Genomic DNA, 72,089 nt, shown 5'->3' on the forward strand with positions numbered 1-72,089 from the left:
TGGTCATGCTAACCATCTTCGCTGTCACAAATTGAAGTCTTTTTGAGTCATCAGATATTTCAAACTTTTATGGTCAGTATAAATATGGCATTTCTCGCCAAACAAGTAATGATGCCAAATTTTCAATGCGAACACTATCATGGCAGCTAATTCTAGATTGTGCATCAGATAGTTCTTTTCATGCGATTTCAGTTGTCTCGAGGCATAAGCTACAACTTTGCCTTCCTGCATGAAAACACAACCCAGGCCATTTAACGAGACATCACTAAGAACTACGAATTCTTTACCCGACTCAGGCTGAATTAACACCAGTGCCTTTGTCAATAATGCTTTCAAATGTTCGAAGCTCTTTTGGCACCTTTTTGATCACTCAAACTTAACATCTTTCTAAAGCAATTGTGTCATCGAAGTCGCAATCATCGAGAAGCCTTTCATAAATCGTCTATAATAGTCATCTAATCCCAGAAAACTACGGACTTAGAATATATTTCTCGAAGGCATCCAATCTATAATCGTAGATATTTTACTTGGGTCAACTCGGATACTCGCGACTGAAACTATATGTCCCAGAAAATCGACCTCTCATAGCCAAAACTCATATTTGCTGAACTTTGCAAACAACTTTTTATCTTTCAAATTTTGTAACACGATTCTCAAATGCTCGGCATGCTCAAATTCATCATAAGAGTAAATCAAAATATCATCAATAAACACAACTACAAATCAATCTAAATATGGCCTGAAAATTCAGTTCATCAAGTCCATAAAAATAGAAGGTGTATTTGTTAATCCAAATGGCATAACAAGAAATTTGTACTGTCCGTACCTTTTTCTAAATGCAGTCTTTTAGACATCGGAGTCTTTAACTCAGAACTGGTAATAATCTGATCTCAAATCAATTTTTGAAAACACAGTTGCCCCTTTTAACTGATCAAACAAATCATCTATTCGTGGCAAAAGATATTTGTTCTAGATCGTCACTTTGTTGAGATGCCAATAATCTATACACATTCTCATCGTGCCATCTTTCTTTTTCACAAACAACAGCGGTGCACCCCAGGGAGAGAAACTCGGTCTAGCAAAACCTCTGTCTATTAATTATTACAACTGAGCTTTCAATTCTTTTAACTTTTTCAGAGCCATTCTGTACGAATCTACTGATATTGGTGTTGTACCCGATATAATTCAATACCAAACTTGACCTCTCTGATAGGTGGTAAACTCGATAACTCTTCAAGAAATTATAACATCTCGAATTAGGGTCTAGTTAGAACAGTGGTTTTTAGACCGAAAATTTAAAATAGAAATAATTATTTATTTGATGATCCATGATATGATTACATGTTTGTATGAAATTTTCATGAAGAAATTCAATGCCTAAAGTGTCCAATTTGACTTTAGGGACTAAATTGAATAAGTTGCAAAACTTGTGTTCTAGAAGCTTCAAGCATGAAATTGTATTAAATTATTAATTAGAGGTCCTTAAATAGCAATTTGACCAAGTTCTAAAATTTCGGACAAAAATGGGCATGAATAGGAAAAATTTGAAAGAAAGGCTTTAAGGGCATTTTAGTCATTTGGTAAATAAAAGAATAAAAAGAGAAAAATGAAGCAAAATTTGCTCATCTTCTCCATGTTTGTGCCAAAATTCCAAGAGACACCATAGTTAGGGTTTCTTCACTTTTCAAGATCAAAAGTAAGTGCATGTGTATGTTTGGACGAAATTTTAATTGGGATGAAATTTAATGGCCCGGTTTTGTGTGAATGTGTATGTTTAAGTCCAGTAATGCCTTGAATCCCGTCCTGACGTTGGATACAGGTAAGGGGTGTTACAGTTAATGGTATCAGAGCTACGGTTTAGTCTGTTCTCAAACTACGTAGCATGTGTTTGAGTCTAGCTATACATGCCATACATAAATTGTGATAGTGTGACGACTCTTGACGATTTTAAACTGTGTTTTTCATATAGTAATGGATCCCGACAGAGTAGTGGTGGATGATGTTGAAAATAACGTGCCTGCTCCTGCTGAAGGAGCAATATCGTTTGATAGTAGACCTATAACTATTAGTAGAGGAGAAGGAGGCAAGAAAGCCTTTCTTCATATGATAGATGCCTAATACGTGAAGTTCATTCGAACGAACCCGAACGCTTAACCTCCTCTATCCCTTCGAAATCCCCAACCCGTACCTCAAGTGCCCCAAGGTATGGATTTTATGAGATTTCATAGAACCCCAGTTGATAAGATTCGAAAGTAAGGAGTCGAGGAATTTAGGGCCAATGCTGATGATGACCCCGAGAAAGTGAAATTTTGGCTTGAGAATCCAATTCGGGTATCCGATGAGCTACCGTACACACCCGAAGAGTGTTTGAAGTGTGATATTTCCTTGTTGAGAGATGCGGCATATCATTGGTGGAAGACACTAGTTTTAGTGGTTCTGAAGGAAAGAGTCACATGGGAATTCTTTCAAGAGGAGTTCCGAAAGAAATACATCAGTGAGTGATTCATCGATCAAAAGCGTAAGGAATTTCTTGATTTGAAACAAGGCCACATGTCAGTTATTGAGTATGAAAGAGAGTTTGTATGGCTCAGTAAGTATGCTCGAGAGTGTGTATCCTCCAAGGCTAAAATGTGTAGAAGGTTTGAAGACGGACTTAATGAGGACATTAAAGTGTTAGTGGGTATTCTTGAGCTGAAGGAATTTGTTGTGCTTATTGATCGGGCTTGTAAAGCTGAGGAACTGATCAAAGAAAAGGGAAAAGCCGAGGTTGAGGCCAGATATGTAAGGAAGAGGCCGATGAGCAAGTCACTTCCATCCCAGTCTAAGAAATCCAGAGATATGTAAAGGATGGTTATTACAAAGAGAGGATGTTTACAAAGAGAGAATACTGAAAGTAAGATAAAAGAAAACTAAATTATTTTTTGATGCCTTGTTTAGGCTTCATACATGGCTATTTATAGCAAAATTCCTAAACTCTATTCAATTTTTCTTCAATCCTGAGTAGTGCTTCTGATAAGGATGAATTTATTGTGGCTTCCACGTATCCTGGCATTTGTCACATCACTTTTTTGTTTATACATAGATGCCTTGCTTTTTAAGTTACCACCTGTCTTGAATTTCTTCTTGTTTTTCCACGTGCTAGCTATTTTGTTTTTATCCTTCTTGGATATTGTCGAGATCCTAAGTCCCTATTTCATCTAGGTGTAATGATTCTGGTGACAGTCTTGGTTAATTCCAAGTCTCCTAGGTGTTTCTGATTTCATTGATTATGTGCGATGGAAAATCATCAATCTCTATATTAGCTATCTTTTTTAACAGCTTTAAAGATTCTTCATCTCTATTTTTCTAGATATTTCCAGTCTCGTCAGCTACAATCCTTCTTCCATCTATCCAAAGTTTATAACTCTGATGTTGAAGTACATGCTGAGCTGTTGTTATTAAATCAATCCCTGTTTGGATCTGGTAATAATTAAAATTATTATAACACTTTTCAATGTTTTTGATCAAGTATTCTTGTCTTCTTTGACAGTTGATAATTTGGGACTTCCAATAATTTTTTGAATAATCCAAATTTGATATAGCTGATAAAATCTTTCTTTTTCAGCAATACAAATAAGGCTACTCATTTGAATATAGAAATAGTAATAGAAATCATCTTGATTTACTATTTTTGATAATATGGACTTAATAATTGCTGGAAAATCTTTTAATAAATTAAAAGAAAAATTTTGAACAACTATTTCTTTAACAAAACCCCATTCAATATGCTTCTATCAAATGGTTCGTGATCAAGTCTAAACTTTATAGTAGGAGTTTCTTCTCCTAATTTATTCATAAAAACAAATACTTGTAAAAAGTATTCAGAAAAAGTCTTTTGAAATTGATTATGCTGATTGCAAATAATTCTATTTATTTTTTGCAAAAATTTCTATTGGTAAAATTTTTCTGACTTTATTATATAAACATATTCTAAATACTTTATTCATAATAGGACTATTTGTTCCTTTATGAATAAAATATTGAAATATATCAAGAAGATTGTTTATCTCCTTAATATCCATTGGATAGGGATTGTTTCAAGTTGTTCAAAATTTTTCTTTTAATTTATTAAAAGATTTTCCTGTAATTATTAAGTCTATATTATCAAAAATAGTAAATCAAGATGATTTCTATTATTATTTCTATATTCAAATGAGTAGCCTTATTCTATCCCTGTCTAAGAAATCCAGGGATATGTATTCTCGTTCTTATGTTTCGGCTGGGCTTTTTACAGAAATCGTAAGAAGAAAAATTTGGGTTTTAAATCTCAGGCTACATCTATGACTAGTGTGGGTAATGATAGAGCTTCCAGACCTGAGTGCCAACAATGTGGTAGAGGTCATCTTGGTAAGTGTAGGGTAAACGATGGATCTTGTTTCCGATGTGGTTCGTATGACCACTGTATCGAAGACTGTCTTAAGATGGTCGAGAAAGAAAAATTTTAGAGTACAAGGCTGGGTAGTACGGCTACAAAAGGGAGACCCTCAAGAAATACCGGTAATGGGGCTAGTAGTAAAAATGTAACGAGGGATATAGCAGTGAGGTCTGAAGCTAGAGCTCCGGCTAGAGCCTATGCCATACGTGTGCGTGAGGACGCATCTTCTCCCGATGTGATTACGGGTACTTTTTCTCTCTATGACACTTCTGTTATTACCTTGATTGACCTTGGTTCTACTCATTCATATGTGTGCATGAAATTGATATATAGCATGAATATGCCTGTTGAGTCTACGAAATTTATGATTAAGGTGTCATACCCATTCGGCAAGCATATTTTAGTTGATAAGGTATGTAAGAAATGTCTTTTGATGATTAGAGATCATTGTTTTCCGACTGAATTGATGTTATTGCTGTTCGATGAATTTGATGTTATATTGGGCATCGATTGGTTGACATTTCATGATGCTATAGTAAATTGTAGACAAAAAGTTATTCAATTGAAATGTGAAAATGGTGAAATTCTTCGGGTTGAATCAGATGAGTCAGATAGGTTGCCAATTGTGATTTCTTCAATGTTTGCTCAGAAATGTATTAGAAAAGGATGTGAAGCTTATTTGGCCTATGTGTTGAATACAAAAGCATTGCCTTGGTGAAAGTGTTACGGCAAAGACATGGGGTTGAAGAGGCTACATGGGAGCCCGAAAAGGCCATGAGGAAACAATACCCAAATGATAAACCGTAATTCATACATATTTTTATCCCATGCTTAGCACATTTTATGGATGATTTTTCTTTAAAATTGGTGAATTCGATGCTCCTAATGCCTTAATTTCATGTTTTATACTTAGGTAAGCATAGAAGAATGAAAGGAACAAAAAATAGGCCAAAAACAAAGAAAATGGGCCAATGTACGAAATCAACACGGCTTGAACCTCCTCACACGGGCAGACCACAAGGTCGTGTCAATTTGGCAGAATCAAAACACGACTCACACAGGTGGACCACACGCCCGTGCCTATTTAACAGGCTTGACCACAGCCTTAAGAAATCGCACACAGGCGTGTCACACGGGCGTGTTCCTGCTAAGCCCAAGTTTAGTCGAATTCGAAAACGGCCAATTTTGAGGGTTCTTAGGCATTCTAAAGCCTATATATACAGCCTAGAGGAGGAGGAAAAGGGGGCACAGAGGAAGAAGCAGGGAACTGCTCAAGGAAAGTCGATTGATCCATCTTAGAAGCCGGATTCATCATTAAGACTGAAGATCTCCCCTCAATTTCCCTTCAGGAGTTTTGGGTTTTTCTTTACGTTTTGTATTCATTATTCTTCTGAGATGTTTACCTTTTTAGTTATGAAATAAAACCCCTAAATACCTAAGGGGAATGAAACCTAAGATAGATCTTGTTATTATTATCTGAATTGTATGATAAATATTTGACTTGTTCTTAATTATGTGTTCTTAATTCTTGTTTTGATATTCAAGGATATTGATTCAAGTTAAACTTTTATTCGGAGGAGGAATAGACCTTGTCTAAGAGTACATTTGTCATAATTAAGCGGATTTTATTGCACGCCTAGAGATAGGGTGACAAGATTTTGCCGGATTAGGGTGAAACCTAAAAAGGGAATCCATAGATCGAGTTAATGCAACCCTAGGGAGTTAATTAGAAAGAGATTTCAATTATTCAACCTAGGGTTAGACGTTGTTAGTCTCGAGAGGAATAATAATATAACTTAAGGATTTCTACGGATCAAGTCAAATGAATAAGTCATCCGATTCAGAGTCAAGAAACAAGTGAAGTCTAGGTGGACTTTTCCTTAAGTATTGTCTTAATTCAATCGTTTTTTCAAAAGTAATTCCCCAATTCTATTTTCTGTGAATTCTTAGTTTAGTTAATTAGTTAGTTAAAACAAACCCCATTATTCTTAGGCTAGATAATAAAAAGATAGTCATTACTAGTACTTTTAGTTCCTTTGAGTTTGACAATTCGATCTTGCTAAAGCTATACTACTATTCGAAAGGTACACTTGCCTTCATCGTGATAATAGTTAGTTTCAAGAACGATTCATTATAAATATTTAAAGCCTATCACGAATATCACGTATCAAGTTTTTGGTGCTGTTACTGGGGAACTAAGATATTAGGAACACTCGATTTTTATTACTTTAGCCATTTACTTTTACTGTAATTTAAATTTTATTCTAATTTTTATTACTAATTCTTCTTTTTCCCTTTTTCTAGCAGGATCTTATAGTTTATGACTAGAAGAAACCCGTCAGGACCATTACTTTTTGATAGTGAGATCGATCGCACAGTTCGCAAAAACCAAAGAGAAATAAGACTAAGCTTAAGATACACAGAAAACGAGCAAGAGAACGATATTCAAAACACAACCGAGGAGATGGCTAAAAACCAAGAAAATCCCTACCTCCTGCAATTGTTGTTAATCAAAATGCTGCTCCGTGCACTATGTATGATTATGCTAAACCTTCTTTAATAGGAACTGAGTCAAGTATAGTTAGACCTGCTATTGCTGCAAATAATTTTGAATTGAAACCTAACACAATTCAAATGATAAACAGTTTGTTCAGTTTGATGGTTAGCAGGATGAGGATCCCAACGCTCACTTGGTAAATTTCCTAGAATTTTGCGATTCCTTTAAAATTAATGGCATTTCTGATGACGCCATTCACCTTCGGTTGTCTCCTTTTTCGTTAAGGAATAAGGCTAAACAGTGGTTGAACTCGTTACCACGAGGGTTAATCATTACTTGGGAACAAATGACTAAAAAATTTTATTAAAATATTTTCCACCGGCTAAAACAGCCAAATTACGTAATGATATCTCTTCTTTTGTGTAGATGGATTTAGAAACACTCTACGATGCATGAGAAAGATACAAGGACCTTTTAAGAAGGTCCCTCACCATGGGTTACCACTTTGGCTACAGGTTCAAACGTTCCATAATAGCCTGAATCCTTCAACTTAGCAAATGATTGATGCAGCCGCTAGAGGAATTATAAATAATAAGACACCTGAGGCGACTTACGAATTTATTGAGGAGATGTCACTGAATAACTATCAGTGGCAAGTTATGAGAACAAAGCCGACGAAAGTAGTCAATGTTTTCAACCTCGACGCGGTTACTATGCTGTCCAACCAAGTAGAACTCTTAAATAAAAAGATTGATGGTTTGTGTGGTTCTACTTAGGTACATCCAGTGATGAGGTGCGATTTGAATGGATGAGGAGCGTACACAGAATATCAACCTTTCAACCCTAGCATCGAGGAGGAACAAGCCCAATATATGGGTAACAATAACTCTAGATTCAAAAATAACCCATATAGTAATACTTACAATACAGGTTGGAGGAACCACCCAAATTTTTCATGGGGAGGCCAAGGAAACCAGAGACCACCTCCAAGCTACCAACAACGACCCTACCAACAGGAAAAGAAGCCGAACCCTGAGTAGATGCTAACAAAATTTATATCAGTGTCAGAAACTCGTTTTTAGAATACCGAGATAGCACTTAAGAATCAACAAGCATCGATCCAAGGGCTCGAAACTTAGATTGGATAGCTTGCCAAGTTAATTTCAAAACGACAACAAGGTAGATTGCAAAGTAACACAGAATCTAACCCAAGGGAGCAACTCAACGCGATTACTAGTCAAGATGAGGAAGGGTTAGTCACACTTGAACCAAAACCAAGGCAAGAAACTAAGATAAGCAAAGGTAAAGGTGAGGTAGACAACAATGAGCAGAAACCGGTAAGTACAAAATACAAACCTCGTGTGCCATACCCTAATGCAACAAGGAAAGACCACTCAGATGAACAATTTGGTAAATTCCTTAAACTCTTAAAAAAATTACATATTAACTTACCGTTTATTGAAGCTCTATCGCAAATGTCAAATGAAATGAAATTCTTAAAGGAGCTTTTAGAAAATAAGCGAAAGTTGGACGAGGCTTCGCATGTGAAACTAAACGCAGTTTGCTCAACTATTCTACAGAATAAACTACCCAACAAATTGAAAGATCCAGGGAGTTTTACAATTCCTTGCTTAATTGGTAGTTTAGATGTTAATAATGCATTAGCTGATTTAGCGGCTAGTATTAACGTCATGCCTTACAAAATGTTTAAACAACTAGGTCTTGGGAAACCCAAACAGACTAGGATGAGCGTTCAATTAGCAGATAAAACTATAAGATTTCCTTAAGGTATTATTGAAGATGTGCTGGTTAAAATCGATAAATTTATATTTCCCGTCAACTTCGTTGTTCTAGACATAGAGGAGGATAGCAACACTCCTTTGATTTCAGGAAGGCCCTTTTTAGCAACTGCTAGAACGATTATTGATGTTGGCACAGGTAAGCTCAAACTTTGTGTGGGAGACGAAACAATCACCCTTCAAGCTCGCAATTCCGGAAACACATCAAAAATTGAAGGTGATTGTCTAAACCATTCTACTAAAACTGACAATATGGTGAAACCTACTTTGCAGGAAATGAGTTTGAAGGAAGTACATGGCCATTTTTAAGCAATAGTAGAGGACCTATTCATGAAGAACAAAGGCTTCAAATCAAGGAGCTAGATGAATGGTGGACACATAAACCAAGAACACACGATAAACCAAAACTATGCCAGAACAAGTTCAATACCTTTCCAAATCAACTTAAGGTTGGAGATAAAGTTTTATTAGATGCCGCAGATCCTCACATTGTCACTGCCAAACCGAATGAAGAAATTCCTCTTACGGTACTTAGTATTTTCCTATTCGGTACAGTCGAGGTAAGTCATCCCAAGTTCGACACTTTTAAAGTAAACAATACCCGCCTAAAACCTTATTTTAATGAGATTCATAGCAGGAATGAGGAGTATAAACTCTTTGAACCACTATGACCATTCAATGGAGAGGTAGGTCGAGCTTAGACTATAAATAAGTGCTTCTCGGGAGGCAACCCGAGCACTAACTCTATTAACTTCTTTAAATTTTAGTGTTTAACACCTAACTTACTAATAGAGCTCTTGAATACAGGTTTACCACATAAAGACGGCCAAGCACACGGGCATGCTTAGGACCGTGTGGAAATAGGGCAAAGATTTTCCCCAGCATGAGCTACGATAAATCACCACGGCCGTGCGACATGGCCGTGGCGAACCTGCCAAAACAATAAGGGCGTGCGACACGCCCGTGTTTTGAAACTGTGGGTGAACCTGTCAATTTAACACGGTTGTGTGCCTATATACACGGGCATGGGAGAAGCGAACGGAGATCGACACGGCCGTGCAACATGGCCGTGTACACCAATGCGCTTAATTTCGAAAAATACGAAACGCATAGGCCGAGCTTAGAGCACACGGGTGTGCCCCACGGCCGTGTGCCCCAATTTCTCTATAAACACCTATTATTTATCTTATTTTATTTTTAGCTCTATATTTTGAAATTTTTATTTTATTTTATTTCCTTTTAATACTATTTTATCTTGAGTTTTTTACAATTTCTATTCTTCGGCTATTTCATTATGAGTAGTTATGCTTCAGTATACCTCTTAAAGAGTTCCTGATTTGCTCCCATAGCTACCACCAGATATAATATTCTTTTAGCACAGGACTTATGGACTAATGAACCTCTACCATCACCGGAGTATCCTCCTCCACCCCCAAGCCGATTATTCTCCAAACCTCTAGTTCAAGGAAATTCATTCATCACTCAGGAAGTTTCACTTCTCTCCCTATCTTATATTTATATTCTTTTCTATAGATCTATCTTTGTACATTGAGGGCAATGTACATTTTAAGTGTGGGGGGTATTCATTTCACTATCAGAAAAATCACTGAATGATTGCCTTGTTCTCTTGAAAAGCTCTCATATCATGTTTAGGATAAATTTTGATTGATTGATGACTTTTATTGATATATCTTGAATTAAAACATAAGCATTTATACATTGATTGTTTAAACTTTAAGACATTAGGGAATCAAGCATGATTAGTTGATTTTTGAAGAATTAAAAACTTTTAGGTTGTTTCCCTAAGTTTAGGTATTATCTTGAGTTAGAATTCACAAGTTTAAACATCAAAAAGTCATATTTTTTGTGAGATTTTAAGCCTTTAGAGTATCTATTATTTCTTTCATGCTCACTTTCGTTATGAGTGCGTCAGTATTGAATTATTATTCTAGAACTTGCTTGATTATGCATGTCAAGACCACACCATTTGATTTGATATGTCAAAATGAGAAAGGCACTTAGGTTTAACCTACTCACTCTACAAAAGCCTGCCTTCACAATTAACCCTTAGTGAACCCCCTTGAGCCTAACAACCCATTGATTGATTTACCCTCAATATTAACCCATAAATCATTATTTTTGAAGTCCCCTAAATTAATTTGATCCCTATTTTTGTCGAGATTTGAGTTGGAATAGTTGCATAGCTATGTTTTATTCTATTTTGTAATTTGACTTGTTCTTAAAAAAAATACATGTATACATATTAGTAGTGGCGATCTTCTGAGCTAAAGTAGTTAAATTCTATATTCTAAGAAAAAGCTCTGTTGTACGCAATTGATAACTAGTCATATTTCTATTTAGACAATTTTTTAGTTCAATCTCAATTTTAACCCTTTCTTTCAGTTTGTGACCACACCCTCTAACCAAAGCCATGTTACAACCCTTTAAAGACCTTTTGATTTATGTTTCATCTCAATTTATAGTGGTGGAGATTTGATTTTCATACAAGCCTATGGTAATGACTCTTCATTATTGACTATTGAGTGCTTCATTTATTTTCCTTAAACACCTCGAGTGATTTGAGTGAATCTTTAGTAAGGATGTGAAACTCTGTGATATTTTGAATCAAAGGTAATTACTTAAATGAGGGGAAACACCTATGTTTTCATATAGCCAAGACACACGCCCGTGTGTTTCACATGACTAAGACATACGCCTGTGTCTCTACCCGTGTGACCAATTCTGAGCATTTTTTTTCAATTTTTAAGATGCAAGGGACACACAGCCAAACCACACGCCCGTGTACATGGCTGTGTGTCACACATGGTTGAGAGTCACACCCGTGTGTCTACCCGTGTGGACGAAAACAAGGCCATTTCCAAGCCTTATTTCTCACCCAAATATGTCTTCCACTTACATTGACATTTTAACACATTCCTAAGTCAAAACAACACGTTCAAATCAAGCCAAAACTGAGTCTTATGCATGATTTATCATTTCCTATGTTCAAGTGCTTAAACTTACCAAAGACACATATATATACGTACAAGTATATTTTCTCATTTATGCTTACTTAAAGCCATTTATCATTAGGTTTATATGCTTTTCATCACACAACCATTTCAAACACATCAAACACAATAAGGCCTTATACAATTTTCATCAAAATATGCTTAATACTAGTCATTCCAATGGCTAGTTACAACCAAAACATTATCATGCCATCATTGGCCAAATTAACCTATACATGCCATTATAACCAGAATTAATTTTTACTATTTTCACCGAATGGGCCAATGGATAGTGTGAAATATCTTCGCCAAGCTTCCTACCTAACGAGATCCCGAATTCCTTTAAAATAGGGAAATTAAAAACAGTGTAAGCATTTAAGCTTAGTAAGTTCGTATAACCGGGAATTTAACTTACCACTACTTTATAAACATAAAGTAAACATACATTTCATTCCCAAGTTGTGTTGGCCAAATTCCTAAACACATATCCTCATTAACCATGTTAGTCACTATAATCCGTATAATAGCTTAAATTCACGAATGTACGTAGTCATCAAGCAAGATTCATACATATATTTCTTCCATCACATTTTTCAATATATCATGAATGAACAAAATCATCAAGCATATTCCACATTCATGTATCAAATACATCATGTTTTAATATATCATGTGATATCATTTCCATGTATTTTAGGCTTGTACCAATAATAGTTTGTTTTGAACTCAGATTAATCATAAATTTTTCATGAATAATAAGAAACTTGTACGAGTTCAACATTAATCAAATTTTCATATCTCATCATGTGTTCAAATATCATGTACAAGTCATGCTTATATAATTCATGTATATGCTTGTAATAATTCGTTTCATGTCAAGATTTTGCCCGTTGAACCATTTAAAATATCGATGGATACACAAGTAGTACACCTAGAGTGTACAAATCAGAAATCCGTCAATTCATGTTCAGGGGTGCTCCTTGAAGCACATATTAGGAAGCACTCTCTTGAGCATATAATAGAAAGCTCACAAAGAGCCATTAATCGGGAAACTCACAAAAAGCCTATCAAGAAGCTTTTCCGGGCTATATAATAGGAAGCTCATACGAGCCATAATTAGGAAGTTCACAAAGAACTTTTAATCAGGAAGGTCACAAAGAGCCTTTAATCAAGAGCTCCGGATAAACATATATCGAGAAGTTCAAGCAAGCCATATCAGGAGGCTCACAAAGAGCTGCATTTGTGTCTACAACATATGTAGAATCACAACCGATCATATAACAGGATGCTCACAAATAACTATGTCTGTGTCTGTAATATATGCAGGATCACAACTGATCATATAACAGGACGCTCACAAAGAGTTGCGTTTGTGTCCGCAATATATGCAAGATCACAACCGATCATATAACAGGACACTCATAAAGAGCTACTGTAGTCCGCGACACAAGTAGGACCACTGCCGATCAGGATGCTCGCAAAAACCATGTAACAGGAAGCTTGAGAGGTCTTATAATAGAATGCTCGTAAGAGCTATGGTGTGTCCGCAACATATGCAGGACCACAACCAATCGAGAAATCCTATATCCATCGAATTTCATTATTTCAAACGTGTTAACTTTTATCAGGCACTTTCGGATATATGATCAATTTAATATATTCATAGTATTTATAAAATTCACATATACACAACATTCGATTCAAACATATAAATATACATAATTTAGTTACACGAACTTACCTCGACAATTGTTCGTGTACATAATATCTACTAATCCGATATTTTCTCTTCTCCTCGTTCTAACTCTGAATTTGGTTTATCCAGATCTATACAAGTAAATTTAGCATCAATTCATCTTCATTTCAATTCAATTCACATCTTTGAAAAATTATCGTTTTTCCCCTAAACTTTTAAAAAATGACAATTTTATCCTTAGGCTTGGAAAATGAAATTCATGCAATTTAATCCTTATTTCAAGCCTAGACGAATTTTACATGTTACAATAACAGCCCATGAATTTCAAAAAAATCAGAATTTTTCCATGGGTTTTACATCTTTACAATTTAGTCCCTAAATCACAATTTCATCAAAATTCTCTTTGTAAAAGTTGTTTATCTATCAACAACCTTTCATTTTCTACCATAAATTTCAAAATTTCAGCAATATCCATGGAAAAATTTCTATACTTTGATATCTTTACAACTTAATCCCCAAAATAGATAGATTAAGCTATTCCAACCTCGAAAATATAAAAAAATACTAAAAACAGGAAAAAAATTATTTACCCAATTAAGCCAAGAAAGGTTGCTTTCTCTTTCCTAGGGTTTCCATGTATTTTTGGGGAAGAAGATGATAATAATATGATATTTCTATTTAATTTATTTATCATCCATTAAATTTTCCACTTTCCAATTTAGTCCTTTTCTTTTTCTAATTTTCCATGGATGATTCATCATAAATATCTACTAAATTTTTCTTAATGGTCAAATTATCATATAAGGACTCAAATTTTGAATTCCATAACTATTTGATACATATAGCTACTAGAACTCAACTTTTGCATTTTATGCAATTTGGTCCTTTCATCAAATTAGATATGTAATCAGTAAAATTTCTTAACAAAATTTTCACATGATAATTCTATAATTCTGTAGATCATAAAATAATATTAAAATAATTTATCTTTTGGAATCGAATTTGTTGTCTTGAGACCACTGTTTCGATTTTACTGGAAACGGGTTGTTATAGTAGTGATACAAGATATCATCAATTTCACTTCCAGCTACGCACTTCCTGATTATGTTATTCCCACCTTGTTTAAAAAAAAATGGATCCTCCCAAAAATAATATCAACTATCGTGAAAATTTTTTTTCCTTTGTTGGTATGTCATTTCTCTAGGAATTATTCCACATGCTAAATAATTCGCATAATCAACAAACCAAGGTATTTCATGAATTCAGCTTACCTCGAAGTTATGCTCATCTGGAAAATTCTTATTAATTGGAACAAGTGAATGAGTTATCGAGTTTTGTTTCTAACCACAACAGATGATTAGCTACTTGACTTTCAACACCCTTTCTATCTTGGATCTCAAGGTCAAATTCTTGGAGTAAAAGTATCCATCGAATTAACCTCGTTTTAGCATCTTTCTTCGTGAGTAAGAATTTAATGGTCACATGATCGATAAATACTATGACTTTGGTACCTATGAGATAAGAACGAAACTTGTCAAAAGCAAAAACTATAGCAAAGAGTTCTTTTTCAATTATCGTGTAATTAAGCTAGGCTCCTGTCAAAGTTCTGCTTGCATAGTAGATAGGATGAATTACTTTATTTATTCTTTAACCCATCATAGCTCCAACAACAAAATCGCTTGCATCACACATTAACTCAAATGGTGAGTTCCAGTCAAGGGAAACGATTACTAGGGCTAACGTTAACCAAATTCAACTCTTCAAAAGCTTCCAAACATGCTTTGTTAAAATAAAAAATGGTGTATTTCTCTAAAAGCATACACAAAGGCTTGGAAATTTTTGAAAAATCTTTAATAAACCTTCAGTAAAAACTGGCATGGCTTAAGAAACTTCTAACTCATTTCACACTAACTAGTGGTGGTAATTTTCCAATTACGTCCACCTTCGATCCCGTTTCTAGAAATTTTATGTCCTAAAACAATCCCTTCCCTAACCATAAAATGGCATTCTCCTAATTAAGGACAAGATTTGTCTCTTCGCATCTCTTCAGCACCTTAGCCAAATTACTCAAACAAACATCGTAAATATTACCAAAAAAAGAAAAATCATCCATGAAAACCTAAAAAAAAAATTTCTACCATATCATTAAATATTGTCATCATACATCGCCGAAATGTGGCAGGTGCATTACATAAATCGAAAGGCATTCACCTAAAAGTAAATGTATCGTACAGGTAAGTAAAAATTGTTTTGTATTGGTCTTCTAGGGCTACAACTATTTGATTATATCATGAATATCTATCTAAGAAACAGTAATATTCATTACCTGTCAGTCGATCTAACATCTGATCCATAAAAGGCAATGGAAAATGATCCTTCCGAGTGGCTTTGTTAAATTTTTTATAGTCAATACAAATTCTCCAACCAATGACCATTCTCATCGGGATTAACTCATTTGTTCATTCTCAACAATTGTGAGTCCACCCTTCTTTGGTACACACTGTATTGGACTTACCCATGAATTATCTAAGATGGGGTAGATAATTCCTGCACCAAATCATTTGATAACTTCCTTTTGACCTACCTTTTTCATGATAGGATTGAGTCTCCTTTGCCCATCAATTCTAGCTCGCTTACCCTCCTCTAAGATAATTTTATGCATACAAAAAGAAGGTTTTATTCCTTGAATATTAGCTATGGTCCAGCCGTTTTAAATTTCTTTAAAACTTTGATCAACTGGTCCTCTTGGTGTTCTGTTAGTTCTATTGCAATAATCACAGGCAAAGTAGAACTGTTACCCCAAACAAATGTATTTCAAATGAGAAGGAAGTACCTTAAGTTTGAGTTTGGTTGGTTTATTGGTTGACAACTTTAGTTGCATGTATTTCCAAGCTTCCAACTCTAATGGTTCAAACTGAGTTGGTTGAACATAGTTCCTTGAATTGGCTTCCATCAAGGCTATATTTTTATTACCTTCTTAATCCTCCAATGGCTCAGACCCTAAGGTGTTCTCTAATAGGTCCTTCACAAAATTATTCTCCCATTCAATAGAAACTAAGGTTTTTAACTCCTCCATCACTAAACATTCCTCCATCGAATTGGGAAACTTTATTGCTTTAAGAATATTAAATGTTACCTTGTCATCTTGAACTCTCATGGTGAGTTCACCTACTTGTACATCTATTAATGTTCTTCCTGTGGCTAGGAAAGGTCTCCCTAGGATAATCGGCACTTCTTTATCTACTCCAGAATCTAAGACAATGAAATCAACAGGAAAAATAAACTTATCTACTCTTACCAAAACATCCTCGATTTTTCCTTTGGTGTGTGCTTAAGATCGACCTGCCAATTAGAATGTCATAGTTGGGATCTTACTTCACCTATTCCCAATAGCTTGAAAATAGATTTGGGCATCAAGTTGATGCTTGCTCCTAAGTCACACAAAGCTTTACCACAATAAGGTTCTCCAATATTACAGGGTATAGTCTCATACTCAATAAGATTCTTCAATATTACAGGGTATAGTCTCATACTCACTAAGCTTTACCACAATCAGTTTCGGAGGTAGTTTGTTCTGTAAGAACGCACTGCACTTCTTTTTTAAGGCTACAGTCTCATACTCACTAGGCGTCTTCTTCTTTAACAAGATGTCCTTTATGAACTTGACATAACTTGGAATTTGTTCTAAAGCTTCCACTAGTGGGATATTGATGTGAATTGCTTTAGAACATCCAAAAACATCTTGAATTGTACCTCTTTTTTCTACTTATTTGATTGGAATTTTTTAGGATACGGAGGTGATGGAACTTTGGGTTAAACTGGACAACTTTTTTAAGGAGATAAAACTGCATCTAAAGAAGATGTTACCTTATCAGAATTCACTAGTTTAGAGTTTACCTCATCAGGCTTTGTAGGTTCTGCTCTTCTGGTGCAAGAATTTCAACTGTTGGTTGACTTTCCCCCTTCTCGATAAGTTCATCTTCTACCACAGCTTCAATGGGTTTCAAAGTCTTACCACTTCATAAAGCAGCTACCTTGCAATGTTCCTTACCCAAATCCCTTGGATTTTCTATATTGCTCGGGAAGGCTCCTTGTGGTCGGTTATGAAATTCCGTAGATAATTGACCCATTTGGTTCTCCAAACTTTTCAGCGTTGTTGCTTGGCTTTAGATTAAGGTGTTATTTTCACCATGTACGCCTTCAACAAATTTTCCAAATTTTTTAGCATTGTTACTTGGTTTAGGAACTTGTTGATTGAACCCTTGGAATTGACTTGGTCTATGTTGTATATAGGTTTTGTTTGGTCCATTTCCTTGGTTACTCCAAAAAAATTTTGGATAGCTACGCCATGAAGGATTATAGAAATTGGGCTGTGGTCCTTCTCCACTTCTACTCTGGTTTTGTTTGAGAATGGATCAACACCTTTCAAACCCTTAAATTTAGTTTCTTTGTATTTCCACAATTCTTTTATCAGAGCTTGTCAAGTTGTAGCTACTGGTGCAGCTTACGAAGTTGCTCCCGCTACTTTTTAAAGTACTTCTCCTGTCGTGCTAAGTAAATACTTATTACCTCAACCCTCCCGACGAGCTCTATCATCTCTATTTCATCGAGTGCCTTATCTCTATCCAATTCTCACCCTAAACGGAGTTATCACCACTATTGATTTCATCTTCAATAGAATTTCTAGATTCCTCAAACATTTTCAACTATAAAATAGAAAATTTCATGATTAGTATCCAAATCTCGACTTGACCTTGGCATGTGCCTCTAGACTCAATTCCAAGCTTGATTTAGTTCGAGAATATGCTAAACCTATAGCTTTGATACTATTAAATGTAACACCATATACCCGACCTGGTCGTCGGGTCCAAGCTACTAGATCCCACATTCACTGCCAAAATGACTACAATCAAGTAAAATTAAATTTCATAGTTAACACATACTATTTAGTTGATAATATCATTACAATAAAATATAGACTCATCCAAGTCATATACAAACTTATGAAAGCTCTTTTGATAACTCGAGGTCAAATGAAGATTAAAATGTAAAGATCTCAAACTATCGAGTTGATTTCATGTCTTCGGTTCCAGCTCACAATCCAACTCACTATCCATTTCTTATCACGACATGAAGAGTCCAACATCGTGACGTTACATAGACTAATGCAAATTTACTGGCACAAAAAAGCATAAGTGGACAAACTAAAGTAAATATACTAGCACACATAGTGCATCATCGGACAGATTGAAGTACAAACTAGTACATAATCTAAATCTATGGCATGCCAACTATACCCGACTTTGCCCGAATAGTTAATATTGTAGCAATGATTCATTTACATTACCAATACATTTTCACATATCAAAGTTTCATACCATATTCATATTACATTTCGTATATCACAATTTCATTCCCTATTTGGTTATACCATGATCATTTCAATGAAATTCACCACATTTTTTCAACAATTCAAATTACATATCACTTATCAATTTATATCATGTTCTTTTCTACTATATTCAATTCAGCCCAATTCTCGACATTCAATATCATTATGCACTAATCAAATCATGAAATAGTACTATGATTACCACAATAGGTAGTATTGAATCAAACATATGTGTAAGTATGCAAATTTGCATGTGTTTATTTACTGAACTCGAATCATAAAAGTTTAAATCAAATTAGTTTGCTACTTGTCTAGGACTCTCGCCTTTCCTTTCTCTCGTGATGGCCCAATGTCATCTTTAGCTACGTTCGATAATTTAATAATAAAAACAATATGAGATTGCACCCAATTCCCATCCAAATACATAGCCAATATATTTTTCATTTTATTCAATTTAGTCCCTATACTCAAGATATAGATATTTCTTGATATCTAACATCGGATCAAAATCCGATTTCACATTCTTTCATTATGGACCCTATACTTTTCGTCTACAACATAATCTCATGATAGTTTTCAATTTATTCAATTTAGCCCCTAATATTACAAATTTATGCAAAAATTTTAATTAGCTTTCCAATTTAGTCCTTAGCACAATCTAATCTTATTAACTATGAATTTCTTCAAATTAAGCTCAAAATCATCAATTTCACTATAATGGAAACTTGCTAAATATCAACTAATTGAACAAATTGATGTATGAGCTAGCTAATTCAAGCTCTCATGATCAATAATTTATAAAAAATTAATGAAAGTAGCTTGATTAGCTTAGTTAGTTTGAGTGGTCAAATGCTTGACGATGAATAAGTTTTCTTTTCTTTTCTCTAATGATGGACAGTTTGGGAGAGGAAGATGACAAGTTCATCTTTTCTTCCCCTAAAATTTTGGTATTAAGATTCTAATTAGATGTAGATTAAATTAGTTAATCATGATTAATACTTTAATTAACTGTATTTTTATTCTTTAATTACAATTACTTACAATTAATGGCTATCATCATCATCATCATCATCATCATCATCATTCCACTATTTACTACTGAAAATATTTAATTAACCATTTTAATCATTTGGATAATTACTATCTATGTCCTCAAGTATTTTCTAAATTAAAACTCAATAGCGATTAGACTTTTACAATTTAGTCTCTAAGCTTTAATTAACTATTTTCTCGATTAAATTACTTAATTAAACTTCAACATATTCTCATAGTAAATATTCTTATTTTACCTTCACAGGCTCATTTTACAAAAATGATGTTTTGAAATCACATTTTCCGACACCATTAAAAATCGGGTCGTTATAAGTATCACATTAGAAGATTTTATAAAATAGAAGGTCAAATATGTCATTGTCTTTATCCAAAATCTAAGAAATAACTAATAAACTTGACCAAACATTACATATGAAACCAAAGAACTCATGAATTAGGGGTGAAGCCAAAAATTACTTTAGATGCAGAGATGAATCATAAATTTTTAAGTGGCCAAAATTGTAACACCCCTATCCCGTAACCATCGTCGGAATAAGTTAAGAGGCATTACTGGACTCATAACACAGATCAGAACCATCAAAAAATCAAATGTCCTATCATTTCAATAAAATAGATCATTCATATTCAATGTGTAAACGATGGTACGAATTCTAAAACATGCTTTCAGGATCAATTCGATAACATATGAAAGTTTCAGAACTTATAAAAAATTTCAACTTTTAAAAGGTCACATACCCGTGTGAACAGGCCGTGTGCCTTACATGGTCTTAGACAGCTCGTGTGTCTAAGCCATGGCAAAACAGGGCATAGCTACTGACTTGATCACACGGCTACAAGACACGCCCGTGTGTGCCTTGGCCGTGGTCGAGTCTGACTTGGGCCATACGGCTAGCCACACGTCCGTGTGCATTGGCCGTGTTCGGGCCTGACTTACAATTGTAGGGTACCCCAGGGGACACACGACCGTGCAACATAGCCATGTGTCACACACAACTGAGACACACACCCGTGTGGACAAAAATAGGCCATTTGAATAGCCAATTTGCCACCCCAAATTTGGGTCAACCTACAAGCAAAGAAACAAGCATATATGCATCACCATTTCAGCCAATTTTATGCCAAAACATTCATCATTTATACATTACTCAATCTTAAGCTAAACTTACCAAAACTTACCAACTAAAACATACCACAATTGCATATTAACATCACATACCATAAGCCATTATCAATTATGAGTTTAAACACCAACTAGCCAAATCACATGGCTAAGTATATACATCACAAAACATGACCCCACAACCACTAGCCTCTACATGCCATACTTTAAAAATATACATTTTCAAAAGTACCAAAATGAGGTTCGATAGTGTGGTGACGATCCTTGACGATCCTCGAGCTTGCAGTAGCTTCGATATCTATAAAACAATGCAAACACACACAAAGTAAGCTTTCAAAAGCTTAGTAAGCTCGTACCAAAAATCATCAATACATAAGTACTTACATATTCTCAAATCATCTATCAAATCTATACCAACACAATCCATATGTTCATAACAAATCAATGAGCTTCACATACATAGTATCATCTACCACATAGGTATCGTACATACCTGAACCTTCCCGTACTTATTTACTTTCATTCTCACATTTCGTTTAAATATTTTAAGACTTTCCGTAATTTATGTGTGCTTTGAACATCCACACACTTAGTGCTGCAACAGTTAGCCGAAGCTAGAACAATTCCGTACACTTAGTGCCATCTCAATTAGCCGAAGCTAAGTTGGTATTGCACACTTAGTGCCTCATATATCCGAAGTTAGTTTAAATTGCACACTTAGTGCCAAATACTATTGATCTATCATCGTATTCATCCGAACCAAACATATATACAATGTATATATAATCAAAACATCAAAATATACTTAACATCATGTTTTAAGTACGACCTTACCTCGTACTCGAAATTGTCGACTCGATCGTTTATTCTATAATCTTCGAATTCCCTCGGTCTAAATTCGAATTCCTCTTTTCTTGATCTATATGTATTCAAAATTAACCCTTTTATTCACCAAATAATTCAAAACAATCCATATACACATATTTAGGGTTTTTTACAAAATAGCCCTCACATTTTCACATTTCGACACTTTAGTCCCTAAATCACAAAATCACAAAATACACATAAGTTGCTTATACTCATGCTTGGCCGAATTCTCCTAGCTCTCATACAAGTCCATACATTTCATTTATTTCACATTTAGTCCCTCAAAATAACATTTTTACAATTTAGCCCATAATACTCAATTTTATCAAAAATTCAAAGACAAAACATGTAAACCCAACATCAAGCTTTCATAATTCACCAACTAACATCAGAAAGCTCATAGCTTTATCAATGGAACATTTCAAAATCATTATCAAAATAAGAAATTGAGGCATGGGTTTGATAGTATTCGAAGCAACGATTACAAAAACGTAGAAATTATCAAAAACCGATCAAAACACATACCTTAATCAAGGATTACAAGTGTTGAACCCTAAGAAAACTTTTCTCTTTTCTTTTCTTTTCTTGTATTTTCGGTCAAAGATGAGCATGAAATGGTTTATTTCATGTCTTTATTTTAATTATAATTCATTTATAATTAGTTTACCAATTTGCCCTCGTATCATAACATTAATAAACCATGCATATCAAGGTCATATATGTCCATTAACCGTGTAAACGGCATAATAACCACATAAGGACCTCTCAATTATAAAGCCAAGTCAAATAAGCACTTTTAACATCTAGCACACAGCTTTTACATTTTACGCGATTAGGTCCTTTTTTGCAAATTAAACACACAAACATTTAAATTTTCACACGAGACTTTCACACATGTCAATTCACTTATAATAGGCACAAAAAAATATTAAAATATTTTTCTAACTCGGATTGATGGTCCCAAAACCACTATTCCGACTAGGGTCAAAACCGGACTGTTACAAAAATACAATTTCACATAATATATTTAATTTCATAAAATTCCTATCAATAATCATTTTATTTTGTCTTTCCTTCCAAAACATCCAATTGTTGAGTTTGAGTTTCTGGAGTTTTTCATTTCTATCCTTGAGATTCCTAAGCAACAACACGAAAGCCTATTTTTTACAATTTAAATAACCAAAGAAACATTTTCTAAATAAAGGATTCAAAATATGTTTTGGGTTATTTTTCTTCAATTTTTTTCATATGAAGTGAAACCCAAATAAGCAATTGAGAAAACACCTTTTGAAAACTTTTGACAATTCTCCTAAAATTCCTCTTAATTTCAGGTGACTTTTTTTTGGGTAAACTACTTAACTAGTCACTAAACTTTCAATGTGTTTTTATTTTGATCACCTAACTATAAAATTTTTTTGTTTAGTTACTAACGTTTTTTTTTGTTTTTGTCACTGAGATGTTTAATGTTTAATGGTGTTATGACCTAATTTTTTTTTTATTTTGTGTTTTACTTAGATTTTTTTACTTTATTTCCTTTTTTTTCTTTTCTTCTATTTTTTCCTTATTCTTTTTCTTCCTCTTTCTTTTCCATCTTATTCCCAAATAAAACCTTAGTCGTCACTGCCACCACTCACTACTTTGGTGGTCTTCTTTAATCAGCCACCACCACCAAGAGGCTTCTCTCTTCTCCATCTTCAACTCTAGCCTTTTAGATTTTTAAGAAATGGTTTAGAATCACAAAATCTAAGCTTGTACCTCTCAAACTTTGTCACACCCCTCGCCTGACCCAATCATCAAATCTGAGCTACAGGATGTCACACCTATTGCCGAAGCAACTACGAACGTAAAACATTTAAATTATAGCACAATTTATGCAAACATAAACATTTAAGTTCATAAACCTAATAAGTTCATAAACATAATATATAATCTTTTTAGGTTTTATACAAGCCTACGTATGCTATAAAGTAAACCCAGGATCGAACAGGGATCTTTTTGCAACATTTCTTTATCAAGTGTCGATACCCTTGCTAAGGTATCGATACCAATTTGAGCTTCGAAGTTCAAAAAAATATTTAACAAAAATCAAATGTATTGATACCTTTCATAAAGTATCAGTACCTTCAACAAAGTATCGATAACTTACCCCTATATCGATACCATTTTACGGTTCGATGTTTTGAAAATTAAAGAAAATTACTAAATTATCGATACTATTCCCAAGGTATCGATACCTTATAAAAAATAATTTCAAATTCTATATTTTTTAATATTATCACCTAAATCCTTGTTCAAATCATAAAATTCAATCAATTCCGCTTAAAACTCAAACATATAAGCTAAATTACCACTCCAATAAGCACATTGCTCAATTCAAACCATTTACCCAAAAGCACATCATATTTCAAACTTTACTATATTGTAAACTTTGTATTTAACATAGGTATCGAACTATATCATTATACCAAATTAACCAAAATAAACACCTATATACATGCCTCATAACTGAAGTTTAAAATAATCAAAAGACTACCGAATCAAACATGGATAGTGTGAGCTTCTCGTAGATCCGATCGACACATTTGGCAAGCTGACAATCTATAGGAGCAGGGAAAACAATGGGTAAGCATAACAAATGCTTAGTAACTTCAAATGAATTTTACTTAAATTATCTTGAAATGAAAAAAATTTAAGCAATTGAAACACTGTGGTACAAACATGGCATCTTTTGGCAACATAATACTTTCATGCACAATTCAATCACACAACCACTATGTTAGTTCATTTGGAAAACAAGCCATAATACCAAAATCATATACACATATAACATTTTCATATTATTTCATATACTATTTAACTATGCTCAATTTGCGAACACAACATTTCTATCCATGTCAATCATTTCATTTCTTTTTTTAATTACCATTTTTACCGAGGAGAACTATAGTAAATTGAACTCGAATAAACAGAACTGATTTGCTCACACAAGCTAACATATTTGGGCTGTTCACACAAGCTTCAGATCAGGGTTACTCACGCAGGCTTAGTTCGATGTTGCTCACTTAAGCTTCTAAGAATCCGCAACACATGTTGGATCTCAGGCCATCGTTAAAGAAATCCCTGATCAAACACTCGATTCCTTTTTGGACTCTAATGGCATGCTATTCGTATCCTAATCGTTTATTAAGTTCACATGAGCACTAATTTTCATTTGTGTATCATATCAAACCCTATAGCCATATATAAATTATACACAATTCATATAAATTTTGATATCTATTACAATACTTTGTGTCGTTCCATAATAACCATGATTTTCATACTTTGCAATTTAGTTCAATTGATGCCAAATCATTCAATTCACAACAATTTAAATTAAAAACAAAATAAATACAATTCAATATATTAATTGACCAAATTAGTAAACTTCATGTGAACTTACTTGGCAAAAACAATAACAAACAAGACGTTGAGGACTAATCCGCAACTTTGACTTTTCCTCGATTATCCTCCGTTTGATTTAATTCCCAATCTATATGATAATTCATTTCAAGTTATTAATTCAAAATATCTTATAACATCCTAATATAAGCATGTATAAATTCAACTTCATTATCCAGATGCTATCTAATGGTTTTCATTTTATTCAATTTAGTCCATAAAACCAGAATTTCCATAACTTTCAAATTTGAGCTTCAGTTTCAAAACTGATCTCACTTACATCCTTCTATAACCCTTTATTATCTACAATTATAGAAATTTAACATCAAATTCAAAATTTATACACTTTAGTCCCTATTTTCAAAAACTAGCAATTAAACTTTACAAACTAGTCTTTTTTCATATTTAAGCTTAAAATCTAATAATTTATTGCTAAAAACTTCTAGAAATCAATAACTTTACAAATTGGTACATGTTAGCTAAATCAAGCTCCCGGGACCTAAAAAATATAGAAATTACAAGAAATTGACTAAATTGAACTCACAAATCACAGGATCAAATGCTTGGAGCAACAACAATTGCTGCCTAGATTTTCTTTTGTTTCCCACTGTGAAGAAGGAAAAAAATAAAGATGACAATTTCTTTATTTTGTTATTTATACTTAGATTAAATATTAATTAATAAAAAAATTAACTTAATTAACCATACTTAATTAACCACACTTAATTAAATTTAATCAAGTTTAACAAATTTAATGGGTGCCAATTATCTTCCACAACCGATTGGAATCAAATTAATTGGTGCAATTATTCAATTGGTCCTTCGATTATTTAAAAATCTATAACGATTAATTGTTACCACTTTAATAATTTAATCTTTGTACCTTAAGTAACTATCAATTCAATAAAATTACTAAACTATAATTCCATATATTACTAATTTAGACTCATATATATTAAATAATAATATTTACGGACTCGATCATCGAAAATGGTGTTCCGAAATTATCGTTTTTGATATCATTGTTGCAAACTTCCTCAACGCTAACATGAAGGTTCGGCAATCAAAATGGCTCGATTTTGAACTACGGTGGACTCTATCATCTACCCTATCTCTTAATCGTTTGGATCACTAAATGGATGCCCAGAGCTCCAAACTAAGCTCAAACCAAGATAAGTCCTTCCCCCTCTTTCTTTTTTATTTTTTTATTTCTTCTTTTCTATTTCTGACTTCTTTCTTCTTCTTCTTCTTCTTCTTCTTCTTCTTCTTCTTATTCTTATTCTTCTTTTCTTTTCAATTGCAAGATATTCCAAAAGCTTTTCTTTTCTTTTCTTTTTTTCTTTTTTTATTATTGCTAGTTTTATTTTTATTTGTTTGGATTTGAATGTGATACTTTTGTTTTGATTTTTGGGTAGTGTGGTGGTGTTGGGTGACCAAGAGTGGGTGAGAAAGATAGATGGAAGGTCTTGAGCGGTGGGTGAAAACAGAGATGGGTAGTGGATGGCAACAATAGGGTGTACGGTTAGGATTTGAAGGAAGGAGAGGAGAATTTTTTTTAATTATCTTATATTAATAAAATTGTAAATGGTTAGTTGGAAATTTAGTGGCATTAATAAAATGTTTTTACTTTGATATCAAGAATTTTAAATCCATGACATTAATTTTTAGTCCATGTCATCATCTCGTTTCATATTTGACACCTCAGTGACTAGAAAACTTGAATTCAAATACTTTAGTAGTTAAAATGAAAATTTTCATAATTGATTGATCAAAATATAAACAAACTAAGTGTTATGTGGCTAGTTAAATAGTTTACCTTTTTTTTTTAATCAAAATACAACAACTACTCCTGTAGCTTGGAACTTGTTATTATGAGGACATGTTGCAAGCAAGTTTTGACTTTGTTCTATAAGAACATGATGGTGAAGAGATATTTTTTATTTATAATTTTTAATATATATTTGAATTTTTATATTTTAAAAAATATATAAATTTTTAAATTTTTAAATAATGATTTTATTGTTGTTATTTGGTTCATTTTAAGGCGCTATATGTCCAAGACTAAACAAAGTTATAAAATAGTACCAAAATGGTTTATAGAAAAAAAGAAGAAGAAGAAGCCAGGTAATAAATTAAGATAAAAAAAACTCAAAGAGCTAACTTGAAATAATTGTCATAAAAATTACATTTTTATGGGAACTTTGAGGCATATTCTTAATAGGTAAAGGTGGAGAGTAGAATCATAAAATTATGATTTCATATTCTACTTCATGATACCTTTACAACGGTATATCATATGCTCAAAATGGTTAAGTGATGAATGAGAAATTGATGCTCAAAGTAAGCTAATTGAAAATATTGTTGAGGAAAAATAAAGGCTTAGTTCCCAAATTGGTTAAATACCAAAGTGTGAAATGTGTTTATCTATGTGAACCCTCTTAAAAGGTAATTTAATTATTAAGCTTGTAACATTGCCTCGCGCACAGGAGGTGCAGGGGTAGACTCAACGAGTTTAAGGCGCACCCGCACAATGTGAGCTTGAATATATTTTAGCCCAACATGAATTTGTTTTTCTCAGCAGACAAAATCTGCGTATAAAAGGCCATGATTTCTGAAGGGTTTTTACACACTCATTGTAACATCCGGAATTAGGGTCTAGTAGGAACAGTGATTTCGAGACCATAAATTTGAAATAGAAATAAATATTTTATGATTAATTGATGGTCCATGATATGATTGCATGCTTGTGTGAAATTTTTCATGAATAAATTATATGCCTAAGATGTCCAATTTGACTTTAGAGACTAAAGTGAATAATTTGCAAAACTTGTATTCTAGAAGTTTTAAGTATGAAATTGCATTGAATTATTAATTAAAGGTCCTTAAATAGCAATTAGACCAATTTCTAAAATTTTGGACAAAAATGGGCATGAATAGGAAAAATTTGAAAGAAATGCCTTAAGGGCAATTTTTGTCATTTGGTAAATAAAATAATAAAAAGGGAAAATGAAGTGAAAATCTTGTCATCTTCTTCAAGCCATAACCAATTTTTACAAGGGTTCCATACCTAGGATTTTCAACTTTTCAAGCTTGATTGTAAGTGCTCCCTAGCCCCGTTTTTTATGTTCTTTGCATTTTTGAAGTCCTTGACGCATGATTTATCCATTCCTACCATTATTTTGAGCTAAGGTTCATGTATGAAATTTGACCCATGTGTAACATGGTTGTATTTTGATGTTTAATGGAGGAATATGAATGTTTGATGTGTGATAAACATCTTTTGCTAAATGATTTTTAGTGAAAACACCTAAAAAGGACTTGTTTGAAAAAGGTATAAAAATGAGTAGTAGAAATGAGAAATAAAGAAAACTATGGGCTGATATGAGGTAGAATATGAATCAGCTAGGCTTGGATAACAAAGAAATTGCATGCATTTCATTTTACGAGCTTAGGGACTAAAGTGTAAATAAGTGAAAAGTTAAGGGTAAAAAGGTAATTTTACCAAAGTATATGTTATGAGTCGATATGAGTAATGCGTGTATTGAGAAAGTTAAATATGGCATTATAGATCAAGAAAAACGTGATCCGGCCCTTGATCGAAGAAAGAACAAGGTTTACGAAGATTAGGCTCGTTTCTATCATTTTTGTACCGAGGTAAGTTTATTTGCAAATAATGCAACATGTACCATACTTTAAATGCTTTAATATTGCATGTATGGTAAGTAGATACATATTTAATATGATGTTGTATCATGTGTTTATTTCCTAAATTGTATCATGAATTATGCTTTGATTACTCCAAGAATATGTGATTGGTGCTATGAGACATTATGAACAAGTTCGACAGAAATGTGGTATCGAAGAATCCCGTTTGAACCTTAGGAATAGTTTAGGATACAAGTGACATGTCACTAGAAATTATGTAATCTGAACTCATTGACTTGTGTCTGAGTTCATGATATATGTGACGTCCGAACTCACTGAGTTGTGTTTGAGTTCGTGATATGTATGACACATGTTTTGGCATCCGGGTACTAGTCTGGTATATGCTATTAAATGGCGAGGTAGTCCAGCATGTGTTGCGGATACCTGACGGCCTGTATGAGCAGTCCCGTGAGTAGCTCGTAAGTGAGCAACATGTGGTCTGAGATATGGAGTAGCATTGGCTACATATGAGGCACTTAGGTGCAAGTTTCCGATGTATTCGATAGTATTTCGAGTGTTCAACAGGTAGTTCAAGAGAAGCTCAATGAGCAATCTTAATGATTGCACCAAGACAAGAAAGTAAGTTATTATGTGCAAGTGGCACAGGTATGTACATCGAACTCATATGAATAACGTGAAATATGATGAGCTTGTGGTAAGAACATGCATACATATATATATGAGAAATAAGTTCATGAGATTTGATAAAATGCAAAGTTATGTTCGTTATGTTAAACACATGATTTATGTTGGTTTAAAATGCATATTATTTGCTTGTGAACTTACTAAGCTTTATGCTTACCCCCTTTCTTTTCCATCTCTTATAGTTTCGCCAAGTTATCTCAGGGATCGGAAGACGTTGGAGGCAAAATCACACTACCAATTGAACATTTGGGTATAGCTAGCCTTATTATTTTGAGTATGGCATATATAGAGACTTGGCCGTTTTGTTATGTGTCATATTGATTAGCCAAATGTGTTGGCTTATGATGGTATCATGATTATTTTGTATATGGCCATGAGAGGTGGCTCATATTGATTATTCTGGGTGGCAACCCTATTTATCGATGCATGCATACAACTGTGTTGATGCTTTAATATGGTTATAATTGATTGTGGTTGATGAGTGTGATGGATGGAATGTACGTTTGGTGAATGAAATATGGTTAATAAGTATGCAATAAATGTGGTGAAAATGTGTAACTTGAAGTTAGGTTGATAAAGATGATAAATAAACATGAAATTGGTGTGGAATGTCATATGAAAGTATGATAATTTGAATGGGTGACATGTTGACTTTACTAAGTCATAGTTTAATCATGAATGTGAATGTTTGAGCAATCAAATGTGCCATGTTGCATGCCATGAAGTGGGTGTAAATGTGTGAGTGCTTAAGGGTGGCAAATGGTTAGGAAAATAACCTAGAAATCGTCCACATAGTTAGAACACACGGGCATGTGTCTAGGCTGTGTGTGACACAAGGTCTGCCCCATAGGTGTGTGATCCGGCCATGTGTCCCCTACACCCTAATTATGTAAAACAGAATGCCCAATAGTAAACACACGGGCAGAGACACGACCGTGTGTCTCAGCCGTGTGAAGGACACGGCCTTAGGACATGGGAGTGTGCCCAGGCTGTGTGAAGTTTGCACCTAATTTTTAGAATTTAATTCGCTACACGGTCTAAGCACACAAGCGTGTGACTTGGCCATGTGACCTTATTTTGTGGATGATGTAACACCCCTTACCCGTGTCCGAAGCTAGGACAGAGTACGAGGCATTACCGAAACATACACAGTCATTCATGTAAAACCGAGCTATAAATTTTTTCTTCAAATCAATTTCATTCATACATACATAATTTGTCCCTAATATGGGTCTACGAGGCCCAAAACAGCCATAAGAAAAGGATCAGGACTAAATCGGGAACTCTTAGAAAAGTTTGGGAAATTTTCCCTAATACAGAGCCCCACGCCCGTGTGAGATAGGGGACACGCCCGTGTGCTCTCGACACGCCCGCGTCCTCCAACCGTGTAACTCTCTGACTATGACGTCAGCACCAATTTAGGGTCACACGGTTGTATCATACGCCCGTGTGGCCAGACCGTGTGGTCAATTAAAATTAAATGAATTTTTCATCAAAAGGTGCAGACTTCACACGGCCAGAGTACAAGCCCATGTGGGTAGGCCGTGTCTCTCACACGGCCAAGGCCCATGCCCGTGTCTTAGCCCGTGTGTTTACTACTGAGCATACTGACTTGCAAAATTAGGGTGCAAAAGACACATGGCCATTCAACACGCTCATGGGACAGACTGTGTGTCACACACAGCTTAGACACCCGTGTGTCTACCCGTGTGGATAATTTGAAGGCTATTTTCCAAGCCAATTGCCACCCTTAATCCTTTATGCACTTAAGCATATTTCATAGCATGCAACATGACATACTTAGACACTCAATATTCAACACCATAAAAATTTCACATCTTTATAATATCATCCTATTGCACATTCTCTTAATCACATCATTTAGAAGCTTTCTATACAAACTTCATGCATATCAACTTAATTATCAAAATTTCTAATTGCACATTTATAACTATTGTCATCTTAGATTATTAAACCATTCCTTGTCTCCTAGTATTTAATCCATACATCTTCATATATTCACCAAACAATCATATTCCACATTATCAAGATAATATCTCACCATATATCCATCACACAAACCACATAGCACATCATTAAAGCATCAACACATGCCTGCATGAACAATTAGATATTACAACCTAAGAATCAATCATGAGCCATATCACATGGCTATTACAAAATGAATCATAAACATCATAGGCCTTCACAATTTGGCCAAAATAGCATGACACATATCACAAAATAACCAAGTCCCCTATACATACCATACTTAAAATAACAAATTCACTATACCCAATATTCTTTTGATAATGTGATTGAATGTTCTGACAACTTTCGATCCCTGAGCTAGCTTGGCGAAACTACAAAGGATGGAAAAGAGAAGGGAGTAAGCATTTAAGCTTAGTAAGTCCACATGCAAATAATATGCAATGTTAGTAAACCATAATCATACAAGATATAATAACATAACCACCAAGATTATTCATCATTTAAGCATTCTAGTTCATTTATCAAGTATTCATATATATATATTAATGTAATTTCTCGTCACATATCATCCTTTAACAAGGCATCACTCATGAGTATAACGTACGTACCTGTACATACCCGTAGCATATCAAATAACTTTACCTTTATTACCATGCCCATCTTGGGACTTTCATCGCATCATCCATTATAATACACATTGAACACTCAGAATACTATTGGATATACGGAAACTTGCACATAAGTGGCACATAAACACACGTACCCGAAGCTACATCATATCATGCAACGCTCACAATGGAGCTACTCACAGGCTTGCTTATATAAGCTATCGATCAAGGTGTAACTACACGAGCCGCTTACAAAAGCTATCAGGTATCCGACCACTCAAGGATTACCTAGCCACCAGTAGGACACACAAGACCATTGCCCGGAACTAAATCACATATATCGCATCCATTATGAACTCGGAGCACTCAATGAGCTCGGATGCCACATATATCACGAACCCGAACCACTCAATGAGTTCAAACTTCTTAATTCCTAGTGACATGTCACTTGAATCTTAAACTATTTCTAAGGTTCAAACGGGGTTTTTCTCACTTGCACATTGCACCTCTATTGTACTTGCTCGTGATGTCGTGGATAGCGACCATAATATCATTCATGCTTACAATAGTACCATTAGACATAGCATACATAATAAGCAATAAAATAATTATCACATAATGTTAACACAACATGACTTACCACATTGTCACATTATTTACACATTGTCGTATACTTTATTCTTCCCTCGATCAAGACTCGGTTCATGTTTTTCTTGATCTATAATGTCAAATTTCACTTGTATATTAATCACATTACTCAAATCGATCCATAATTCATGCTAGTAAATTTACATTTTTACCTATATCTTTCCACTTATTTACGATTTAGTCCTTAGGCTCATAAAATGAAATGCATGCATTTTCTTGGTTACCCAAGCCTAGCCGAACCTTTACTATGCTCATATCAGCCCATATTTTCCTTTATTTCACATTATTACTACCCACTTTTACAAACAAGTCCCCTTTTTAGGTGTTTTCACTAAAAATCACCCAGTAAAATATGTTTATCATGCATCAAACATTCATATTCTCCGTTAATAAACAAAATACATGCATGTTACACATGGGTCAAATTTGATACATGAACCCTAGCTCAAAATATAGCTAGAAATGGATAGATCATGCTTCGAACATTTCAAAAATGCAAAGAATATTAAAAACGGGGCTAGGATTGACTTACAATCAAGCTTAAAATGTTGAACAAAACCCTAGCTATGGTTTCTTGCAATTTTTGGCAATAAGAGAAGAAGATGGACACCAATTTTGACTTATTTTCCCTTTTTATTCTTTTATTTACCAAATGACCAAAATACCCTTAATACTTTTCCTTCAAAGTTTTCTTATACATGTCCATTGTTGTCCAAACTTTTAGAAATTGGTAAAATTGCTAATTAGGACCTTCTAATTCATAATCTAAAGCAATTTCTTGCTAAAAGCTTTTAGAATGCAAGTTATGCATTTTATTCAATTTGGTCCTTAAAAATTAAATTAGACATTTTATGCATAGAATTTCTTCATGAAACTTCCACATAAGCATGCATTCATATCATAGACCTCATAAAAATCATAAAATAATTATTACTATCTCAAATTTGTGGTCTCGAAACCATTGTTTCGACTAGGCCTAATTCGAGATGTTACAGATGACGTCATAGTCAGAGAGTTACACGGGTTGAGGACACGGGCGTGTCCCAAGCCACACGGTCGTGTGACCACATGGCCTACTCACATGGGCTTGTGACTCTCCAAAACAAAAAAAATTTCTAAGTGTTCTAAAAGTTCCGAAGGTTCTCGGTTTAGTCCCGAACCGCTTCCGATGTATGTTTCGGGTCTTATAGACCCTTATAAGGGACAATTTGCATGTGATTGAAAAGTTTTAAATTGGGACGAAATTTTATGACTCGGTTTTATATTAATGTTTATGTTTAAGTCTGGTCGGTGTCAGATACAAGTAAAGGGTGTTACACTCATACTCTCTGATAATTTCTCTTGCTGAAACTCTGTTTCTCTAAAAACTCTTCCTTCTCCTCCTTCGTATTTTCAAACATTTAGGTGATAGAAAAAGGCATTGTTCGTTTGTTGATCGTTGTAGAGGTGCTGCTACTTTGATCACTGCTGTTGTTGTATCCTGGGTGACATTCGACCAACGTTACTCCAAGTACCGTAAGAGTGACCGAATCTGTCTTAAGAAAATTGAGTTCCACAGGCCTTAACGTTTCGTAAAATCTCGATTCTCCTTTATTTCAACTGTTTATTATGGTTTTATTTGATTTTCTTATTTAATAAATTAATTATAAATCATTTTATTTATATTTTATTTCATATGTGTTTATTTATAATTAATTTATTTTGTTCACTAACGTGTTTTGTCTAACAATAATATATTAAGTTAGATGTGCCAAATGAGTATTTAAATTATATTATTATTTTTTTATTTTTCAATTTATCAAATTTGTATTTTTAATGAATTCCGTTTTTTTAATATTAAACTAACAAATAAATTGATTTAACTAAGTAAACCGAAAATAAGAACTAAAAGTCTAACCGATATCATCATCAACCCACTTCTTAAACCACTGCTCAATCTGTAAGAATATTATAGAGAAACTTAGATTTTCTTTTCTTTCTTATAATAATTTTGGAAAAGTAAATAAGTTTGTGAACTTAGAAGAATTTTTCATTTTTTTCTTATATAAAAATTGGAATTACTTGTTACCCACATTAAGTCCTCTATAGACATATCACATAAAATTATCAAAAAGAAGCTTTTTGTCCAAGGCTTTGTTTATGTCACGACAACTGATTATTATTGGCTATTCCTTTGTTTTCTACTACATTTTCTACTTATTTTTCAAATTGGATGCAAGTATGAAATGAAAAGTATTAAAAGTGATTCGATTAAAAAAATTGAAATAAAATTAAATTTCGAGTTAATTAAATTGAGTTATTCAAGGTATTCATGTAAACTTAAAAAAGTAATTCGATTTTCGGGTTCGAGTCAAGTTGAATTTTATAATTTGAATAATTTGAATATCAAATTAATGTAAATATCCCTTTGGTCCCTATCAGTTTTGAAAATGAGAAAATTGGTCTCTCTCTCAATAAAAATTACAAAAAATTTAAAATAATTTTTAAAATTAAAAATATTAATTTTTTTTCCAAAATTCATATTTTTAAAAAAATTATAAAAATATAAAAGAATCTAAAGAATATATAAAGAAAATTAAAATTTTAAAAATTTTCTAAAATAATAATTTTGGTATCTAAATAAGTTAATTAACGATTCAAGTTTATCATTCTAAAGTATCATAATTTTTTTTCCTTATTTTGCTTTGAAAAAGATTTTAAATATATATGGTTTCAAATTTATGTGCTCTAACTTGGAATTGATTATATTGTAACTCGAACAGTTCACTGGATTTAACTTGGCTCAAATTTCATTTCAGTCGACTCAATTCAAAAAAATTTTAAATAAATTTTAGGATGCTAAAATAGCACTCATCAACTCAATTAACTCAAATTTTTTATTCGATTCGATTGAACACTTACACCTAAAAGGTATAGTCAACAGCTCTATTTTTTTATGGTGAAATTTTATTCTTAGATATTGTATTTTGTGTAAGTTGTGAATTTTGTATTTGTATTTTAATTTAGTCATTTTCAAATCTTTTATTTTTTTTAGAATTTTAAAATTGTAGTTTTGATCAAATGGTAACTATTAAAACTATTAAATTAAGTAATGTTATTTTCAAATTTTGAAGCACAAACATATTATAGGATATGTAGTCTCATGTTAGTTTGTTATTTCCACATATTACTAAAAAAAACAAGTTAATAGATTTAATGATAGTCGTTTTTGCATTAAGACTAGAATTTCGAAATTAATATATACATATAGTGACTAATAATGATTGAGTTAGAGAATATGGACTAAATCTACAATTTAATGCATAACATTACTAATAACAAAATTTAACCAAACATATTTAACTACTTTTGTTTGATCAAGATTAAATTTTAAAATTTAAAAAGTGTAAAGACTAAAATTGATTAATTCAAAAAGTTAGATTAGATTAAATTAAAGGTACTAAATCGAAGAATTTGATGATTTATTTATTCTCTATATCATTTTTCAATTCAGAGTTTGTGATTTTCTTTCGTCCTCAATGCATTGTTTTATTAAAATATTATATTATTTGTCATAAGAATTTATTTAGTTAATCCCTAAAAATTTCTTTCCCAATTCAATTATCAATAAAAATAACTTTGGGCATGCAATTTACGTTATCTTGCACTGCATAGCCTCTGACTTCATCTTTGTTCCTTTGATGACTTGATTTCTCAACCTCTTCATCGAAGGGTCGCAAATTTCACTAGAAGATTTAAAAGTGAGGTTCACCGTTGCTTCTCTTCTAGGCTGCCATTGATGTAGCATGTAGCCTTATTGCCCATCGCTTCTTCTCCTAACTCGAGCCATTCTTTTTCTGGTTTGGGCTCCTCTTCTTTGGTCTCCATGATTTCTTTTCTCTAGTTTTGCTTCGCCCCCTGATCCTTTTCGGATCTCGTCGCCGGCAAGTAGGGTCTTTAGATGTTGGTGCTTCCTCTTAAAGACTCTTTGGTGATGGACAAGTTGCTACGGTGAGTCTTTTTCATAAACATAGGGTCGAGTTTGGTGGTGAATGGACGATGACCTGGACTTCTTTTGTGAGAGGGATGATCAACGATTCCGCAATTGCTGGTTTTCTAGGCAGTACTGTATAAACGTGATTGATAGGCACCTTCTTGTTGTGAAGGATCTAATGTAGGGCAAGTAAGGACTTACTAGGAGACTCTTATCCTCCATGACTTTTCTGATAGTCATGAGTACGGAATACGAATGGCATGGAGCGATGTAGGGGTAAATGTTGATATATTTATCATCGCAGATGACTCATTTTATTCTATCATTGGTTCTGTTTCACTAAGTATATATAAATTTGAAAATTATTATTACCTCTATTGAATATAATCATTCTTATTTTATCTAAACTTGCTTCATTTCAATTTAGTTTTTATTATTTATCTTTAATATTTTCAATATTTTTAAAGGAAAGTAAATATTTAACTATAAAATATATAAATCTTTTTCTATATCTCATTGTTACATTTGTACTTTTGTAATAGATTATATATAAAGATAAAATGACAATTTCATATAGGGGAGCGGGTCAAGTGGGACAAGTAATTATCATAACCGCTCATATCCATTATCCAAAATAAAAATTCACTTATCTCTTCTTGTATTCACCTTTCAAATGAAAAAATCTATTCCATTTTCTAAATTGAAAAGTGATTTAAATTTTGCCATCATATTAGGTTAATGGCTAGTGGCTAGTGTAGCATTCCTTTTAAGGAGTGATTTGGAAAAGTAAATTTTAGAAATACTCTTGAAAAGTTTGATCTAAGATTTAAGTATTTAGCATTAATATAAAAAAATACTTTTGAAAAATAAAATGTCTATTTTAAACTTGGCGTTATAAAATAACAAATATATATTTAAATAATTTTTAAATTAGTTAATATTATGATATTTTAATAAGAATATAGAAAACATTTTATTATAATTTGTTGTTAATATTTTAATATATGAAAAAAAAATTTTAAACATTTTTAAGCAATTAATATTAATTATTTATAAAATTTAATTTAAATATATAAATTATGTTAAATATTAAAATACAACCAATAAAAAAATAAATATATAATATTATAATATTAAAAATAAATTTCAATAGAAAAATAATTTTATACCCAATATAAATATTATATAAAATACTTTATTAGAGTTAAAATTGTTTTTTTTTTCTTAATGGGCTTTTGCTGAAAGCAAGTTAGAAAAAACTATTTTTGTTTTAGTGTTCCAAAGTGTTTTTTAAACACACTTATGACTCCAAAAGTTGTCTATTTAGGCTTAGGGCTAGTTTGATAATACTTTTAAAAAGTGTAGTGGAAAAATTCTCTTGAGAAGTGGTTTTAAAAAGTTTGGTTTAAAATTTGAGTGTTTAATATTACTGTCAAAAAATGCTCTTGAAAAATAAAATGTCCATTTTAGATATATTATTATCAAGTAACAAATATGCATTTAAATAATATTTAAATTAATTAATATTATTACATTTTAGCAAAAATATAAAAAAATATTATAACTTGTTGTTAATATTTTAATATATGAAATATAAATTTTAAATATTTTTAAGCAATAAATATTAATTATTTATAAAATTTAATTAGAATATATAAACTATATTTTAAATATTTAAATATAACTATTAAATATTTATAATTAGTATTTTAAAAAAATATTTTTAATTAATGATTTTAACACATTTGTAATTAAACACCAACAAAAAATAGAGGAAATTATTATGTTATTGAAAAGCCGAAAAAAGAAATTAAGCATTAAAAGTGCTTTTTAGAGAAGAAAAGCTAAAAATTTTAGTTTATTCTTTTTAGAAATACTTTTAAAAAATACTTCTGAAAAACTAAAAATGTCAGTTAAAAGTAGTTTGTTTAGCACAACTTTTTTTTTCAGAAGTATTTTTAGAGCTAGAAATGCTTTTTTTAAGTACTACAGAACAAGCCCTTAGTTTAGGAATAAATTTTAAAAATGCATTTAAGAAAAAAAATTTTGGGAAGAAACTAAAATTTTTAACAATACTTTTATCTTAAAAATATTTCTTAAAAACAATACTAAATACATTACTTACCTAAAATAAAAAAATAATTCTAAATACACCCTAAAAAAGGAGTGCCTCCTCGCACAGGTAAAATAAAAAAGAAACCAAAATTGACGTGGTTAGTTGTGTTGAAAGCTTGTCAGATCCTTGCCTTTAGACATTGGTGCTTCAGATCACTAGCCTCCGAGTTTTCTTCATCTTGTAAAAGTCATTGGCTTTATTTTAGATCAATGTCTTATACGATATTTTAAATCCAATCTGCTTCATATTTCTTTTCATCGACGAAACGAAATGACTGTTCAAAAAAATAAAAATTCTATACTCATTTAACATTTAAATTTTAAATGTTAAAAATTTCAAGAAAATAAAATATAAAATTTCAAGAAATAATCAGTATTAGAAAATAAATATTTTATTTTGAAAAATATAAAAATTTCTATACTCATTTAACATTTAAATTTTAATATATGTAGTTTAATTTTGAAACATTAAATCCCTTTCTATATATTTTTATTTAAAAATTTTGATGCTTTTACGAACTTCCATCTAACTTTGCCTTTAGTTGTAGACATGACAATCATGAAAAATAAGGCAAAGATAACTTTTATAGCTTATAGTTTTTTTTTTTATCAATTTAACCCCTATTATTTAAAAATACATAATATTGTAAAACAAATGAATGATAAATATTTGTTTTTATATTTTCAATAAATATATTTTTTCTATAATATTAAAAATTACTGAATAATTAGAAACTCATTCAAAAATAAAAATTTTAAAATAAAAAGTTATGCCTTTCAATTCAGGCCACCTGTTGGTATTCATGTCACTGGTTACTAAATTTTAAGGATGTTAATGGTTTGTTGTTACTACCAATCCCTTTATGGTTGTTGATTAGCATAATATTCTTCTATTGTTATGTAAATGTCATATAATTTATGAGGTAGACAGAAACTAGTAATTACCATTGGTTTTTGCTTCTCCAAATGTAAAAGACCATAACATCATTCCATGGGTTATAGGTTAATGTAGTTTGCAAAGAGAATTATGTAGTATATAACCATATATGCCTTAACTCTTCTTTTTATTTAATCTTTTAGCAATCAAATGGGTGGCTATTGGAAGAGAAACCTCATTTGACAAAATTCAAAGGTAATAATTTTTTTATGGAAATTTATATAGTGTATTTGTGGGGATTGTATTAGCCTTAAGAATCAATTTAGTTATGTGATTTTTAATTGGGTTCACGAGTTGACTAGAGTAGTTTTATTTTCTGCTCATCTGCATATTTGAGATTCAGTTCCACATTTTACAAATGATGGATATTAGGATGGGCGTATGGGTGTAAGGGGAGGGCCTGGTGGTCTGGGTTAGTTTTATTGTCCATTTTTCGCTGGCTACTCTCTTGTGCTTTCTTTAATCAATGATATTGCCATTTACTTCAAATTATATATATTATAACTAAATTAAATGATTTTTTTTAATTTTAAATATTTTTTAATATTTCATAATTTTATAAAATATAATTTTTAATTGAAAATATGTAAAAAGATATTTCTTAATTTTTTTAGAATGTTTTATGTATTTTTAAAATTAAGGGCCAAATCGATAAACGAATATAAAATGTTTTAAGTACTATAAAAGTTTTTCAACAGCAAAATTGGATGGAAGGAGCAAGAATTTTAAATCAATGAAAATATCAAAAAAAATATCTCAAGGATTAAATTTTAAATTGTGAAAGAATAGAGGACTTTTGACAAATTTAAACCTTCAAAAGAATCAACTTAGCTCGATGAAACCGTATAATTAGAGAATAAACAATTCACAAGTCTCACTCACTGGACTCCTAAAATTTCACTTGTACTAATACCCGTCCTCCCTCGATCAAACGGCGCCTCTTTACTGAATCACTCAATCAAAACCCACAGTCAAAGTGGAAAACATGACAGTATGTAACGCTAGCATATACACAAAAAATATTAAATAGAGAAAAAGAAGCTTGCATTATTGAGAGAGAATTCTATTTTCCCTGCTCAGTCATTTCAGTCCTTTTAAGAAAAAAAAAATTCCTAAAAATCCAAAATTCTCCTTCGCAAAGAGAAAAAGATAGGAATATATATTTCTTCTCAGGAAGAGGGAGAAAATTTGGGTGTCTGTTGTTTGTTTTTCTTTGGGTTATTGTCAATGGTTGAATTATAGAAATCGAAACAAATATTTCAAATTTTACCCCTTTCGAGTTTAACAAGGAAGAGAGAACAAAAATAGCTAACTCAAGATGCGATCTTCAATTTGATTTTGGGAGTGTGGTTGAATCTAGGCCGTTTGGTTTTCAATTTTCGTGATTGATTATTAGACAGTGAAATTACAGGCAGAAAGGCAAACCCAAAAAAAGAAAGAGAGAGAAATGCACGGAGGCGATGAGGTGGTCGCAGCTCTGGCAGGACCGCCACAACCGTTGGATTGGAAATTCTCTCAGGTTTTTGGTGAAAGAACCGCTGGAGAAGAAGTTCAAGAAGGTAAATTATTATTGTTTCTGGATCCAATCGGTAATTTGTAGGTCTTTTTAGAACTAGGGTTTATTTTGGTGCTTTGGATCTATTTGGGATCATGGGATATTGAGTAATTATTGTTTAGGTTAATGGGTATGAGAAATTGTGACTTTTTTTTTTGTAAGGTTTTTGCTTTCTTTTGGTTCCAAATAATGCTTGGAATAATATCTGGGTATTTTGTTAGAAATAAGATAGTGTGGAAGTGAAGATGGTGAAGTTAGTGATGGTGCATGCACAAAAAGTTGTGCCTTCTTTGTGTGTTTCTGGTAATCGTTTTGATTTTAATAATTTATGTACTTTTCTTCTGGTTTTGGGGTTTTAGTGCATGGCAATTGATTAACAGTTTTGAGATTTGAATTGAAATTGGAATCTGGGTATTATCACTTTGTTAAGATGGAGATAGACAATGTTTCATGAGTTTATGGCACAAATCATAACTCATGGATGAATGACAGCATTGATGTGGCACGGGTATACCATTTATATGATGGGGGTTCAGATTCCTAGCTTTATTTGGTGGTGGTTTATTTCTAATATGAATCGGTTATGTTATGGTATGGTAAACTTCTTAGTAAGTGGGACAGTCAGAAAATGGGTTAGATTATGAGTTGATTGATGCAAGATTGTGTGCTGCTGCTAGGAAAGAAATAATTCTGTGATTGGTAGATATTTGGCTGTTTAGATACTACTTCAAATTTTTATTGATCAATTTAGTACTCAATACTGAAACTTGGCTTAACAATTTGAATTCAATCCTGTGTAAGTATAATGTGGGTAAACTTTGAAGCATGCTACTGAAACAGATGACTAGTGGCCTTAGGTTTTCAGAAACATCAAAGTATGCATGGTAATAGTTCGGGTTGGATTAGTGAGATATGGATAGCTTTCAGAAACATTTCTGTTGACTCTGGTTGAATTGATAACTATTTTCTATATGCAATAACTCAAGCATAGCTAATCATTGCAAAATTCTATTTTGAGTTCTGGAGAGGCAATTAATCATAGTCTCTGGCTAGGATTTTTTTCTTTTTTTGTTTTTTGGAAAGGAACTATCTTGGACTTTCTCACTAGCTGTTCAGTAGCTCTCTTTTTATTCTTCTTGTCTCTCCAAATTAAGCTTGTTATCGCCACAATGACATTTTTCTAAGCTTGGTAGAATAATAATGATGCAAGGGCGATGAGAATATGCATTACAACGCTGTGGATCATTCTTGTTATGTCGTGGCAAAAATAGTTTATATTCATCAAATGTTAACCTGCTTTTTTGCCTTAGAGAGAAAGATGTCGTGTGGAAAATAAAAATTATGTCGAGAGTAGAGACCAAGAGTTGTGTGCATTGAAAGAAAAATAAATTTGTGCCTTTTTCTCTTTTCCAGTCAATGTAGTTTCTATGTACAAAGTTTTGATAAAATTTTATTATTGCTCTTACTGCAGTACAATTCTATTGTTAAGAAATTTTTTGTGCTCCTGCAGTTGATATTATTTCTGCTATTGAATTTGATAAAACTGGGGATCATCTTGCCACTGGTGACCGTGGGGGCCGTGTTGTTCTCTTTGAGAGGACAGATACAAAGGATGTAGGTTCTGCTACCATTGTTTCTGTTCATATATTACCTTGTTTTTTTTCGTGGATTGCAATTTTATAATAGCTTATTTTACTGTAATTGTAGCATGGTGTATCAAGAAGGGATCTGGAGAGAATGGATTATCTAATTAGTCGGCACCCTGAGTTTCGTTACAAGACAGAGTTCCAGAGCCATGAGCCTGAGGTGCTCTCGCATTGCTGTTTGCTGCAATGATGCATGCACACACGCACGCACGCACAACCATAGAACTTACAGTCCACTAGGCTTAAGTTTTTTTGCTTCACTTCATCTGAATTTTTTTCCAGTTTAGCTATCTCATTTTTCTTTTGGATATTTCAGTTTGACTACCTCAAGAGCTTGGAAATAGAGGAAAAAATCAACAAAATCAGATGGTGCCAAACAGCCAATAGTGCCCTTTTTCTCCTTTCCACCAATGATAAAACCATCAAGTTTTGGAAGGTAGGAAGGAAATCTGTGCTTTAACTACTGTATTAACTCTGTCTTGTTTCAGGTTGATTGTTGATTGTGCATGTTATCACTTTTTTTGTAATAAGTAGTGGCTGGTACTTGAGAATGCTCATTCATTAATGGAATATATTCTGCAAAGCCACTGCAAAGTTTCTGGTGCATAGATAGATTGATTTATAAAATACTTCCTAACAAATGCTTCGAAAAGAGTAAAACATACTTGGTAATATTTCTCATTTTATCCTATCTGTTCTTCTGAGCATTGGTGTTGAGCATGATTGGTATTTTGATCTGTGGGTACCTCTGCCCTTGCCTTTGAACACACTTATTTATCTTCTGTTTGTATGGGGTTCAACAGGTACAAGAAAAGAAAGTCAAGAAAATTTCTGACATGAATTTGGATCCATCAAAAGCTGTAGGAAATGGCAGCATTGCTAGTTCAAGTAATTCAAGTAGCCCTAAACCATGTCTTGCAAATGGAAGCTCCCTTGACGGATCCTACAACAATTTGAGCCATGATTTCTCTTTCCCACCAGGAGGCCTTCCATCGTTGCATTTACCTGTGGTAGTTGTACTTATGCGATCATTTTTTCTACTTGCAGTGATTAAGTTTTAGGCTAAAATCTATACGCATTTTGAGCTATACGAGTGTTAATAATCTCAAGGTTAGGGGGCTGATAAAAAAAAGTGCTAAGTAGGGCGATGACCTTCTTTGTAGTACCCATTGTTTCTAAGTTGCTGTAGTTCAACGAAGTATGTGATTTACTCTCTGATGCCTAGCTGAATTAGGGGCAAAGCCCATAATTCTTTGCCCTGTTCTTTGGTGGTGGAGGCAAACAAGTGTTAGCATTTTGGATGGGGGAGAGTGTTTGGTTTTCAAAGATCACCTCTCTCTCTCTCGCTGGGGGAGAGTGTTAGTATTTTATTGTTGACTAGTCAGGAACATTTTCTTTTGTTGTCTAAATGTTTCTTGGTCACTCTGCACTAACCTTTAATCTTCACTATATCTAGGTAACAAGTTTGGAGACCAACCTCTCTCTCTCTGTGGCAGGAGGAGAGTGTTAGGATTTTGGTTTTGAGTAATCAGGAACATTTCTTTTGTTGTCTAAATGCTTCTTGATCACTTTGCACTAACCTTTAATCTTCACTATATCTAGGTAACAAGTCAGGAGACCAACCTAGTGGCTAGATGTCGACGGGTATACGGCCATGCTCATGATTATCACATCAATTCTATTTCAAATAACAGGTAACTAGTGGGTTTTGTTTTTATTGCAATTTTGTGGTGTTTTGGCTCCGTATGTTAGTATTATCTGAAAATCAATTGAAGAGGAAGTATTCTTTTTCTGGGATAATGTGTAGTAGAATCACACATCTTACATTTTTCTTCTCTGATGGAAAAATAAGTCTTCATTAGCTTAGTCTCTTGAATTCCCTCACCAAGATTTCTAGCCTGATAAATTGCTTAACCTTTATTGTATCTTTGTTCTTTATTATTATTAGTGGTTTTTTTTTTGGCAGCATCATCATGAGATGTCTCTTAAGAAACTGGTGCTATCTAGTTTAGGTTCTGGATTGGAGTATAGATTTAAACCGTTATTGATTGCGCTTCTAGGCTCTCTTCCCTCCCGCCCCCTATTCCCATTCAAAGTTTGCATTCTGGAGAAGGCATATGATTCTCTAGTTGTAATGGTAAAGGATGATTGTTTCTTTAAATAATGATATAATGAATCCTGGTTCCCTCCTGATAACTTTCTGTTGCTGAACTTGTGTTGTCATGTCCGAGCAAGAAGCTGTCATTCTGAAATGGTCTTGGGGGACACTGTTCATGCTTTAGAAATGAAGGCTGATTCATAATCTTGAGAAAACTGGAGAACTTCTGAACCATAGGACATAAATGCTATGGATATTCATCTCTTTTTTAGGCCTTGGAGCCATCACATTTGAATGAGAACATGGTTAATGGCCTATATCAACTGAACATGCTTTGTCCCATGCGACCCTTGAAACATTAGATTATTTAGTTCATGGAATATTTGGATCTAGAAGTATTAATCTTATCACAGAATTATCTAGTACGTGTCTTGAAGTTTAATTGTCTGCTCACCATGTCTCTGTGCTATTGTTATTCTTATTCATGTAATTTGTTTTGAAATCCGTATGGTGATGTTTAAGCTTTTGGCTTGTGTACAGTTTGTATGTCACTGGTAAATAGTGACAAGCATGTTTGTGAATGTTTGAAAACACTTCCCATTTCAGTGTTTTGCATTTCATTTTAGCTTGAGCGAAGATATACTGATGGTCTCTCTATCTCTTTCTGTCTCTCTTATAATTCCTAGTGATGGAGAAACTTTTATATCAGCCGATGATCTACGTATAAATCTTTGGAACTTGGAAATTAGCAATCAAAGTTTCAATATTGTCGATGTAAAGCCTGCAAACATGGAGGATCTAACCGGTAAGCCTCTTCTATTTTGGTATTTTAGTCTGCTGCTTTCACTTCTTAAAGTATATGCAAGTTCAGTGCTGTTCAATATATTTGCAAAAGTAATGGTTATTGTAATGTCTATCATTGCAGAGGTTATAACATCAGCAGAGTTTCACCCTACCCACTGTAATATGCTAGCATATAGTAGTTCAAAGGGCTCAATTCGCCTCATTGATTTGCGGCAATCAGCTTTGTGTGATTCTCATGCCAAATTGCAAGTGTTTTACCGTTTAGTTTCTTTTGTTGAATTTACTGAGATTTGCGCCAAAAATTTATGTAGATCCTGATAGGTGAAGGTATATATATTTACTATTTGCTTCCAGTAACCTTTCTAAAATATAAGTACCATTCTATGCCAACAGGTTTGAAGAACCGGAGGCACCTGGTTCTAGATCATTTTTTACGGAGATAATTGCCTCAATCTCAGACATTAAATTTGCAAAGGACGGAAGATATATTCTTAGCCGTGATTATATGACTCTTAAGGTTTTGTTTTGTTTCTTTCTATTCTTGTTTTGCTTTGCCTTTTTTTCTTGTTTGTGCTATTGATATATAGTTATACTTTGCATGCGTGTAACATTATGTGTGTAATTATTCTTAAGCATGCTGCACCAACTTTATGTACCATTTAATCCCTGACTTGATTATCTGTAACCATTTTAATAAGAAATTGAAACGATTTGACTGTAGTTGATACACTGTAATACACAGAAAGCATGAACCTGCAATGGCCTTTTGCTGCAATAATATGTCTGATAAAACATTCTAGTTTTTAAACATTTAACAGAAAGTGATCAAAATCGAAACGGTCTGGATTGTTCACAATTTTGCTTGGACTCAGATAGTCAAACAATTTTATTTGTTTTGTAAAGAGCTTTTATCTTGAAGGCGTGAAAGTGGTGGGGGGTTAAGGGTAAATGTCATGATAGCTTCTTCTATTCATTTCTTGAGCGCGTGAATCTAAAATTCAATCATTTAGCTGATGTGGTTTCCTACCCTTTTCTCTGTTTGAATCAATCGCATGTCATTTTATTTTAATATTTAATCTTTGAACATTCTTAATATGAATCCCTCTTAATATTGTTAATTTAAATCAGTATCGACTTTGTTTTGTTAAAATTTTTACCATTCTACCTACTTTTCAGCTTTTAGACTTTTGATGTTGGTTTTAAACTTGCTTATTTTGTTCTTGATATCGTATACATTTGATATGTCCTTGTTTAACTGGCATTTTAGGATCTAACATGGTTATATATCACTTGGTTGTCAGTTGTGGGATATCAATATGGATTCTGGTCCAGTTGCAACATTCCAGGTTCATGAATATTTACGACCTAAGGTATGATTCTATGTTCTGAAACAGATGATGAAATTAACCATGTATGTGGGTGCTTTGTCATAGCTAATTATTGCATTCTTTAATTGTTTCAGCTTTGTGATTTGTATGAAAATGATTCGATCTTTGACAAATTTGAATGTTGCCTAAGTGGTGATGGATTGCGAGTGGCAACAGGCTCCTACAGGTTTGTTTTTATCCAAAAGCCTGTCTCCTAATCTTTTGTTTTTGTTATGTGCTTCCATAACATAATATATATTGCCCTTATGCTCTCAGCAATCTATTCCGTGTATTTGGTTGTGCCCCTGGAAGCACCGAGGCAACAACTTTGGAAGCTAGCAAAAATCCAATGAGGTAATCTTCAGTTCAGGCCTTCTGAAAATAAAATAAAATCAGATCAAAGGTTCACTCAAGCATTGGAAAAAGAACGCTCTTAATTGCGATTTCTGTAATGTTAGTAGCTATTAACATCCATATATCTTTCCAGGAGACAAGTTCAGACTCCCTCAAGGCCTTCCAGACCCCTGAGCAGTATAACACGTGTTGTTAGAAGAGGTTATGATTTGTTCATCTTTTTCCTTAACTTCTGATTGTTTTTAAATGAGTTCTTCAGTTCTTGAATTGTAATCTGATGCTTTTATGTTGGTAAATTTATCGTATCAGGAACAGAAACTCCCGGAGTGGATGCGAATGGAAATTCTTTCGATTTCACGACAAAGTTACTGCACCTAGCATGGCACCCAACTGAAAACTCGATTGCCTGTGCTGCTGCAAACAGCTTGTACATGTACTATGCATAAAAATGATCCAAGTAGAATGTAGTTGCTTGGTTAAAACTTTTTTCGGTTGTTGATGGCGAAAGCTCCTTTCCCCTTCCCGCCAACCAGTGAGTTAAAGGCCAAATTGAGTCTTGCACCCCGTGCCCCCTAAAATCTGTAGCACATGGTGTAGTCTCAAGATCAAGAAGCGGCTGTCACAGATCCATGAGGATGCAAACCTATGATTGCTCCCGGGTGTGCACAGTTAATCCTGTTTCTCGTGTCTCATCCAAAAATTCCTTCAGTTTGTTCGCAATTTTCTTCCTTTTTACCTCCTCCTCCCCTTGATCTTCTTTTAAAATAGAAGATGGAGTAATGTTTTTAGATTTGTGTTGGGTTGAAGTTAGCAGCAAATGTGATTGTAGCTCTCCTACAAGTAAAAACTAAAGGATGTTCTTCTATATTTGCCACTTAGGTTTAAGGTAAATGTAGTCTTGTTTTTTTTATTCTATTTTTTTTTGGTTTTACTCTAAAATCATGGTGGGAAGGAGCTGTTAATACTCACGGTGCAATTTTTTTATTGATTCTTTTCTCATGTTTGGAACTTCATCCTTTAGATTTAGATAAATGTATCATTTTTGCTTCTCTTCTCAATTGGTTCGAAGTAACCTTACAGCTTGACTGTGAATCAATGCAGGATGTTAAGCTTTTTGTTCCGGATGCGTCTATGTAACATGGGGCTTGGATACTTATAGATTGTTAATGAAAGTTTTCATTTATTAAAAATCAAAATCCTTAACATTTAATATCTTAATTATGTTTGATAATAATATTAATTTTTATTTACTGCTAAGAAATACTAGAAATTAAGGACCTATTTTTATACAAACCCTACTACTAATCAAAATTCCCCCATCTTTAAATCAATTCAAAAGATGATATGCTTTTAATTGTTACAATAATGACAATATCAATCTACAAATTAAGCACTTATTTGTTTGGTTTATCAAATACTACTCCTGCGAGCTACTTAAGCTAGAGAACCTTAAACCGAAGTGAAAAGCTACTAAGTTGAAATAAACAAAAAAAAAAAAAAATTAAAAGCTACTACGTTGATGATTATTAAATGATGAATGATACAAATGCATTGACGTTATGTTCGGAAAGACATATTTTGTTTGGATAGTTAAAATTACAAAGAAAAAAGAAAATAAAGTAACTTTTACAAACATTGTTTAATAAACTGTGGAAACAAAAAAGAAATAATTTACTATAATGATTTTTTTTAATTATATGTTAAGCAATGGTGATTTATTAAAAATAATTTATGTAAAATATTAATGTGATAAAAAGTACCACAAATACTAAAGGAATTTTATTTTCTTTTTCTCTAAATTGAGGTCAATAAAATAGTGATTCAAGGGAAAACAACCCCTTTTGTTTCCTTGTTTTTGTTAACATAAGGCTAGGATAAAAGCTACTAGGTGAAGCAAGCAACAAAATTTAAAACATCTAAGAAAGCTAAGAATAAATGTTCTCTTTATTTGATTATTGAATGATGAAAGCTATACGTGAGGTTAGGAGATGTCATTATTTATTTTTGAGTTCCCCTCATATCAACTATATATATATATTGAATTACATCAATGGTTAAGATTTAAACTTATCTATTATATATAATTATAAGGAATTTGAAATCTTTGTTAACCTCTATCCTTCAAATTCAAATTAATTTGGTAACTAAAATTTAGTAGATTGTTTCCTAGGTCACAGGGCTTCAAATAGATGGGATCTCTAGAATGCTCCGATGGTTGAGCTAATCCTAATAGGTTAGATAAACTCAGTTAACTTATATGAATGTCTTCACAACAGGTCGTCGTGCACAAGTTGTGACATTCTTCTCCACCTATTCTAACGGTGCCATTGTCGCATCCTTAGAATGAAATTAGTTTATCTCATTTCTAAATTGACATAATGCTTTGGCTAATTTCCAGTTAGCCTCACTGTCAAGTAGTCCCTTCTATTGGACAAATTGTCTTGGCTTATCCTTTTATGGGCCACCTTCCCTACTCTTTTCAAAACTCTGAAAGGACCTTTGTTTCTCTACCAAGCCTTAACAAACCCACAAGTTAATGGACTCAGTCTTGCCTAGCCTACATCCGACATTTTTGGCAAACCACACTGTATAGCACTAGAATAATGTTTGACATGTACCTCCCTCAATGCATTTACTTTGTTTTGACTACCTATGTTGCATTGATACTTTTTTACCCACAAAGCTTGATGCATAATCCACCTCTCTCGTAGGTGGTAGCTCCAATGGGAACTTAATAGGCTTTATATTGATAAAGGACTATCAAACCTCTAACATCTCCAAAAGGGTCTCATTAATGTTTTAGAATTTCCAAGTTGATGTTTTCATCATTAGGAACACCATTGGTTAGCAAGATTGTGAATAATATCTTGGTTCCAACAGTTGCATCTTGATTCACTAGCACAATGAATTGTTGAAGATGATTTATAATACATATGGAATCAACAAAAGAAAAAAGGAGAGCATTGATTTGGTTAAGGAAATTTAATCGAAGTATAAAATCAAAGTCATTTAAGTAGGTTATCTCAAAAGTTTCCTTGGCTTTTTCAAATCTCTAATTTTCCTACTATTGCCTTTTTTTCCCCTTAAGCTTGGAAGGCGACTTGTCTAACTTTTTTAACGTTAAGCTCAATCAAAGACTCAATTGTAGTCATGGTTTTGGTCAGATCTTTGATACCTCTTTGTTGCAGCTCTTACGTGGCTCAAGATATAAGTCCATCTATGAAAGTGAAAAATGTCTATTTCTTAGCCTAGTCAGAAATTTGAAGCATCAATTCACTAAATTTGGAGCATGAGTCTCATTTGTTGATTTAATTATCAAAAAATAGGAAATATTAGTGTAGCGATTTTTTTAAAATTTTAATAAATAGGAACTTCTTATAATATCAATTACGATAAATCAAGTCAATCATAATAATTTTGTCCAATGCAACAATGATATGTCTATGTTGTAAGGATCCTTTTAAGGAGGTCTTTGGAATTTTCAATCAATCTAATTTGAAGTCAAATCAATCTGAGCTTTCTACCATACAATTATGTTATCTTGAACTCATAGATGCTTGGAGAATAGGCTTCAAGTTGAAACCAAGAACACATGATACCTAAAAAAATCCAAAAATATGGATTTTGGTTTCTTCGTCCCTAAAGTTGACACCTACTTTATGTTTAGATCCTAGAGTATAATTTGTTCTATTTGAATGAACAATTAAGATATTAATCATAATATAAAACCAAAACCTAAAATTTTCTCAATTTATTTTATGCTAAAGAGAATTTCATAAAATAAAATTTACTAAAACTTTAGCAGTGTCTCTTGGGTGAAAAGTATATCAAAGTGTGTTCGCTGCCTTCTAATTTATAGAGAGAAAATATGAAAGGGTTTAAATTTACTTTAGAGCCCAAAATAATTAGAACACTAGAGTCGCTTACACATGGGACTCTTGTTGACGACATGAGGAAGAAACCTCCCGATTACCCTTAGGCTAATTGGGCTTCCTTGGGCTACATCAAACTAAGCTTTTAAGGTTTATGTTGCACTCTCTTGTTTTGGATTAAAAAAAAATGTTAGATGAAGCATTTATTAAAGTTCCAAAATAATTTTAATAATTAAATTAATTAAATAATTTTAAAAATTATAATTAAATATTTTTACACAATCTAATTCTAATTCTAATAAAATCAAGACTTTACCGTATTAGAATATGTGCAAAACTTAATACTAAATTATTTACGCTCCAAAATAATTGAACAATGACGATATTTTAATTTAATTATCTACTTTGGACTCAATTATTTAATTTATTTGTCTAATAATGCTAAATAATTAAATTAATACTTAGATAATCTCTTCCAAGAAAATATAATTAATTTGATAATAATTTTTGCAATCTATTTCTAATATCCATTTGTTCATAGTTTAACATGCATACAAATTTTAGAGTTATCATGAGCTAGTGAAGAGACTCCTTGGACATATATAATGAGGCTTGAAATGACATGTAATTGAATTTTGACTCTTTGTCTATTACTCACATTGTTATTAACCAGTAGAATCAAACCACTAAAAGTTCCATGACTAAGTTTCCAATTGTATATAATTATGAAATTATATTTGAAAATATTTATCCAATGACCTTGTCATTTGTATATTATCCTCGTATGGTATTCATGATCCCTTAAAATTAAATCCGGTCACCTAGTTTCATCACTTTCATCTTAATGTTCCATTGTATCTTTCAATAATGAAAATGATTATCACTTTCCCAAGTAATTATTAAATGATTTGTCTAAAAGAAATGTCTGACAACCATGTTTCATTTTTATAAATTGTGCAATGCTATTGGGAGGATACCATTAACTCTTAATATGATCTATGATTCCACTATGTTAAGTGAAGTCACATCATGTATAATTTACACACCTAATATACCAACCTTTTGCATACTACCTTGATGTTGGAGTATGCCCAAAGGCTAATTATGATATTATAGTAATACATGCTTTTTCTTATGTTGTTTTTTTAATAAATGTATTGGCATTATAATGAACATTCTATGTTTATCTGTATTAAATAAATTGAATGATAGTAACCTCCTTGGAATAGTATAACTATTCTTGAATTATCCTAAGCCAAGTACTATTTGGGTCGGGGCGATACTAGTGCGTTAAAACTAGTATGTAATTGATTGATGACAAGGTGTTCTCATTGGTATGAAATGCTAAGTCAAACACATGAGTACATGATAAAGAAAAATGTGCTGGACTAACCCGTTATGAGAATGCTCTTAGATTATTGTGAAAGTCATCACAACTCTCATTGTGATAATGGTATATGTGCTCCTTAGACTTGAGGTTACCATAGTTCTTAACATCGAGATTCATATATTTTGATGCAATCAAACTTCTTCCATAATTAAATGTATTACAAACACTATTGTTGGATATGCCACAAACTGTGTAGTGACCAATATAAGGTTTGTCTCTCCTACATAATGGGAGTCACATCTTGTCCTTCTTACAAGTCGTGCTTAAATAAGTCAATATGAGATGTGAGACTCATTTCATATTAGTCTACTTGAGATTTAGGAAATAAATGATTAGACTATACAAGTGTGACTGTTTTATGGCTTGTGCTTAATCTAGATATCATAGACAAAGGGATAGGCTACATAATAACGTTATCAAGGAAAAGTTTTTACTGGACCACAACTTCTTACAGCTTGGGTAGCACTGATGCATTACTAGATGCATTCACTATTTGTAATATTAAAATTTTTCTAAAATTACTATCAATATTACAAGATTCTATAGGATTGCACCTTATGGTTGGAACAATTAAGATTTGAAGAAAATTGGGACTATATTTAAATATGGTTTCAAAACTTGTCACATATGTTAAGTTAATTATATAGAAAATTTCAAATAATTAATGATAGGTGTTAAAAGTAACATGTTTTTAGCCTCATTCTTAATGCATTTTTGGGTGATTATTCAATGTAAATGGTGAATTTTATGCTCCTAATCTTTTAAATTCATGTTTTTATACTTAGGAGAGCATTTGAGAGCAAAAGGAGTGAAAAACAAGTGAAAATCAAAAAATTGGAATGACCTACAAGAGCCACATGGGCTGGACTATTCCACATGGCCGTGTGAGCGACACACGCTGCCATACGACCATGTGGTAGCCGTGTCGATTTCGTGAATTGCACTCCAAAAAGATGAAAAACGAGATTTTTAGGGTTTTTCGGGCATTTTGAGACCTATATATGACAAAAATATGAGATAAGAGTGAGTTGTCATAGAATATTCAAGAAAAATATTTGAAAAACACCATTAAAGCCAATTCTAAAGCAGATTTCCATTAAGATTAAAGACTCCCAATTACTTTCTTTGGAGATTATTATGAGTTTCTTTGTTTCTTGTGGTTATACTGTATTTTAGATGTTTTTATTTGCTAGCATGAACTATTTTTCTAAATATCTAGGGAGATGAACCCTATGATAGATTCTGTCGTTTGATTTTTATCTTACACAATAAAAACTTAGACCTTATTCTCAATTATGTGTGCTTAATTCTTGCCTAAAACTGAAAATGTCATAACTTTCGAATTTGAGCTTCGATTTCAAAATCAATCTCAATTTCATCATTCAGCAGCATTTTAATACTTATCATTACTAAAATTTCATGCCAAATCAAAATTTTTACATTTTAGTCCCCATGTTCAAAACTAACAATTTTCACTTTACAAACTAGTCTTTTTTCATATCTAAGCTTACAAACTAACAATTTTATATCAAAAACTTCAAGATTAATCAATGGTAACTTTTGTGCTCTTTAACAGTTTCATAAATTAATCCCTAGGCTAGCTAAATCAAGCTTCTGTGATTCCAAAAAACATAAAAATTACAAGAAACAAGCTTGAAATCCCTTACCAAATGAAGGGCTAAATTTGAAAGCTCCCAAACCCTATTTTGGGCTAAATTTGAAAGCTCCCAAACCCTATTTCTTTTTTTAAGTTTCGGTGAAAGAAGATGAGCATGCCATTTCTCATGTTTTTCTTTTCAATTTAATATATATACTAAGATTAATGGTTAATAATCTTGATTAATCTAACACAAACCTTAACTATTTAACCATAATTATCATTAAACAATTATAAGTGGAAGATGATGCCATCTTCCACTAATCCTTAATAAATATTTGCCCAGTTACTTAGTTTACCCCTCAACTAACTAAAATTTCCATAACAATTAACTTTTATCGCTTTTACAATTTAGACCTTATACCTTAATTAACTACCAATTCAATAAAACTTCTAGATAATAAAAATAATATATTACTAAAATAGACTCGTAATTACTAAATATTAATAGTTACGAACTCACTCATCGAAAATGGGATTAAGAAATTGTCGTTTTTGACACCATTGAAAAACAGCTTGTTACACCAGAGCTCGCACTATCCACCTTCGGTCTCGGTAGACTTTTAAATCATTCTAGATTAAGTTATGTGGCATGTACATAGGTTTCAAATGTATAAGTGTTCATCTTGAGTAATAATGGTTATGGTCCATATGAATTACTTGTTCTTGAATGCTTATAAAACATGTATATAAGTAAATTAGATGCTAATATGGTAAGCTAAGATTAAAACATATAAATGGTTAAAATGGATTATATGAATATAGATGGAATTCATGGATTACAATGTTATGTTTAGGTATTAAGTATGGTGCATTAAGTTGTGAATTTGGTATTGATAAATTGGCATGATATATATATGAATGTCTTGTATCTCAATGTATGTGTATGAGTGATGGAAGCCAATGTTTTGTTTGTCCTAGTGATTGGTTTGATACATAATTGATAGTATGGAAATGAATAAGTATTAAATGTGTACATGTTTTCAATGGTATAATGTTCAAGTAGGTGAGATGCTTAGTGCCAAATAAGGCATGTTAAATTGGTATCTGTGATGGAGTTAAATGAATGCTTTATACATGTTTGAAGAGTTTGATGAATTCATAAATTGTCATCTTTACCAAATGGTTAATTGATGTGCAATGAGTTGAGTATACTTGTGATTGGTTAAAAGATGTTTAAGTATATGTTTTGAAAAGGTTTTATATAGGTTAAAGTGTCCATTTGACCATCAAGTAGGCTATTGATATAGTTTGGCATGAAATAGACACCAAATGGCATATTATGTACCACACGGGCTAGCACATGATCGTGTGATCATCAAAATGTAGGAGGTATTGGAACCACATGGTTCTCGTTTGTTACACAGTCTGGCCACACGGCCTTGTGTCAAACACGGGTTGGTGACATGGCCATGTGACTACTGGAAGAATTGATCGATTTTGGTCCACAAGGCCATAATGAGTTACACGGATTGGGCACACAACAGTGTTGTGTAACACTCAATACCCGACTTAGGGCCGGTTCTATAGTGCTTAAAAAAAGCACTTCTGGCTCTAAAAGCACTTTTGCAAGAAAAACTGTGATAAACAAGATGTTTTAGCTGAAATTTTTGGCTTTTTAGAAGTGCTTTTGAAAAGCACTTCTGAAAAGGAGAAGCTAAAATTTTTAGCTTTTCCTCTCCCAAAAGCACTTTTAGTGCTTAATTACTTTTTCACCCCTCCAATAACATAGTACTTAATTACAAATGTGTTAAAATTATTAATTAAAAATAATTTTTTAAAATACTAATTACAGATATTTAATGGTTATATTTAAATATTTAAAATATAGTTTATATATTCTAATTATATTTTATAAATAATTAATATTTATTGCTTAAAAATTTAAAATTTATATTTCATATATTAAAATATTAACAACAAATTATAATAATTTTTTTATATTCTTACTAAAATATAGTAATATTAACTAATTTAATTATTATTTAAATGCATATTTGTTACTTCATAATAACATGTCTAAAATGGACATTTTATTTCTCAAAAGCACTTTTTGACAACAATGCTAAACACTCAAATTTTAAACCGAACTTTTCAAAAGCACTTTTCAAAAGCGTTGCCAAACTTGCCCTTAGACTTTACAGTTGGATTATGGAGGTTACATCGTACAAGCAAAAGAAAATTTACTTATATAATATTACAAAAATCAAAACCAATTTACTTGAACATTTGCAAGACAAATTACTTTAAAAATTTTCAATTAGTTTTGTAGCAAAAAACCTTATAGTGTATTGTTTGTAAAATCATGGTTCTTTTTCTTCTAGTTATTTTAGTTAAGCGTCATTCAAAAGGTAAAGGCTTTTGCATTATAAAAACTAGAATGGTCCTAACGATCTAAACAAATTATAAAATGCCCAAAAATAAACAAAACCCAAGAAAAGTCCTAAATGTCTATAATAAACAAAACAAATGAAGTCCATAGTACTTAAGCCCAAATCCTGAAACCCGAGCTCCAAAGTCACTGTCTAATCCTAAGTCAAAAGATCACCTGAAACGAAGCAAACAAGGTGTGAGCTTTAAGCCCAATGTGTGATTTGGCCCATAATTTCAGTACAATTCAATATAATCATCAAATTGTCTTACAACATATCGGAACTCAAATTGAAGTATAACTTATCATATCATAATGAATCATAACATATCATATCATATCATATCATATCATATCATATCATATCATATCATATCATATCATATCATATCATATCGTAACATAGCATAGCATAGGATAGCATATCAAATCATATCATGTCCTACCCCCATCTGCTATACACCATCTTTGGCTCGCCAATCACACCATGTAGGACAACAAGAGTCCATCCATCCAATCACACCAATATGTGGCAGTGTGCCACCCATATATTGCAGTTAAGCTGCCATACATAAATTTGCAGACTAGCCGCTATAATTGCAGTATAACTATCATATAACACTTCCTCCATCATATCATATCCCACCCAAAACACATACATAATCATATATTATACTTACATATATCATATAGAATGCGTACACACATACTTTCATATAATCCATAACATAGTATATGGTTTTAATTATAACATATCATATTTAACATACCTCCTAAGCCTGTCCATATAATATATTGTACTAAACTTACATTTTTCGGCCCCAAACGAACCCTACAGACCGAAATATTGAGTCCCTAAATTGACCCCAAATTGGGCCTAAAAATTAACCAAAAAGCTAGCCTATATGGTTCACACGGTCTATAAAATCTCATACGGCCAAGCCACACTGGCTGCAAAAAACACACACGGTTGTGTTCTCTACACATCCTAGCCACATGGGATGCAAAAACACATATGGTCGTGTGCTCCATACAACCTATCCACACGAAATGCAGAAAGACATACGACCTTGTGCTCTACACTACCTAGCCACACGGTCTACCACACGGCCATGTGGCATTGGGCAATTTCAAAAATAGCTCATATTTTACGATTTTATTGATTTTCGTTTAATTTTTTTGTTTGTTTCCAACACCTGATTGCCGAAACGATGAACCTTACAATTAATGCACTCCAAACCCTACATTCACATTAAAACAAGCCAATTACAACTCAATTCAATCCTAAAATCTTACTCCAAAACACCCCATTTTCCATAAAGAATAGTCCAAGAGTCAAATTCGAACCCTTACCATTCACCAACCAACAAATAATAAAGACAATTATATCACCGGAGGGTCTTGATTCACAACCCCTTCACCTAAGAAGAAACCCAAGTAAACACTTAATAACATATAGAGTGAAACTAAACATTAGAGTTCATTCTTAACAAAGACTAAGCGAAAACGAACAATGTCAGAAAAACAACGATGAACTTGCACTATTAATTGCCTTACGATCGAAATAGAGATATAACCCAAAGTCCACACGAAACCCACAACAAATTATCAAAACAAAAAGGCTTCCAAAACAAAAAGAAAGAACAAGAAAAATAAAAGAAATAAGAATAAAGAGCACAAGAGGGGTGAAGGAAAAAAAGTGAAAAGCAAAAAGGGGAGTGGGGTTCTAACGGTTTGCAAAAGAAAAGGGATAAGGATTTGGTGAAATTAAAATTAAAAATAAAATAAAATAAATAAGATATTCTAATTTGATCCAAATCCCAACTATTAGATTTTTTTTTATAGAATTTAAATAGAACTCTAATACCCAACAAAGACCCAAACAAAAATTACTTCATATTCGCGCATAACAGGATTCGAACATAGGACCAAAAGGTAAGCTAACAAACACCTTACATTAAATCAACAGGCTCATTCTTATTAACAAATTAACAAAAGTAATAGATAAGCCCAAAGACTAAACTTGAACATAACAAAAAATCTAAATCAGAAAAATCACAAAACATGGGGTTTGAACCCAGGATTTAGAGCAGAATTTCAAGGCACTTAACCAACACACCGAATAAAATTACTTTACAACCAACGAAATTAAAAACTAAGAAATTTGGGGCATTGGAAACACAAAAATATATAGACTTTTTCAACACCTTTAGAGATCTAATTCATGCAATTTCATAGTATTTTTTGTCGAAATTTATACTTTAATTATAAAATAATTAATTTGTACTTAAATTATTAACATATGGAATTTTAATTATTTTTATAATAAATTTTCACAAATTTGGTTTATTTTCGATAGTTTTGCATAAAATGTGAAAATTGGCTTGGCAGACACTTAAAAAAGGCTTGAACTGTTGGGGTAATTTTTGCATCAAGTGCACCAAGAGCAAGGCTGATTAATTTTTTTCCAGCCAAGGACGATATAAATAATTATTATTTTATTTAATTTATATTTAATTTTTATCCAAAATTAATTGGGTTAAAAATTAATATAAAGCCTGAAGGAAAAAGTGGCCCAGTATGCTAAGTATTGAAGATTGATCCACCAAGCAAGTTGGCAGCCCAAAACCGTCCCTATGGCTGATCCCATAAGCTAATTTTAGCTGATTTTCATACTTAAAAAATAGTCCTTGAGCTTCTCGTAAATGTTATTCAAACTCCTTCACTTTTTGTGCCTTTATCTTTTTGCCCCAAGCTAAATATAGCAAAGTTGAAACATTCAAACTTTGCACCATGTGTGGTCGGCCAAGGGAAAGTGAATAGCTGAAATTTATTTGCTATTTTTAGCAGCCATTCACACCTATAAATACCCCTCTTCCCTGCTCATTCAACATACCATTCATTCCCACACATTTCTATCTCTTTCGTTCACTTTCTCTCTTCCTTCCCCTTATTTGTTTTCCCATTTTTCTTGTTTCATTCCTTTGCCGATTTCTCTCTTGGAAAACAGCTTTCTTCCACCTTGGAGTAGTAGCATTCAATTTTTCATGGAGGCTTCAGTTCAACAGAATGAGCAGAGAATAAGAGGAACACACTAATCTAAGCTTTAGAGAAATACTGGATTTGCTTCCTAGTTCCCTTCTCTTTAATTTTCTTGTTTATATTGTGATTATGCATATGAATAATTTTTGTGTTGTTGTTCTTGTTCTAATTAAAATGGCTTAAATTTAATTCATGTTAGATTGATTTCATTCTAACCACTTAAATTATTAAAATTTGTTATAGGCCTTAGTAAGTTGTTCAATTAAATAAAATCATGCTTATGTTCTACTTGCATTATAAAATGTACGGTAATGAATGAATTAATTATTAAACATATTGAAATTATAATTAATTGACATAATATTTAATTGGTGCATGTTTAATCTTCTAAGGTAGCTGAAGGTTAAATTAGCGATGGTATTAAATGGTACATTAGCCTTGCATAACTTGTAAGATTATTGTGATTAAATTGTTTCAATATAGAAATATATTGTTACCTCACTTAATCTTATATGTGCTTATGAAGATTGATTAATTGTTTGAATTGACATTTAGAAATGTTCAAGAAATTGGTTAATTTAGTAAGTATGTATGTGCAGTAGTTAACAAATTACCAAGTTGTTGTGGAAATATTCGTAATAACATGAACATGGGTTTAGTAATTCTAAGTTAAGGAATGTAATCGATCTAATACAATTATGTGATATTGATTAAAACTCATCTTTTTGAAATCATGCATTGGAATTTTTTTTAATTTTAATTTTTATTACTTAGTTAATTCTTAATTTTTAAATCACTTCTTGAAAACAACATATTTTCCCCATTACCAAAGTGTTTGATTTACATTTCATAAATATTTTTCTTTCATAGTCCCTATGGGTATGATAACTCGACATTTACTTGTCACTTTATTACTTGTTGTGATTGTGTACACTTGCACATTTTCATCGTTCTAGGTGTTATAGTGTGATCTTTGTTTTGCAAAATTTTCATTACTTTAAAAAAATTCTAGTTTAGCCCTTATTTGTTCTTGGGTCAACGTGGCAAGTTATCAGGCCACCTTAGCTTTCTGTTACGTCTGTATGGAAAATGAATGTTAGTGACTGATTTGTCATTTTTCTAAATTTTAGTGACTGAGTTGTAACTTTTTAAAGTTTAGTGATTGTTTTATTATTATAACTAAAGTTGAGCAACTGCTAGTGTACTTTACCCTTTTTAAAAAATATTTAATAAAAAAAAACTTCCTGTGATTTCTATTACAATAAATTCAATCATAGTACTTATGTATAATTTTGTATGATGTTGCTGGGAGATGTTTATGTCCTAGGTATCCTTTTAGAATGGTTTTTAGACATTTCAATCAATCAGATTTGAACTCTAATCAATCTAAACTTTCTACCAAATAATCTTCATTGGTGATCTCAAACTCACGGATACTTAAAAAGTCTAATCCAAATTGAAACCATTGTTTAATTATCTACTTTAGACACAATTATTTAATTTAGTCGTCCAATTAAATAATAATCTAAAGTGATTAAATTAATCCTTGGATAATCTCTTTCAAAACTAAGAAAATGCCTAAGGTCATGCAATTTGCTTTGTTAAAATCGAGCCCATGACAGTTGGTACCACAACTTGTAGTTTGTTAGAGTGATAAATTTGAAATGGTGTCTCATGCGTAAGGTCAGGATGTCCCATCAGTTGATGTAATTAAATTTATACTATAGGCTTAATTTTGTTATTAGTTATGGCGCCTCAAACCTAATTGGGACAGTCCGACTCAAATTTCAAACGTCACTTTAGCCACTAAAGAGACTCTTCATTTAAACCACCACAAAATACAGCAACCGACCAATCACACCACACAATTAATCATGAAATATTTAATAAAAACCTAATATTAAGCTTCTGTTGCGCTACTCTGATCAACAATCAACAACAAGACTAATTCACAATTTAATATTTAACAAGCAATTACCTCGAAAACTTTAGTTTAACATACATGCATATAGTAGGGTATTTTAAAAAGGCTATATTTGTAGGGACTTGGAAAAATGTTTAATTTAAAATTGTATAATTAGATTTAAAATGTAATAAATAGTGACATGTTGGGAAAAACTCTATAACAACTCATTTTCAGTGAAATCAAAACAGTGGTTTCGAGACCACAAGTCCGAGTCAGAAAGATTTTTTTTAATATTATTGCATGAATTGCATTATGATAGAAATGACGTATGAAAATTTCATTAAGAAAATTTTATCGATTTGATGTTTGATTGTGGAAAAGACCAATTTGCATAAAATGAAAAAGTTGAGTTCTAATAGCTATAAGTATGAAACAGCTATGGAATTCAAAACTTGAGGTCCTTATATGGTAATTACACCATTAAGAAAAGTTAGTAGATATTTTTGGTGAATCATCCATGGAAAATTAGAAAAAAAATGACTAAATTGGAAAGTGAAAAAAATTAAAAGATGATAAATTAAATAAATGTTTAATATCATCATTTTATATCATATTCATCTCCAAATGCATGGAAACCCTAGGAAAGAGAAAAAAAGCTTTCTTAGCTTAATTGGGTAAGTAATCTTGTCCCGTTTTTAGTAATTCTTATATTTTTGAGATCAGAATAACCTAATCTATCTATTTTGGGGATCAATTTGAAAAGATATTAAAGTATAGAAATTTTTCCATGTATGAATATGCTGAAAATTTGAAATTTATGGTAGAAAATGAAAGGTTGTTGATAGATAAACAACTTTTGTAAAGTGAATTTTCATGAAATTGTGATTTAGGGACTACATTGTAAAGATGTAAAATTCATGAAAAAATTCTGATTTTTATGAAATATATGTGTTGTAAATGTTATATGTAAAAAAAATTTAGGCTTGGAATAAGGATAAAATTGTATGAATTTTATTTTCCGAGCCTAAGGACAAAATTGTCATTTATAAAAAGTATAGGGCAAAATGATAATTTTGCCTAGGAAGTGAATTGAGTTGAATTGAGTATGAAATGGATTAAATTGATGTTAAATTCATTCATATAGATCCTGAAATATCAAATAAAGAGTTAGATCGAGGAAAAGAAAATGTGACAGATTAGTAGATTTTCATAAATGAACAAGTGACGAGGTACGTTCGTGTAACTAAATTGTATTTATTTTTATGATTGAATTGAGTGTAGTATGTATTTATATGAATTATATAAATGTTATAAATGTATGAAATAATCACATGTCCGATAATGTCTGTAAAATGTTAAGTTCCGTTTGAATAATGAAATTTGATGGATACATGATTTCCCATATTGAATGTGGTCCTGCATATGTTGCAGACAGAATATAGCTCAGACGAGCAATCCTGTTATAAGCCCTCTCGAGCATCTTGTTATATAGTTCCTACGAGTATCCTGATCGGTAGTAATCTCGCATGTGTTGCGCACTATTGCAACTCTTTGTAAGCGTCCTGTTACACAATTCAATTGGTTATGGTTTAAGATTTATTGCGGACACAAACGTAGCTCTTCGTAAGCATCTTGATATAGGCTCTTATGAGCTTTCTGACATGGCTCACTTGAACTCCTTGTTATGTTATCCAGAGCTCCCTATTAATAACTCTTCGGAGTTACCTGTTAAGCTCAATGAGCTTCCTGTTCTAAACTGTTATGAGTTTCCTATTTAGCCCTGATAAGCATCCTGTTACATGGCTCATCAAGTATTCTATTATATGGCTCGAGAGTGTGCTTTCTGATTATATGCCCTAAAGGGTACCCCTTTATATGAATTGATGGGACACTGATTTGTATCCTATGAGCATACTACTTGGGTATCCATCGATATTTCAATGATTCAACAGATAAAACTCCTGATGAAAGAAAATATGAGCTAAATATGAGTTATCTCTCAAATATCCTGAAATACTTGGATATTTTTATATGATGAGTTCATCTTTGTTTTCTTGATATTCATGAGAATTATAATACTAACTTTCTTGATGAGAATTTGTTCTTAGGCATTTGGCTAAAATGATTTGGGATACATGATATATATATTTATTTATACGAGTATGATTGGTAAGTTAAATTCTTGTTATATGAACTTACTAAGCATTGAATGCTTACTCTATTTAATTTTCCTCTATTTTATAGTACTCGAAACCTCGCGAGGGTTGGAAATCGGTCGGAGCATCACCACACTATCCTCCAGTTTGTTTTGGTATAAATAGGAATCTTACCTTGGTGTAATGGCATGTATAGGCTAATGATAATAAATGAGGGTATGTAAATGTTTTGGTTGTAACCAACCATTGGAATGGCTAGTGATAGTAAATTTAATGCATAATTGTGCATGAAGTTTATTATATTTAGTATATGAATATGTTTGGTTTAATATATTAGATGCAATTAAGTTTGGGTAAGTATATAATTTTAATATAAAAATGATACTTGAAAGCAAGAGTAAATGTATCATGCATAAAACTTGATCATTAGATTGATTTATATGCCTTGAATTGGTTGGTGAATATATTGAAATGTTGATGTAGGTGCAAGGTAAAAAGGGTGAGAAATAAGGCTTGGAAAAACGACCTTATTTTGTCCACACAGGCAGACACACGAGTGTGTGTCTCAACCGTGTGTCACACACGGCCATCCACATGGGCGTGTGGTTTGGCAGTGTGTCCCCTGCATCTTAAAATTTAAGAAACAGAATGCTCAGAATTGAGCACACGGGTGTGTCTCAGCCGTGTGAGACACACGACTCAGCACATGGGCGTGTGTCCTGGCCGTGTAACCCCCTGCACCTAATTTTTGAAAATTAAATTGTCCACATGGTTTAGCACACGGGTGTATGGCTGGCCGTCTAACCCAAGTTAGAGAGTTACACGGGTAAGGACACTGGCTGGAATACAGTCATGTGCCTCACATTGAATGCCCACACGTCATGGGACACAAGTGTGTCATTGGCCATATGAGCCACACGTGTAACACCCCTTACCCATATTCAACACCAGAATAGGGTTACGGAGCATTACTAGACTTATTAAACAATTAAACATACATTTCACATACATTTTGAATTTCATAAAATCATCATTCAACATCATTCATATTGTCCCTAATACGAGCCTACGAGGCCTAAAACATGCATTTGAAGTGGTTTGGGACTAAACCAATAACTCGGGAAATTTTTACAAAACTTAGAAAATTTTTCAAACTACAGGGGACACATGCCAGTGTGGCTCGACCGTGTGTCTCACACGGATGACCAAAGACACGCCCGTGTCACAGGCTGTGTGGACATTCAAAATGGGATCACATGGCCATGTCCCAGCTCATGTTCGACCCCATGTAACTCCCTGACTTGGGTCACATGGCCAACCACACGCTCGTGTGACCAACCCGTGTGCCTTTTCGAAATGGCCTCACACCCCCATGTGCTAGGCCGTGTGCTAAGTCGTGCCAACCTGTAGGGTATGTTGACTTATGCCACACGGCCATGTCACACGCCCGTGTGGAGCATATTAACTTGATTTTAATTCGACACCAGGGAACACACGACTGTATAACCCGACCGTGTGTCACACACGGCTGAGACACACGCTCGTGTCTCTGCCCGTGTGGACAAAAATAGGCTATTTACCAAGCCTTTTTGCCACCCAAACTTGCTTAAACCTACATCAACCCAATTGGCACCAAAACATGTCATAAAATAGGCATTCCAAATCAACTTGTAACACCCCAAACCCGGCCCAGACGTTATGGTCGGATCCGACATGCCACATCGAAGCATTCAAAACATTTTATATTGTTGATCCAGAAAAACTTACTTAGTGTTTTAAAAGATGATTTCATTATAGGTTAAAGTGGATGGAAGCTGTGCACCAGGTAGGAAACTGGAAAAGAGGAGGTGAGTCCATCGGACTGCTTAAGTACCAAGCTCCCTTCAGATCCAATCCTAGACATGCACACTGCCATTGCCACACCTTAACGTCATGTATATTTCTAGGAAACCTATTTGATTAAGTCCTTTTTAGGAAAAGTGATTAATTTTGGAAAATATCTTCATTGCGGAAGCTTTGCTTGTTGTGTTATTTTGAAATCAATTACTGTTTTTGAAAACGCGCCCTAAAGCTATCCAATTCCAAAAGTTAATATAAGTAATACCTATCTTAATAAAACATATCAAAACCATCAAAAATAATTAAGCGTCCTTATTACAACTTAAAAACCAAATCATAAAAATAAAAGAAAAGATGTCCAATTCACTGGAAGAAAACAGGAATTTGCAGAACGTGTGGCCACTCTAAATTCCCTCACAGCTCCAAGCCCAATATGGTTGGGGTTTACCTACGTGGATAAAAAATAAGGGGTGAGTTTGGGAAAACTCAGTGTGTAAAATAACCCAACCATAGTCTAAATCAACTCAAACCACAGAAACAGAATAAGTTGGCCCTAGCCCAGAATAGATTTCAGAATGAAGCCCACAGGCCCATAACAGAACAGAACAGATATTACATGTTTATGCAGAAACCCAACCCAGATTCATCCATAACACCCCCGTACCAGCCTTACACCATGTGGGGAGGCTACTCGACCCACCCAACCGCTACACACCACAGAAATAAGCAGCATGGCTGCCAGAACAGATAATGTGACAGAGTCACCAGATACAGATAATCGTGGCAAATCCACCAGAACAGATATATGTGGCAGAGCCACCAGATCAGATAATCATGGCATAGCCACCAGAACAGATATATGTGGCAGAGCCACCAGATCAGATAATTGTGGCATAGCCACCAGGACGCTTCCTCCATAATATAACCCATGTCCCCATGCAACAGATATATAATCATGGCATACATCATACAGAATTAGATCGTCATGCTTTTCAGTCAAAATTAACCCTAAGGGTATAACGGTAATTTTGCACCTAGGGGTATAACAGTAATTTTCCATACATAGGGGTATTATAGTAATTTAGCTGCTTTTAGGGTTTTCATGCATATCCTAACTATTTACGTACTATCAAAATACTTAGCGCATACTTACCGAATTGGGCCCGTTGGCCCATGAACCCGATCTTTGGCCCATTAAGCCCAAATTATCAAAATGTACGAAATCGTGCGTACTGCAATTTATTACTTTAGATTACCAAATATTCAAACTCAACTATCTTACGAGCATTCGCACACTCGTAAATTCCTAAAATATCGACTTTTCGGCATTTCGGCTTTTGCCAATCTAGTCTATGAGAGGGTGTCAATTACACACCTGTTTGCGACGATATGCTGACGAGATCCACACACGAACCGCCTACAATTGGATTACTAACACATTAATCTAACTATTCAAATACGAACTACGTATTAACCCCTTACAATATTCGGCCAACCACACCTACATATCAGAGTAAGCTTACAAGAAATCAATAAGCAACTCATTAACAAATTTTTTTGTCAGTGTTTACCACATAATCATAATTTCACTGCAAGCTGTCTTCCTGAGCAATAGTCACTAAATCATTTATAACTAGAGCTACGAAACTCCAAATCAAGTTCCATTAATTTTCCCTGAAAATAGACTCATATATCTTCTATCGATAAAATTTTCAGAATTTTTGGTTTAGCCAATCAATACCAGATTTTTCTCAAAGTTTCCCATGTTTCACTGTTTGACTAATTTGACCACTCTTCATTACAAATCAAATTTGTCATTGTAAAAAATTTAAAATATGTTCTTGTTTATTTCATTTGAAACTAGACTCAATAATATTTAATTACATAATTTATTCAGCTTCTAATTCATCTCCCACAATTTATGGTGATTTTCCAAAGTCACGTTACTGCTGCTGGCCCAAGCAGATTTATTACCAAATCACTCTTTCACACATACCTTGCATGCATGTTATTTAAACATGTATATCACCAATCAATCATCACATATCTATGATTTTACTTAAGTATAATCTCCATTTCATCATTTTAAAGCACAACATGTTAGCCGATTTTTCCTTTTAGCATCTAAGGCACAAGCATGCTCATTTGTTTGGCTCAACTTCACCTATCTTCCATTTTTCATCAAAAGAACATGAAACAACAACCATTTCCTTCATTTTAATTCATGACTAAATGCTCACAACACAACTAAAAACCAAAATATGCTTCAAGAGTTAAGGTAGAATCAAGAAGAACTCATGAACCTCAAAATAGAAGCAAGGTACCAAGAACTTACCTTCAATTTTCCTCTTCCTAGTGACCGAATACTCAAGAGCTTTCTCCTCTCCTTTCTCTTCTCTAACTTTCGGCTATGATGAACAAAGATGGACAAAACTTTGTTCTTTTAATCCTTTTGTTATTTTATTACCCAACATTTTATGACACAAAATAACCTATATTATTTGTGCCATACCTATGCCATAATGTCAATAAAAAAATGCCCATAATGCTTATCATGCCTATCATGGAATATTTACCTAATCCATTATCAATTTTTTATCAATTTGTACCATAAATTATGGATATCAAGTGCACATATTGTCTTTAACAACATGATGGCCGGCCACTTCATGTAAAAGGGAGGTTTGTCATGCAAATCCTCCTATTTTGCACTCCTAGTTATTTGGCCACTTCAATTTAGCCTATAGCATTTTCAAACACTTTCCCATAGGTCCTGTTTCATAATTTCACCCGTTTTTTCTTATGGAACAAAAATTAACTAAAATTGCCGGGTTCTATCTTAAGCTTGGGCCTTCTAGAGGCCCACTAACATAATTAAACCTATGCCAACATTCACAGAATTCCCGAAAATTGGGGCGTTACAACTCTACCCCCCTTAAAGAAATTTCGGCCTCAAAATTTACCTGATCCAAATAGTTGACGGTATTGTTGACGCATAGTCTCTTCTGATTCCCAAGTAGCTTCTTCCCTTCCATGATTACGCCACAGTACTTTTACCAACGGAACCGACTTCCTTTTTAGAACTTGAACCTCTCGATTTAAAATTTGTATGGGTTCTTCCTCAAAGGTCAAATCAATCCTTACTTCAATCTCCTCCACTGGCACAACATGTGAGGGATCTGATTGATATCGTCTTAAAATAGACACATGAAAGACGTCATGGATTCTGTCTAACTCTGGAGGCAATTCCAATTGATAAGCCACTGGGCCTACTCGCTTCAAAACCCGATAAGGCCCAATGAACCGCGGACTCAACTTGCCCTTCTTACCAAACCTTAATATTTTCTTCCAAGGAGAAACCTTTAAGAAAACCATATCACCTACTGAGTACTCAATCTCCTTACGCTTCAAATCTACATACGACTTTTGCCTATCAGATGCTTCTCTTAACCAGTCCCTAATTATTCTGACCTTATCCTCAGTATCAGCTACCAACTCTAGTCCAAGAACTTGTCGCTCTCCTAGTTCAGTCCAACAACTAGGTGTACGACACCTTCGTCCTCATACGGTGCCATTCGAATACTCTCCTGGTAACTGTTATTGTACGCAAATTCTGCCAACGGCAAGTAATCCTCCCAACTACCTCGAAAATCAATCACGCATCCCCTCAACATGTCCTCCAGAATCTGAATAACCCTTTCCGATTGACCATCAGTCTGGGGATGGAAAGCCGTACTAAAATTCAATCGCGTCCCAAACGCCTTATGCAACTTTTCCCAAAATCGAGATGTAAATCTTGGATCCCGATCAGAAATAATTGAAACTGGGACTCCATGAAGTCGCACAATCTTCGCCACATACAACTTGGCTAACTTTTGAAGTGAAAAGTCGGTACGAACAGGTATGAAATGGGCCTATTTGGTTAACCTATCCACAATCACCCACACCGAGTCTTTCTTCGATGGTGTCAAGGGCAGCCCACTCACAAAGTCCATGGTTAGCCTCTCCCACTTCCAAAGTGGTATCTTCACTAGCTGTAACAGTCCAGAAGGTAATTGATGCTTAGCTTTCACTTGCTGGCATGTCAGACATTTCCCTACAAACTCTGTTACTTCTCGTTTAAGTCCAGGCCACCAGTACAATTCTCGCAAGTTGTGATACAACTTGTTCCCTCCAAGATGCATGGCACAAAGTCCTCCATGAGCTTTCTCCAATATTTCTGCCTCAAATCAGAGTCCTTCGGAACATAAATTCTTTCTCGGACACACAAAACTCCTTCGTCATCTAACCCAAACTCAGAAGTTTCCCCTTCCTTAACTTGTTGGAAACGAGTGACCAAAGACTCATCGTTCAACTGCTTTTCCTTAATCTGATCCACCTAGGTTGGCCTCACTTGCAACTCAGCCAACAGACTTCCATCAGCATACAGACTTAGACGAGCAAACATTGCTCTCAGATCAGATACAACTCTACGACTTAGAGCATCGGCTACCATATTAGCCTTGCCTGGGTGATACTCGATCGAACAGTCATAATCCTTAAGTAACTCAATCCATCTCCTTTGCCTAAGGTTCAGCTCCTTCTAAGTCAACAAATACTTAAGACTCTTATGGTCAGTGTATATAATACACCTTTCTCTATACAAGTAATGTCTCCAAATCTTAAGTGCAAATATCACTGCTGCCAACTCCAAATCATGAGTAGGATAGTTCTCTTCGTGAGGTTTAAACTGTCATGATGCATATGCAACCACCTTACCCTCCTGCATTAACACGCAGCCCAAACCCATGTGTGATGCGTCACTATACACAGTAAAATCCTTCCCAGACTCCGGCTGAATTAACATAGGTGCTTCAGTCAGAACTTTCTTCAACTTCTCAAAAGCTTCCTGCTGCTTCTCAGTCCATACAAACGATACTCCTTTCCTTATGAGTTTTGTCAGAGGTGCTGCCATCACAGAAAAACCTTCCACAAACCTTCTGTAGTATCCTGCCAGTCCTAGGAAACTCCATATTTCCGACACTGACCTAGGCGGCTCCCACTCCAAAATCGCTTTAATTTTCCGAGGGTCCACCTTAATCCCCTCAGCAGAGACCACATGTCCTAAGAAGGTTACCTCCCTCAACCAAAATTCACATTTGCTGAACTTCGCAAAGAGTTCCTTCTTCCTTAACACTTGCAGCACTATACGGAGATGCTCATCATGTTTCGCTTCATTTTCAGAATATACCAGGATATTGTTAATAAAGACGACTACGAACTGATCTAAAAATGGTTGGAACACTCGATTCATCAGATCCATAAACGCTGCAAGAGCGTTCGTCAGTCCAAATGGCATAACCAGAAACTCGTAATGACCATACCGGGTCCTGGATGCTGTCTTAGGGATATCTGCCTCCTTGACCCTTAACTGATGATATCCAGATCGAATATCGATCTTGGAAAATACAGAAGCTCCTCTAAGCTAGTCAAACAGATCGTCAATCCTTGGCAGTGGATACTTATTTTTAATCGTTAGTTTGTTCAACTGGCGATAATCAATGCACATGCGTATCGTACCATCCTTCTTTTTCACGAATAGCACCGGTGCTCCCCATGGAGACACGCTTGGCCTAATGAAGCCCCTATCCAACAACTCTTGAATTTGAGCCTTTAACTCCACTAACTTCTTCGGTGCCATCCTATACGGTGCGATAGACACAGGCGCTGTTCCAGGCAACAAATCTATTCCAAACTTAACTTCTCGGTTCGGAGGCAATCCTGGAAGCTCCTCCAGAAAAACATCTTGGAACTCCTTTACGGTCCTAACCTTATCCACTGTCAATCCCTCCTCTTCTGACTGACTTACAAATGCCAAATAGGCCTCACAACCTTTCCGAATCCACTTTTCGGCTCTTAAAGCCGACACCACATTGGACAAATAATCCCTTCGTTCACCTATCACCATAACCTCCTCATCCTTTGTGGTCCTTAACACTATTCGTTTAGCAGCACAATCCAGGGTCGCCTTATGCTTAACAAGCCAGTCCATTCCCAAAATGAGATCAAACTCTCCGAACGGTAACTCCATCAGATCTCCAGGGAAAATCCTACCTTGAGTTTCTAAGGGTACATCCCTA

The 72,089-nt window shown here is 33.3% G+C and overlaps 1 protein-coding gene across 2 annotated transcripts; it reads left to right on the forward strand.

Moving 5' to 3' along the window:
• Positions 1-40,963: 40,963 nt before the first annotated feature.
• Positions 40,964-48,857, forward strand: LOC107951933 (serine/threonine protein phosphatase 2A 55 kDa regulatory subunit B beta isoform). Of its 2 annotated transcripts, none has more exons than XM_016887118.2 (14): positions 40,964-41,472; positions 42,979-43,082; positions 43,176-43,274; positions 43,431-43,550; positions 43,918-44,127; positions 44,717-44,808; positions 45,899-46,017; positions 46,138-46,261; positions 46,410-46,533; positions 47,318-47,386; positions 47,479-47,570; positions 47,660-47,737; positions 47,871-47,938; positions 48,047-48,857. In XM_016887118.2, the coding sequence occupies exons 1-14, from the start codon at positions 41,361-41,363 to the stop codon at positions 48,181-48,183; spliced, it is 1,548 nt and encodes a 515-aa protein (XP_016742607.1). In that variant the 5' UTR covers positions 40,964-41,360; the 3' UTR covers positions 48,184-48,857. The 2 variants fall into 2 exon arrangements, with proteins under 2 accessions (XP_016742607.1, XP_016742608.1); XM_016887119.2 differs by having other exon boundaries at positions 43,918-44,124.
• Positions 48,858-72,089: the final 23,232 nt, after the last annotated feature.

The sequence above is a fragment of the Gossypium hirsutum genome, chromosome A02, assembly GCF_007990345.1.
Source record: "Gossypium hirsutum isolate 1008001.06 chromosome A02, Gossypium_hirsutum_v2.1, whole genome shotgun sequence".
Taxonomy (NCBI): Eukaryota; Viridiplantae; Streptophyta; class Magnoliopsida; order Malvales; family Malvaceae; genus Gossypium; species Gossypium hirsutum.

Coding starts and splice junctions, on each gene's coding strand:
- LOC107951933 (XM_016887118.2), top strand. CDS start 41,361: ATGCACGGAGGCGATGAGGTGGTCGCAGCTCTGGCAGGACCGCCACAA. Junction 43,275..43,430: donor TCCAGAGCCATGAGCCTGAG/GTGCTCTCGCAT, acceptor TGGATATTTCAG/TTTGACTACCTCAAGAGCTT. Junction 47,571..47,659: donor GTGGCAACAGGCTCCTACAG/GTTTGTTTTTAT, acceptor TTATGCTCTCAG/CAATCTATTCCGTGTATTTG.